Below are 72,089 nucleotides of genomic sequence, written 5' to 3' on the forward strand. Positions count from 1 at the left end.
GAGGGAGTAGTTCTCCATCGAGGCTCGGGGCTGTACCGGTAGCTATGTGGTTCATCTCTCTCCCTATGTACTTCAATACAATAATCTCATGAGCTGCCTTACATGATTGAGATTCATATGATGATGCTTGTAATCTAGATGTCATTATGCTAGTCAAGTGGATTTTACTTATGTGATCTCCGGAGACTCCTTGTCCCACTTGTGTAAAGGTGACAGTGTGTGCACCGTGTGGGTCTCTTAGGCTATATTTCACAGAATACTTATTCACTGTTATGAATGGCATAGTGAAGTGCTTATTTATATCTCTTTATGATTGCAATGTGTTTTGTATCACAATTTATCTATGTGCTACTCTAGTGATGTTATTAAAGTAGTTTATTCCTCCTGCACGGTGTAATGGTGACAGTGTGTGCATCGTGTTAGTACTTGGCGTAGGCTATGATTGTGATCTCTTGTAGATTATGAAGTTAACTATTGCTATGATGGTATTGATGTGATCTATGCCTCCTTTCGTAGCGTGAAGGTGACAGTGTGCATGCTATGTTAGTACTTGGTTTGGTTGTGTTGATCTGTCATGCACTCTAAGGTTATTTAAATATGAACATTGAATATTGTGGAGCTTGTTAACTCCGGCATTGAGGGTTCGTGTACTCCTACACAGTTAGTGGTGTTCATCATCCAACAAGAGAGTGTAGAGTCTAGCATCTATCTATTTATTCTATTATGTGATCAATGTTGAGAGTGTCCACTAGTGAAAGTATAATCCCTAGGCCTTGTTCCTAAATACTGCTATCGCTGCTTGTTTACTGTTTTACTGCGTTTCTACTGCCTACAATATTACCACCATCAACTACACGCCAGCAAGCACTTTTCTGGCACCGTTACTACTGCTCATATTTATTCATACCACCTGTATTTCACTATCTCTTCGCCGAACTAGTGCACCTATTAGGTGTGTTGGGGATACAAGAGACTTCTTGCTTTGTGGTTGCAGGGTTACATGAGAGGGATATCTTTGACCTCTTCCTCCCTGAGATCGATAAACCTTGGGTGATCCACTTAAGAGAAACTTGCTGCTGTTCTACAAACCTCTGCTCTTGGAGGCCCAACACTGTCTACAAGAATAGAAGCTCCCGTAGACATCAAGCATATATAGCCTATGGCTCCAATTTTCACTTATGGTATATGAATGAACTTCAACCAAGTTAAATCTCAAAAATATCACAACTAACAATAAGGGAAGTAAAGCTAGTTGGAGTGTTTTGAGAAAGGCAACAAGTATCACAAATACGGATTTATTTCACAAATTCATCAATATTGCACACAAGAGCTCTTTGAGGAATTGATATGCAATAAATTGCTAGAGGGCATATTTGTGATAGGTGAATCATAAAATATGATATATAAATATAACCTATCATACGCATCTTCTCAAATTACTCAAATGTTCAATAAGAAGTTTTACTTTTAAAAGGGTTTTTCAAGAACCGCAATATTTTCGAAATAAATGATTTCATGCCAAGATACAACCTACAAGAGGTTGGATGCTATAAGAGAGTGCATGAATAAGATACTTGTTACCGAGATGGCAATGGCTTGATGTAGTAGATAAGAGTTTATCGATCATCCTATCTTGACTCCAATTATCATATGGTGACAACACCTTCCTTATAGATGAGACAAGCCTCCATTGCATCTCCAATGTACCTAAAACATCATTCAAGTACATCTTGGTCCCCAAACTTATTGGGTCCACATGGTTAGACTAACCACAATATATAGGACACACTCCATATAAACATGTGCATATTTAGATGAAATTTGAATTTCATGCACATCTTAGCCATTTAGGATTTGATGGAGTATATCCTACATAATGGATCAAAAGAAAGCAAGCATGCTACAAGTATAAACAAATTACATATAAGCATGCACCAAAACTTTTAAGGATCCAAGAAAGATATACTTTGGACAAAACACCAAAAGAATTAAATAAGGTATAGAGGTGTCACAAAACAAATTTGTTGTCCAAATTATATCTAAGAAGCAAATCACAAAAGATTTGTTCAACAAAGTTCAACAAGTGAACTAAGAAGAAACCATTGAGCATAGAGGATGAAATAAAGCAAACATGCTCAAAGATTTATCTCATTCAAGCTAATAAAATATGTAAGAAGGAATGAGATAGCAAACTCCTCAAAAGAGCAAGGTTCTAACAAATAAGCCAAACCCTCACTTTTCACAATGGCACAATGTACCGTAAAGAAAAGGTATGTATTCCAAAACAAACACTTGATATGAATCAAGAGGATTTATCAAAATATTTTTCAAAGGGACAAGGAAGACATATGGGAGCTATAAAGATTTCTTGGAAATAAAATAAGGAAGTAAGAAACAATCTAAGGCGAAGATGATCCAAAAATTCAACCACATACAAGGTTATCAATTGTCAAAGACAATGAGTATATTGGAAATAATTTCCGGTGGTGAATTGACAAAGATAGTAAGGATCAACTTCACAATAAAAGGCATAGGATAAGTATATAGAATTAAGCACTATGCATGGATGAAGATTCTTGATAGCTTCAACTTAGTCAAACAATCACGCACGGCAATGATTAGAATAACTTGAAGCAAGCGGTGTCCCAAATAAGATATAGAGATATGTATTTGAGGCAAACCGTACCAAGAATTTCTTACTCAAACAAGAACCCACAAGATGAGTAATAAAAGATTTTTATTTTGGATGGAGCTTGTTTGAGCAAACATGCCACCTAGGAACAAGATAATTAAGAGCATCAACTCTAAGTGGCATAACCTCATATGTTCACATTTTCTAGGCTTGTGATATGTACAAAACATATTACTCCCCCATAATGTGATAAAACATTTCTTCTAAATAAGAGGCAACTAAAATTCAACTAGAGATGATTAATGGATATTTAGAATTTGAATTTCTCATGAGTATGACACACCACATAGTGACTAGATAATCTTGAAATATCGATACTAAGTGGTGGTACCCATGTACACACATTTTAAAGAAAGAGAGATGCACAAAGCATATCACTCCCCCAAAATGGGATGTTCCATTAATCACTTCAAAGAGAGCCAAATAAGATATCATCAAGATGCATTAGGCTCAAAATAATACACAAGTATATGATGAGTCAAACAAACATACTTGAATACACAAGATAGGCAAGTAAGACACAACACATACATACACATATTTGGTACAAAACCAAACATGCAAAGGGGCAAGTAACTTACAATAAACATGAGGAGTTGAAGTATAAGTTACCGCAAAGAGGAACATTGGATATAAGATATAGATGATAATCCATATGACTTGGCTTGGTAAAAATATAATATATGAAGATCCCTTAATTCTTCATGAAGTAGCCAAGTCTCCAATGCCCTCCACCAACACCTATTGATCAAGTTTGAGCTTGTTGGTCCCCAACCAAGTTGAGTCCTAAGAGGTTAGTCACAATAGGCTTGGCAACCCAAATGGTCTTTTCTTGAAACCACTTTGAGTTCCAACAAACTTGGCAAACACATTGCCATCCTTATCCTTCCCTAGAGAATAATCATTATCAACAATTATAGGGTTAGATAAGGTACCACCTAAGCAAGAAGAAGCAAAGTGCCCCTTCTCACGACATAAGTAGCAAGTGTTCCCCTTTCTCTTCTTTATTGATTTCTTCTCTTGGGGAACATTATCTTGATTCTTCTTGGGAAGTGGCCTATCTTCAACTTGAGGTCGAGCATGAGCTTGACCTTGACCTTGTGGCCGTTTCCCTTGTTGTTTCTCACTCAAGTGCTTCTTCTTCTTCAATGGGCATAATCTAACATGATGCCCTTCAACCTTGCACTTGAAGCAAACCAACTTGGCCGGATCCTTGACTTTGTCTTGGCCCTTCTTCTTGTTGCTCTTGCTCTTGGACTTGTTCTTGTTATTGGAGTTGAATCCAAGTCCACTCTTGTCATTGGGGGATTGTTGCACACTTAGCATCTTGTCAAGTGCGGATTTCCCTTCATGACGCTTTTCCAAGTCTTTCTTCAAAGAAAGGACTTGGGCCTTGAGCTCTTTGATTTCCTCTACATGGTTAGTAGAAATACAAGTACTAGAGGAAGTAGAAGCTTCATTGTTAGAGCAACAAGGCAAAGTGAGTAATCCAACACAAGGTGTATCACTAGTTTGACTAGATGGATTACAAGGACTAGCACATGGCAATATAGCATTTGTAGTGGAGATTGTGCTAATGTCCACATGAGGCTCACAAGATGTTACCTTAGTGATACTAGCCTCATGAGCTAACTTAAGCCCATCATAGGAAATTAGAAGGTCATCATGAGAGCCCGAGAGCTTTTTATGACTTTCTTCCAACTCCCTATAATTGCTAGTTAGCAACTCAAGTTGAGTCCTTAACTCAACATTCTCCTTTAAGATAGATGCTTCACAAGAAGTAGAATTAGTAGCACAAGCATCAACAATAGTTTTCTCATTTTCATGCATATAGGATTCAATTTTTTGTGTAAGCATAAAATTAGTATGCTTCTCATCTTTTAGCTCATGCTTGAGGAGAGTGAATCTCATTTCCCCATTTTCAACATGGGACTCCAACTCCACTATGGTTTCCCTATATTTATACAAGGTATCCATAGAGTGTTCGAGATTAGCACGAGCTTCTTTATTACCACGAAGAGAAGCATACACCATTGCCATATTATGCACCAAGGTATTATATTCTTCATCATTATCATCATCACTCTCATCATTAGAGGAAGTGTTAGGAGTCAAAGTAGGAGATACCTTTGATCCATTTGCCATAAGGCACATGTGCATACCGGAGGATGAAGATGAAGATATTCTTGAATCCTCATTTGAAAACATGTCTTGATCCATAGAATGTTCGGTTTCCTCTACATTGTTAGTCAACAAACAACTAGGGGAAATATAAGCATTTTGATTATGGGAGCAAGACAAGGTAAGCATATCATCATGAGATCTTGATGTCTACGGGAGCTTCTATTCTTGTAGACAGTGTTGGGCCTCCAAGAGCAGAGGTTTGTAGAACAGCAGCAAGTTTCCCTTAAGTGGATCACCCAAGGTTTATCGATCTCAGGGAGGAAGAGGTCAAAGATATCCCTCTCATGCAACCCTGCAACCACAAAGCAAGAAGTCTCTTGTGTCCCCAACACACCTAATAGGTGCACTAGTTCGGCGAAGAGATAGTGAAATACAGGTGGTATGAATAAGTATGAGCAGTAGCAACGGCACCAGAAAAGTGATTTGCCGGCGTGTAGTTGATGGTGGTAATATTGCGGACAGTACAGATGCAGTAAAACAGTAAACAAGCAGCGATAGCAGTATTTAGGAACAAGGCCTATGGATCATACTTTCACTAGTGGACACTCTCAACTTTGATCACATAACAGAATAAATAAATAGATAAATGCTAGACTCTACACCCTCTTGTTGGATGATGAACACCACTAACTGTGTAGGATTACACGAACCCTCAATGCCAGAGTTAACAAGCTCCACAATATTCGATGTTCATATTTAAATAACCTTAGAGTGCATGACAGATCAACATAACCAAACCAAGTACTAACATAGCATGCACACTGTCACCTTCACGCTACGAAAGGAGGCATAGATCACATCAATACTATCATAGCAATAGTTAACTTCATAATCTACAAGAGATCACAATCATAGCCTACGCCAAGTACTACACGATGCACACACTGTCACCATTACACCGTGCAGGAGGAATAAACTACTTTAATAACATCACTAGAGTAGCACACAGATAAATTGTGATACAAAACACATTGCAATCATAAAGAGATATAAATAAGCACTTCACTATGCCATTCATAACAGTGAATAAGTATTCTGTGAAATATAGCCTAAGAGACCCACACGGTGCACACACTGTCACCTTTACACATGTGGGACAAGGAGTCTCCGGAGATCACATAAGTAAAATCCACTTGACTAGCATAATGACATCTAGATTACAAGCATAATCATATGAATCTCAATCATGTAAGGCAGCTCATGAGATTATTGTATTGAAGTACATAGGAGAGAGATGAACCACATAGCTACCGGTACAGCCCCGAGCCTCGATGGAGAACTACTCCCTCCTCATGGGAGACAGCAGCGGTGATGAAGATGGCAGTGGTGTCGATGGAGAAGCCTTCCGGTGGCACTTCCCCGTCCCGGCGGCGTGCCGGAACAGAGACTCCTGTCCCCCAGATCTTGGCTTCGCGATGGCGGCGGCTCTGGAAGGTTTCTCGTACCATGGCTTTTCCGTCCCGAGGTTTTAGGTCGAGGACCTTTATATAGGCGAAGAGGCGGAGTCGGAGGGGCGACGAGGCGGTGAGGGGGTAAGGCGGCGCGGCCAGGGCTTGGGCCGCGCCAGCCACCCTCCTGGGGCCCCTGTGGCCCACCTCTGGTCCTTCCCGGGTGTTCTGGAAGCTGCGTGTATTTCTAAGATGCTGGGCGTTGATTTCGTCCGATTCCGAGAATATTTCCTTACTAGGATTTCTGAAACCAAAAACAGCAGAAAACAGGAACTGGCTCTTCGGCATCTCGTCAATAGGTTAGTTCCAGAAAATGCATAAATATGACATAAAGTATGCATAAAACATGTAGATATCATCAATAATGTGGCATGGAACATAAGAAATTATCGATACGTCAGAGACGTATCAGCATCCCCAAGCTTAGTTTCTGCTCGTCCCGAGCAGGTAAACGATAACAAAGATAATTTCTGGAGTGACATGCCATCATAACCTTGATCATACTATTGTAAGCATATGTAATGAATGCAGCGATCAAAACAATGGTAAATGACATGAGTAAACAAATGAATCATATAGCAAAGACTTTTCATGAATAGTACTTTCAAGACAAGCATCAATAAGTCTTGCATAAGAGTTAACTCATAAAGCAATAATTCAAAGTAAAGGCATTGAAGCAACACAAAGGAAGATTAAGTTTCAGCGGTTGCTTTCAACTTGTAACATGTATATCTCATGGATATTGTCAATGCAAAGTAATATAACAAGTGCAATATGCAAGTATGTAGGAATCAATACACAGTTCACACAAGTGTTTGCTTCTTGAGGTGGAGAGAAATAGGTGAACTGACTCAACAATAAAAGTAAAAGAATGGCCCTTCAAAGAGGAAAGCATCGATTGCTATATTTGTGCTAGAGCTTTGGTTTTGAAAACATATAGAGAGCATAAAAAATAAAGTTTTGAGAGGTGTATGTTGTTGTCAACGAATGGTAGTGGGCACTCTAACCCCCTTGCCAGACAAACCTTCAAAGAGCGGCTCCCATGAGTTATTTTTATTTTTGGGTGGCACTCCTTCCAACCTTTCTTTCACAAACCATGGCTAACCGAATCCTTCGGGTGCCTGCCAACAATCTCATACCATGAAGGAGTGCCTTTTTATTTTAGTTTTATTATGATGACACTCCTCCCCACCTTTGCTTTCTCAAGCCATGGCTAACCGAATCCTTCGGGTGCCGTCCAACAATCACATACCATGGAGGAGTGTCTATTTTTGTTAATTAATTTGGGACTGGGAATCCCATTGCCAGCTCTTTTTGCAAAATTATTGGATAAGCGGATGAAGCCACTAGTCCATTGGTGAAAGTTGCCCAACAAGATTGAAAGATAAACACCACATACTTCCTCATGAGCTATAAAACATTGACACAAATCAGAGGTAATAAATTTTGAATTGTTTAAAGGTAGCACTCAAGCAATTTACTTTGGAATGGCGGAGAAATACCATGTAGTAGGTAGGTATAGTGGACACAAGTGGCATAGTGTTTGGCTCAAGTTTTTGGATGCATGAGAAGTATTCCCTATCGGTACAAGGTTTAGGCTAGCAAGGTTATTTGAAACAAACACAAGGATGAACCGGTGCAGCAAAACTCACATAAAAGACATATTGTAAACATTATAGGACTCTACACCGTCTTCCTTGTTGTTCAAACTCAATACTAGAAATTATCTAGACCTTAGAGAGACCAATTATGCAAACCAAATTTTAGCATGCTCTATGTATTTCTTCATTAATAGGTGCAAAGTATATGATGCAAGAGCTTAAACATGAGCACAACAATTGCCAAGTATCACATTATTCAAGACATCATACCAATTACTACATGTAGCATTTTCCGTTTCCAACCATATAACAATTAACGAAGCAGTTTCAACCTTCGCCATGAAAATTAAAAGCTAAGAACACATGTGTTCATATGAACCAGCGGAGCGTGTCTCTCTCCCACACAAGCATTTATTCAAACAAAAACAAACACAAAAACACACAGACGCTCCAAGCAAAGTACATAAGATGTGGCCGAATAAAAATATAGTTTCAAGAGAAGGAACCTGATAATTTGTCGATGAAGAAGGGGATGCCTTGGGCATCCCCAAGCTTAGATGCTTGAGTCTTCTTGAAATATGCAGGGATGAACCACCGGGGCATCCCCAAGCTTAGAGCTTTCACTCTTCTTGATCACATTGTATCATCCTCCTCTCTTGACCCTTGAAAACTTCCTCCACACCAAACTCGAAACAAACTCATTAGAGGGTTAGTGCATAATCAAAATTCACATGTTCAGAGGTGACACAATCATTCTTAACACTTCTGGACATTGCCCAAAGCTACTGGAAGTCAATGGAACAAAGAAATCCATCCCACATAGCAAAAGAAGCAATGCGAAATAAAAGGCAGAATCTGTCAAAACAGAACAGTCCGTAAAGACGAATTTTATTGAGGCACCAGACTTGCTCAAATGAAAATGCTCAAATTTAATGAAAGTTGCGTACATATCTGAGGATCACTTACGTAAATTGGCATAATTTTCTGAGTTACCTACAGAGAATTTTGCCCAGATTCGTGACAGCAAAGAAATCTGTTTCTGCGCAGTAATCCAAATCTAGTATCAACCTTGCTATCAAAGACTTTACTTGGCATAACAAAACACAAAACTAAGATAAGGAGAGGTTGCTACAGTAGTAAACAACTTCCAAGACTCAAATATAAAACAAAATTACTGTAGCAAAATAAACACATGGGTTATCTCCCAAGAAGTTCTTTCTTTATAGCCATTAAGATGGGCTCAGCAGTTTTAATGATGCACTCGCAAGAAATAGTATTTGAAGCAAAAGAGAGCATCAAGAGGCAAATTCAAAACACATTTAAGTCTAACATGCTTCCTATGCATAAGAATCTTGTAAATAAACAAGTTCATGAATAGCAAAGTGACAAGCACAGGAAGATAAAACAAGTGTAGCTTCAAAAATTTCAGCACATAGAGAGGTGTTTTAGTAACATGAAAATTTCTACAACCATATTTTCCTCTCTCATAATAACTTTCAGTAGCAACATGAGAAAACTCAACAATATAACTATCACATAAAGCATTCTTATCATGAGTCTCATGCATAAAATTATTACTACTCTTCACACAAGCATAATCAATTTTATTAGTAATAGTGGGAGCAAATTCAACGAAGTAGCTATCATTATTATTCTCATCATCAAATATAGGATGCATATTGTAATCATAATCAAATTCATCCTCCATAACAGGCGGCACCAAAAGGCTACTATCATTATAATCATCATAAATAGGAGGCAAAGTATCATCAAAGTAAATTTTCTCCTCCATGCCCGGGGGACTAAAAAGATCATGCTCATCAAAGCCAGCTCCCCAAGCTTAGAATTTTCCATAGCATTAGCAACAATAGTGTTCAAAGCATTCATATTAATAACATTCCCATTAGCATGCATATAAAGTTCCATGGGTTTTTTAATTCTGTCTTCAAACACATCATGTCCTAATTCAAGATAAAGTTCATAAAGATCTCTCATATTTTTGTTGTTTTCCATTATGCCTAACTAGTGTAAACAAGAAACAAAAAGACGCAATTGCAGGATCTAAAGGAAATAGCTTCGAGCACAAACACAATGGCGCCAGAAAAGTACTGTTACCTGGAACCGGAGTATGAGTGCCTTTTACCTTTCCTCCCCGGCAACGGCGCCAGAAAAGTGCTTGATGTCTACGGGAGCTTCTATTCTTGTAGACAGTGTTGGGCCTCCAAGAGCAGAGGTTTGTAGAACAGCAGCAAGTTTCCCTTAAGTGGATCACCCAAGGTTTATCGATCTCAGGGAGGAAGAGGTCAAAGATATCCCTCTCATGCAACCCTGCAACCACAAAGCAAGAAGTCTCTTGTGTCCCCAACACACCTAATAGGTGCACTAGTTCGGCGAAGAGATAGTGAAATACAGGTGGTATGAATAAGTATGAGCAGTAGCAACGGCACCAGAAAAGTGCTTTGCCGGCGTGTAGTTGATGGTGGTAATATTGCGGACAGTACAGATGCAGTAAAACAGTAAACAAGCAGCGATAGCAGTATTTAGGAACAAGGCCTAGGGATCATACTTTCACTAGTGGACACTCTCAACTTTGATCACATAACAGAATAAATAAATAGATAAATGCTAGACTCTACACCCTCTTGTTGGATGATGAACACCACTAACTGTGTAGGATTACACGAACCCTCAATGCCGGAGTTAATAAGCTCCACAATATTCGATGTTCATATTTAAATAACCTTAGAGTGCATGACAGATCAACATAACCAAACCAAGTACTAACATAGCATGCACACTGTCACCTTCACGCTACGAAAGGAGGCATAGATCACATCAATACTATCATAGCAATAGTTAACTTCATAATCTACAAGAGATCACAATCATAGCCTACGGCAAGTACTACACGATGCACACACTATCACCATTACACCGTGCAGGAGGAATAAACTACTTTAATAACATCACTAGAGTAGCACATAGATAAATTGTGATACAAAACACATTGCAATCATAAAGAGATATAAATAAGCACTTCACTATGCCATTCATAACAGTGAATAAGTATTCTGTGAAATATAGCCTAAGAGACCCACACGGTGCACACACTGTCACCTTTACACACGTGGGACAAGGAGTCTCCGGAGATCACATAAGTAAAATCCACTTGACTAGCATAATGGCATCTAGATTACAAGCATCATCATATGAATCTCAATCATGTAAGGCAGCTCATGAGATTATTGTATTGAAGTACATAGGAGAGAGATGAACCACATAGCTACCGGTACAGCCCCGAGCCTCGATGGAGAACTACTCCCTCCTCATGGGAGACAGCAGCGGTGATGAAGATGTCGGTGGTGTCGATGGAGAAGCCTTCCGGGGGCACTTCCCCGTCCCGGCGGCGTGCCGGAACAGAGACTCCTGTCCCCCAGATCTTGGCTTCGCGATGGCGGCGGCTCTGGAAGGTTTCTCGTACCGTGGCTTTTCCGTCCCGAGGTTTTAGGTCGAGGACCTTTATATAGGCGAAGAGGCGGAGTCGGAGGGGCGACGAGGCGGTGAGGGGGTAAGGCGGCGCGGCCAGGGCTTGGGCCGCGCCAGCCACCCTCCTGGGGCCCCTGTGGCCCACCTGCAGTCCTTCCGGGTGTTCTGGAAGCTTCGTGTATTTCTAAGATGCTGGGCGTTGATTTCGTCCGATTCCGAGAATATTTCCTTACTAGGATTTCTGAAACCAAAAACAGCAGAAAACAGGAACTGGCTCTTCGGCATCTCGTCAATAGGTTAGTTCCAGAAAATGCATAAATATGACATAAAGTATGCATAAAACATGTAGATATCATCAATAATGTGGCATGGAACATAAGAAATTATCGATACGTCGGAGACGTATCAGATCTATGTAAGCAATTTACACATGATATGCAAGGACTATCAACACAAGCATGTAGGTTATTTTCAATGCTAGATGTATTTAAGTCCAAAGAGGAAGCATTACAATGGGATAGAGATGAAGAATCATCACTATTGAGCACAATATCAACATTGCAATTTTCCTCACCACTCACCATATCATTACCTCGTGTCTTGCTACACGTTGGTGAAGTGGAAGAAGATGATAACTCATCACGACCGGAGGTGGAAGCAACTTGGAGCTCTTCGTGATGTGAAGGGGAAGAGAGCTCCTCGGAGTCACCACCGACCAATTGAGAAGTGGATCCACCAAACATTTCCTTAAGCTTGATCCACATCTCATGAGACGATTTTCGCTTTATATATATCAAGAACCTACGAAAATTGCGTCTCAAGGAGAATAAAAGCTCATTAGATACTTGAGCTTCAAGATGTAAGTTTTTCTCATCCTCTAAAGATAGATTTTGAGAATCCATCGGAGGAGAAAAACCGACATCTAGAAATTGCTCTATATGAGGACACAAGGTCCGAAGATTACAAAGCAAGCAATTTCGCCACAAAAGATAATTTATGCCATTAAAGACAATTGTGTCATTGTGCACTATACTAGCCGACATCTTTACTCTCAAGGCGGTGAAGCCTTAAACAAGGAGAGACCTTGCTCTGATACCAATTGAAAGATCGAGATGTCGCCTAGAGGGGGGGTGAATAGGCAATTACAAACTCTTGCGGATTTGTCTTGTAAGAATGCGGAATTAAACTATCGTTTAGTTTACAAGCACAAACCCTAAATATGCTAAGCTCAACTAAGTGTAACAATAGCAACTAGAGCTAAGCAAGATAGGCACAAGATATATGTAGCACAAGTGATAGCAAGATATATGTACTTCAAGCACGATGGCTATCACAAGGAAAGAGAGCTCGGGTATAGAAATAACCGAGGCACGCGGAGATGAGGATGTATTCCCGTGTTCCCTTGCTTTGCAACAAGGTACGTCACGTTTGGAGGAGTGGAGGTCCCACGAAGGATTCCCGCGCCACGAAGGCTCACCCTATTCTCCGAACGACACCCACGAAGGATAATGGCCCTTTCCTTATGGTTAGCTTTTCCTCCACTCCGGAGATGGTAAGCTCCACAACCACTTCACAAGCTCCACGAAGGAGAAGCCCGGGCCCCTTCACAATCTTCCACGAAGAGATCACCGGGACACCAACCAAGCCAACTAGGAGGTCACCCTCCAAGAGTAACAAGCTCACGGTCTCTCACTCGAACAAATCGTGGTGGAGAGCTCAACACTATGCAATGATGCAAAGCAAGAACACCGGAGGTGTTCAAGTCCTTCACACTCAAATCCCACCAAAGCAACGAATGCTAGGATGAGATTGGAGAGGAAGAACAAGGGGGAAAGTCAACCAAAGACTCCAAGATCTAGATCCCAAGAGATTCCCTCACTTAGAGAAGAAATGGTTTGGTGGAAGTGTAGATCTAGATCTCCTCTCTCAAATCATCAAGTATGAGCAAGAATGGTTGGAGGAATCAAAGGGGAGAGCAAGTTCTTCAAAATGGAACAATGGAGGTGAGAGAATGGGAAGAACTAGTTGCTCAGGGTGGAAGAAAGGTCTATTTATAGCTAGGAGCAAATAAAACCGTTGGGGGGAAAAAGACAAGAGAAAGGGAAGAAAATCGGGCTGAAAAAAGTGACCCAGCCGGCCGACCGGCCCAGGCGCTGAGGAGGCCGGTGGCCTGTCCGGTCAGGCCGGCCTGCCAGCCGGGCGGGGCGCGTGGGCGCGCGGAGCAGCCGGGCCCAGGACGCGCGGGCGTGCCAGGCCGCGTGGGCCTTCCCGGCGGGGAGGCGGCCCGGAGGAGATTCCGGTAGGGCCGGGGAGGTGGTCGGGCTAGGCCGGCGCACTGGCCGGATGGCGCCCGGTCCGGTTGGCGCCCGGACCTGGCCGGGTGGGCCGGCGTAAGGCCTGGCAGGCCGGGCGGCCGGCCGGCTGCCTCTCCTCTTTTTCTTTTCTTTTTCCTTTTTATATTTTCTCCTTTTCCTTTTTCTTTAATAACGAATGCTCCCGAACTCCGATTCGAGTGAAACCAATTTTGTTTGGAAGATAACAACAAATGCTATCCAATAGAAAGTGCAAACTCAAGAATCTGTAGAAGGGAATTTTATCATGAATATAAAAGGTAGAACCTTATATCATGAATAACCGGTAAAATTACCCAACCTCGAAAACGCCATAGAAGATGCATGCGAACTCCGTTTTCGATGAACTTGGGCTTGTTGTAAAGCTAGCAACAAGCTCAAGAACCTCACATAGAGAAACACCAAGAAGCAATAAGGATATGCAAAGTATGCAAAGGATTGAGCTCCCTAAGACGATGTGATCAAGTTACTCAACCGAAAGCCCCTCTTAATAGTGCGGCTATCTATCCTATAATCCGCTCTCCCAACATCCACCTTGAGACCGGTAAAAGGAAAACCTAGCAAGGCCATACCTTTGCCTTGCGCATCCCGCTTGATCTTGATGATAACTCTTCAAGCTTCACTCAAGCCGGAATGCCTCACTTGACCAATGTTGCTTCGTGAAGACTCACAAATGCTCCCCCATACACTATGATGGGAAAGCTCCATTGATGCACATCTTCACTAGTCCATTATCATCAAATGGATGGCAAGCTTCAAGTATGTGATTCACTTGAGATGCTCATCTTGAACTTGCCCAACTCAACCTTGTATCTTCACATACTCACTTAAGATAGAGCATGGCTAATATTGAGTTCCACATAAGAACTCCATCTTCATTTCTTCTTATTGATCATATCACATATATATATCTTCATACCGATGATCTTGATGCCAATACACAAGGTATACCTTTATCTTCATGGCATCCATACTTGAATCCAACACATGGAGAGCAAGTAGTACCTATGGAATATTCCTTCATATAAACTCAATGAAAACATTAGTCCATAGGGGTTGTCATTAATTACCAAAACCACACATAGGGGCAATGTACCCTTACACCATTGTTGCTATTTACATCTTGTTTGGATTTTCACTCCAATGGGTATGCCTAGAGAAATTTGTGTTTCCAACCCCATGTCTATGCTCATCTCATCATCATCTATCTATCTATATGTACATGTCATCATCTGAGCATTTATACACATTTACACAAAGACTAGGGACAAAACGAGGCAAAACAAAAGACAAAACTGGGCAGAATAACCCTGACCGGTCTCTGGCCCGGTTGGACCGGCCTCTGCGCCGGGCCAGCCGGCGCCAGGCACGGTCGACCGGGCGGCAGACCGGCTGTGCGGCTGGTTATGTTTGGAGGAGGTTACCCCTTGGGGGTCTTCTTCCTCATTATCCCCACCTCCACAACCTCCATGGCCGCTGCCTCCACCATCTCCACCACGTCCTAGGCCCTTCCCACCACTAGATTCTCCCCAAACTTCACCCAATCGTAGATCGGGATCTCTCAAGCATCTTCACCAAGGGATTTGGTCTCCCTCAAGCCAATTTTGGAGATCTTGGGGATTTGGTCCTCAAGCCCTCTCCAAGCATTCTTCTTGCTCACTTGGGCAAAGAGGACGATGTCTTCGGGTAAATCTTCTTTCCATTCCCTCTCCCTCTAACTTTTCCTCTCCCATTGCAAAATTTTGAGGAAATTTGAGGAAAATTAGGGTTAGGGTTAGGGTTAGTAAGTCCTCTTGCCACTTAGAGTGTCTCACACCTCCATGCACATATTCCACTCTATTGCTATAGTCTATGTTCAAGTTTATGAGTTTTTGCATGATTTTGTGGTAGAAATTCTGGGCAACACCTCACAATTCGACAGACCCGGTCATAGGCCCGGTCAACCGGCCTCTCAACCGGTCGGTCCGGCGCGTGGTCCGGTCAACCGGATGGGAAACCGGCCAGTTCGGTCTCTCGTCCGGTTGGACTGGACCATACGCCGGGTCGCCCAGTTTTCCGCACAATTCAGTCAAAACACTTGAATATATACTATGCTTTTTGGCTTCCCTATTTACTGATGACATGTACACTTACCCCACTGCTATCCTTGCTCTATTTGCTAATTCACAGATAGTTGGAGTGGTGAAGACCGTGACCGTGGCAATCTTGCCAAAAGAGGAAAGGCTACGGTGCCTCTAGGACGCCGTAGTAGCGGTCGCGTGCCTCCTAAAGCAGCTCCTGGCACAGGTAGCTCATCTGGCAGAACCTCGACCAAGACAGTTGGCGCTAAAAGGAAAGACAAACACGCAGCCCAAGATGGTGATGAAATTGTGCCAGACTACAATTTGGGCACATTACATCTTGGTGATTGGCAAAGTCTGAGGAAGGAAAATCCGTATCGCTTTGTGCAACGGACTTACACTGGTGGGGACAAGTTCTTCTGGACCAAGACTCAAGCAAGCATATGGGAAGATTTCTACAACACCAGAGAGCGTATGAAGAACGGTGATGTTGTGACGCCCAAGGCCATCAATACTGAAGAGCTTGCCTTGCATTAAGCCACCAAATACCGCTTTGTGGTGGATACCTTGAAGGGTTTGGGACTGTATGAGCTTGTGTGCATGAAGCCTGATGATGACCAAAGAGAAGGCATCTATTGTCCCCTTCTTGTCTGTCAATTCCATTGCACCGTATTCTTCCATGATGATGAGGATCACACTATGACTTGGATGACTGGCAAGGAGAAGTACTCATGCACCTATACTGAGTTCTGTGAAGCCATGGGTTTTGGTGGTGGCCGTGCTCAAGGGTTCAGGATTCATTCTCGACCTAAGCTCGTTAAAGGTGACATCTCCTTTTGCTATCCCCCGAACCCTACAGCTGGTCCTCCCACTATCTCTGGGATGTATTACTCTTATCTCCTACTTGCCAAGATATATGTTCCGAGAGAGTCTCATCAGCAAGCCAGGTGACACCAGTAAAGTCAGGAACTACCACTTGAATCTGATGTACTATTGCCATACTGACAACATGAGGAAAATTGATGGCTGTGATCTCATTCACTGTGAACTGAAGCGTTCTGTTTTGGGCCGCATGACTCCCAACTATGCTCAGTACGTTCAGCGGCTCATCAACAAGGTGGTACCTCCTCCCGACAACTTGCTAGATCAAAGGATCATCATGGAACCATTCAAATTCCCCGCTCAGGACACATGTCTGGAAGTCCCTGCCATGATGCCATCTGAGCGCCGTTCCAAGGAGCGCCATGATCCTGCAGCTAGCTCCAGCTACTCTAGGCGCCCCAAGCATGGTGCTTCTCGCTTCTTCTCTAGCATGTGGCAAATGTGCAAGAATACCAATGATGTTGCACATCAGAGTCTTGCTTTGAACCAGGAGACACGGAGGCGACAGAATGAGTTCATGGCTGCAAGGAATCACCCTGTTCCTCCTTCTGGACCTGAGTTGGAGCCTGTGGTTGCACCTGCTTGGGAGATGCCTCCCATTACTGATGAGATGCTCCAGAACTTCGACATCTCCATGTATGCTCATGGTGGTCTTCCTCCTAGGCCTGCACGTGCCCCTGCTGTTGATGATGATGAAGAGGTTGAAGGTGATGCGGATGAGGCTGAGGATGATGATGGCGAGGGCTCATATTCCACTGGGCATGAGTTCTACTGATGGGTGTGTTAGCATCTCTCCTCTTTTCTTCGCCTTTTTGGTGTTCCGATGCCAAAGGGGGAGAATAGAGTAGAGTCTAGATCACGGGGTTCTTTGGTTGTCACAAGCCATGGGTGTTGCTTTATTTGATTCTTATATGGCTTGTGCTTATTTGCTTTGCTTTCTCAAGAATCATTTGCTACTTTGAATAATTCATGTATGGATGAGTATTTGTATGCTTAATCACTCTATTAGGATGATCATGCTTTATGCTTATATATCTTGATATACATGTCCATACCATGCTTGCTTCCTAAAGATATTGGGGGAGCTTCTCATATACCACAAATGGTGCACTTTGCATTCAAACGCAAATTCTCCAAGTGCACACATTATGGGGGAGCTGTCGTAATACCTTATATGGAATCAAGGTTTAGAGCTTATCATAATATCTATATGTGACTCTAGCTCGGTTTGTCATCGTATACCAAAAAGGGGGAGATTGTAAGGGTATTTTACCCTTATCCATTATTTTGGTAACAATGACACCGTGCTAAGAGTATTTGGCCTAATACATGTTTATAAGGATAATCTCAGGTATTAGCCAAAGAGGCATAAATGGTGTATCAAAGGAACAAGAAGGCTAAAGGAGACCCCCCCCCCCCCCACTTCGACAACAATCAAAAAGGGGATCTACAGCAGGGCACCGGTCATAGGACCGGTTGGACCGGCCCGTGCGCCGGCAGACTCCGGTCTGCCGCCCAGTCGACCGGGCGCTGGGCCGGGCGCCCCGGCGCCAACCGGCCCCTGCGCTTACACCAACCGGGAGGGCTACTGTAAGCCTCTGGAACGCTTCGATTCCAGTCCGGTCTGCCGCCCGGTTTGGACCGGCGGGTCCGGTCCCTGGCCCGGTCGGACCGGGCGCAGGACCGGGCGCCCCGGCGCCAACCAGCCCCTGCGCTCACACCAACCGGGAGGAGTACTGAGAAGGATTTCGAGTCTCCGGTTGGGGTCCGGTCTGCCGCCCGGTTTGGACCGGCGGGTCCGGTCCCTGGTCCGGTCTGACCGGTCCCTGCGCCGGACGGTCCGGTCCCTGGTCTGGTTGACCGGGAATCTCGGGAGAAAGCTGATGTGTCAAGTGAACAACGGCCATATTTCAAGTGACACTATAAATACCCCTTCTCCTACCTCTGAAGGGGTAGGCACTACACTACAAGCTGTTCTTGAGCTCTCTCTCTCTCTCATACTCCATTGCTAGAAACACCAAAAGCCTCAGATCTACCTCCTCCTCCACCCAAACTCAAATCCCTCCGGGGAAACGATAGAGGAGGACCCGATCTACTGTTCTACCAAGCGAAATCTCATTCTCCTTGTATTCATCAAGAAGCTTGCTCTCTAGGGTTCCTTGGAAACCCTAGGTGGGCAAGAGTGGTCTGGAAGCATCCGGACTGTGGATTTGCTCCTGATAAGATTGTGAAGGTTTGGAGGCTACCTCAAAGTCTACCACAAGTGAGTGAGCTATTCCTTCGTGGGATAGGCTCCGGAGAATAGGGTGAGCCTTCGTGGCGTGGGGAATTCTTCGTGGGACCTCCACCCCTCCAAACGTGACGTACCTTCTTGCAAAGGAAGGGAACACGGGAATACATCCTCGTCTCCGCGTGCTATCGGTTATCTCTAACCGAACTCCTTACTTGTGATTTAACTGCCAGTGAGAACCTTCGTGCTCGAGTTAGTTGTATCCTCATATAGGTTGTTTCACCTAGTTTGCATTAGGCTCACCTTTATATTTCGCAAAGCCTAATATTGCAAAGAAAGAATTAAAATCTGTAGAAGCCTATTCACCCCCTCTAGGTTTACCATCTCCGAACTTTCAGCAGGTTCGAACTAGTACCGGAAAGTAGTTCAGTAGTGGTAGTCGTACCGCGTAGACACCATGGTTTAGCTCTATAGTTCTTAGTTCAGTTCAGCTCTGTACTTTTACTTCAGTTCAGTTACGTAGTTCTTGTCTTCATCCTGCATGTTTTGTCTGTACGACCGAAAGGGAAAACGTGTTGATATATTCAGTTACAACTCTTAATTGCACATATTACTCTGAACATTTTTTTAACTGATGAAATCTTTGATGTACATGCTATACCTGTCAATTTTCTATTTTTTATTAAACGTTATTTTGAAAAATAGCGTGTTATTAGCACGTTGTAACTTGCATAGAGTTTAGAGAAGGACCACGCTATTTTATTTAGCGCGCTATTTTTTTCTTGAGAAAAACAAGCTAAACCGAGAAAACCGAACGGAAAAAAACAGGATTAAAAAAAGACTCAGTAAGCAACCTACCAAAGGAAGAAGCGCTAAATGGGCCGGTTCCGGTTAATGCCCGCTGCGGGCGTTGAATAGGATTCACCATTGATCGCCTTAGGAGCGGCTCGCCGCCTCTCGCGCAAGCTGAAGTGGGTCGTCATTGTGCCGAAGAAATGGGCTCGATCCAGATTGAGTCCTAGGGCAGATCATTTCAAATTGCAGGGAGGTTGTTAGACTTGTTTCCCTTCTCGGCCTGGTCGCAGTGGAATAGCTCATGCACATTAAGAGCATCTCTAGTCATGTCCCTCAAAGCACCCCCAAAGACTTTTGGGGCGAGCCAGACATTTTATCGTTCCTAGTCGCGTGCCCCAAATGCCATTTCCGCCCGACGCGACCCTAGTCACAGGGACGCTTCGGGCTCACCGGATAGAGCGCGAAGCGAGACGGGGAGTGGCGGGCCTGACGCATCATTGACACACGAACGAAACGTCAGAGCTTTGCCTTAATGGAGATGGAGGGACATGCAAGACGTCACGTCGGCGTTGCGCCTCCCCGACGCGTCTCTGTGCTTCCTCCACGCGTCGCCTCCGTTCGCACGCCACCACGTGTTCCCGCTCTTTCTTCCCGCATCTTCTGGCCTCTTCCCACCTCTTCTCGCGTCGCCGGCCCTAAAAAAGGCCTCCTCCGCTCAATGGACGACACCACAGCCGCCGGCATCCCTTTCTCTGCCGCAATACATGCCTCGTTGCCTGCGCACCACCTACGCATTAATGAGTTGCGCTGGCGGCGGCCAGTTGCCTCCACCAGCGTCTCCACCAACACATCCATCTCCACCACCACCGGAGTTCGACGTCGACCCGGAGCTAGCGGACAACGAAGCGTCGGAGGAGGCGGCGCAAGCGGCCACCATAGCGGTGTTCGACGCCGCCACGGTGGAAGAGACGCGCCTCCATCGGGCGGAGGAGATGGGAGAGCGGTGGCGTACAGAGCAGCTTCAAGGGCGGCGTGTGGACGAGCGGCAGCGCATTGAGGAGCTGCGGAAGCGGCTGCGGGAGCCCCATCAACGACAGTGACGGGAGGAGCTGGAGCAACAGGAGGAAGCGGCGGCCTGGGAGGCGGAGGCGTTGGCAGCGGTGGCGACGCAAGTGGAGGAGGAGGAGGACAACGACGACGACGACTTCGACTAGTCCGATGACGACTGGTCAGACCCGGACAAGCAGCGGCGGAGGGGAGGCGACGACGGGGCGGGGCCTTCGAACGCACCGTCGGGCGGCCAATAGACTAGGGTTAGATGATCTAGCCGTTTTCATTTAAACTTATAAAATATAATTAAATTTAAATAAAAACTTTTATTTTCACGCATCTTTATTGATTTGGGGACTCTAAATGGGAACGGTACTGGGCAGGAATACGTTCCAAACAAAGCACCAAGCAACAAAATCTCACAAACATTCGATCCAACGTGATTTGGAGGCCCTTTGGAAACGTGACTGTAGATACTCTAAGGCGCATCTATCCTCAAAATACAAGAAGCTAGACACCTACCGAATACCGATTGTGCAACCTCAGCGACGAGGACACCCCATTCTTCCACGCCAACGCCTCCACACGCATGCGCATGAACGAGATCAAGGTCCTGCACTCAGACGGCCGTCCTGCACTCCGCGCTTCTCGGAACCACACCGCTTTGTTGGAATTTTCCCACGATCGATCATATCAAAATAGATGAACACTAGTAAAAACAAAATTTATTGTCAAGGATACGTATATCGCACCCTTTAAACTTTTCTCTTTGTTTTTCAACTCTTGCGGTACTACAAAAACCACAGCGCCACATATATATGCACGGCAACATCCTATACCTACTCGGTCAGTCAGCAACAAACGAAACCTGATCGGACTCAGCTCGTACACTAGTTAAACTAAGACCTACAGGCTACATTGACTCAAACTAATCTAACTCCAAACCGGACACGCCTAACAACCATGCAAGGCAACTTCTAACTAGACTAAGTCTAGACAAACTCTAACGTAGTGATTAGGACAACAGCTAGTACTACCTCAGCGTGCAAGCTGACTGGAAATCTAATACACATGTGCTAATCACCAAACTTACTAGAGACAAGATTATTATTTCTAACACGCCTGTCGTGTGGGATCCCAACCTTGCCACGTTGCTGCCACCGATCGCCAGCCTGTCTTTTCCCCATCTCTCTAGCCTGACTGATCATAGCTTCACTGCAGAGGAACACGCAGGATTAGTACGAGGGGATAGAGATTCTCGTTGCTGCCATCTTCCTGCCAATGAAATCTATGTGCCGCGATGCCATTGGCCCCCTTTAGCAGGCATCAGGTGTCACTGCTTCAGAAACCTACCTAGTAATTCGTCTGAAGCTTTGTTTGTTTCGACACACACGGTGGTCGAAATCTTTTTAGTTGGAAAGCAAACTGGAAAGGGAGAGATAGATCGGTGGTGTTGAGGAGAGGTTTGAGAGACCGAGGGAGCAAGCCCGGGGTGCATATAATTAGTTAACAGTATAATGCAACCACCTAGGCTCTTTCACAGCGATTTTGCATTCCGCGCCGTTGGATCTTGTGTACGTACCGTCCAGATCTTCCTGTCACACCGAAACGTCGCTGCAACCCGCTGGATCGTCGATTCGCGTCAAAGGGCCGGCCAAACGTTATAGAGGGCCGCTACTCCGCAGGCCGAGTGAGGCGTCTTCTTATTAATCGGACCAAGTGAGTACCTTTAAACGGGCTGCAGCCACAGAAAGCCCATCTAGAGTCGATTGGAGTAAGTATGGGTCAACGACCAATGGGCGGATTTCCTATACACTGACCAGGTCGGCGCGTACCGCGCGCCGCACACCCCCGCGCGCGGTACGGGCCGGCCCAGTTCGGGTGTTGGGCCACCGTTTTCTTTTTTTGAGATCATTTTCTGTTCTTTTCTTTTTCTGTTCTTTTCTTTTTCATTTCTGTTTTCTTTTTCATTCCTGATTTTTCTTTTTTGTTTCTTTTTATTTTCTGTTTATTTTTTTTTTCGTTCTTAAGATTTAATTTTTTAAATTTAAATATATATTTAAATGTAAAATGTTTTATCTCAAATATTCGAGAAAATTCAAATTCAAAAATTGTTCAAATAAAAAATTGTTCAAATACGAAAATTGTTCAAATGAAAAAATTGTTCAAATACGAAAATTGTTCAAATAAAAAAATTGTTCAAATTAAAAATTGTTCAAATTCGAAATTTGTTCATATATAAAAAATAATAAATTTTGAATTTTTTTGTTAAATTTTAAAATTTGTTCCAATTTGAAAATTGTTCCAATCAAAAAAATGTTCAAATTTTAAAAATATTTAAATTTCAGAAAAGCTAAAATAATTTTTAAAATCGGGTCTAAAAAGAATCAGCTTTTAAAAAACGTAAAAAGAAAATTGAACAGAAAAAAAAAAGCAAAAGAAACAAAAAAAAAAGAAAGAGTGGGAATGTTGGGCCGGCCCAACAACCCGCCTGGGGGGTGTGCGGCGCCTGGTCCGCACCGACCAGGTCGGCGTACAGCACCCCCCACCAATGGGGGCTCCTAAGCACCGCCCTTTGCGGCGTGTGCACGTCGCGCGGCCTGAAGCGACCGCGAGATGGGCCAGGCCCATATATTTCAATAGTTTGCTGACTAGCTCGTGTTTGTTCTTCGACGTAGCTTTCCGATTCTGGGTTTCTGCTAATTGCTGATGGCTTTCGACTAGTTTTTTTTAACATGTTTAACATTTTATTTTTTGCAAAAATACATTTTCATGTTTTATTATTATAAAAAATATTTTGTTCTGATTTCATCTTTTATTACAGTCTGAATTTTTTTTAAACCCATGAATATTTTGTAAATACACGAACATTTTTCTAAACCATTAATACTTTATCGGAGCATGTGAATTTTTTATAAATCCATCCATGAACAAAATTTTAAAACATGGTGAATTTTTTTTTATTTGTTAAACTATTTTTGGACATCCATGAAAAAACATTTAATCACGTAATTTTTTTCTAAAATTCATTAACCTATTTTTGGAATATGTGAAAAAAATTTAAAACATCGTGAACATTTTTCTGGTATCCTTGAACAATATTTAATCTCATGAACAAGTTTTAAAATATGAATGTTTTCAAAGTTAAACAATTTTAAAATGTGAACAATTTTCAAGTTTGAACGATTTTTATAAAAAAATACTATGAACATTTTAAAATCTGAACGTTTTTCAAAATCTAAACGTTTTCCAAATTCAAAAAAATTTAAAATGTAATATTTTTTAAATATCATAAAAGATAATTAAAATGGAAAATAAATAGAAAAACTAAATAGAAAAAAGAAAAGGAAAAAGACGTAACCAAAAAAACCTGAACTTAAGGGGAACAAAAGTGTAGCAGAAAGCGAACTGGACATAGGGTAAGCAATCGTATAATAATACCAAAAAAGAAAAGAAAACAAAAGAATAGCAGAAAGCGAAAGAGGCCAGGCCCACTACAGCAACGAGCCTGAGAAAGGTATGCGGCGCTAGCGATCGGGGCCGCAATAGGCGGCGTATAGGAATTGCGACGACCAATGCAGCCTACGAGAGATGCCTGTCCGCCTCCTTCCCCTTCCCTGCGTCAATGTCAGCCAGCCTAGGCGAAACCGAGTCCGCCGCCACCCTCGTCGTCGGAACGCTCAGACGCTCGGTCCGAACCTTGCAATGTGGAGGTGCAGTCCTCTCCTCCGCCTCCACGACGCTAACTCCTAATGCCGCCTCCCACCCCTGCTACATGCCGAACAAATGGGGGGAAGATAAAAGGATTTGGATAAGAGGAGGGGAGGGCGAGTCGAACTGCAACACGGCAGAGGCTTCAGTTCCAATCTCTACTTTGACCTCCAACGCGAGCGCCCCTGCCACGACCTCGACCTCGATCGGCGGCGCTCACATCGACTGGCCAGCTCGCCCGGTGGCTGCGCTGGTGACCCAGCGACCGGCGTGCCGATGTGCCCTTCTGTCCAAGATGGCCGCCGCGCTTCCGCCCTATCTCCATTGCCTTCCCTGCACAGGTGCAAGGGGGAGGAGTAGCAGTCCTCTATCGTGTACGTATTTCTTGCTATAATCTCAACAATTGTTGTTTACTAGCCTACAGTCATGGTGTACTGAAAGTTAGAGAAAAAAAGGAACCTAAATACCACCTATTTTCTGTCAGTACAGGCCGTTAATGGTAGTCACTGAGCCGGCACTGAAGTTGCACCATTAAAAAATCATTTGCGAACAAGTCTTAATTGTATGAGGAGTGTGTTCTTTATTACTTATATTATATTCTTCTTGGGTGTACTGAAAATATTTTAGCATATGAAAGCGCATTTAGTAATGAACCTGCTAGGGCTTTGGTCATAGTAAATACTAAAGAACAGGTTTCAAGCTATTTACCAGAAGCTGCAATTATTTGTGTGCTTAGAACGCTCTTAATAATCCTGATAAACAACGAGAATTGTTTTCCGCCAGATTTATGAACTGTCGTCCTGCTGTCTATACATTGAGCTAATTGCAATCCCCACATAAATAGTCTCAAATTTATTTGCAATAACGAAACTACAACCACTATTTTATCTACCAATAAGAGTTTTGAATATTGCTATACTGTCAGTTCATTCTAATGAATCGTTATCGTAGGATACTACACTCTTGGTTCAGACATATATGAGGGCAGAAGAAGTAATTTGACTTGAAAGTGTTGATTCTTATACCTCAGAAAATGGACTACCTTGATTATGGAAAAACTTTATTCTTTCATCCTTAAGACTCTGCTCTTTGTTGTTTTCAGTTACTAATGATCATTTTTACGCTATTAGGTGATGATCAATTTACAAAGGAAAAGAAGTCAACGTACTATATCCCATGGTTATGCCCATGCAATTGCTTTTGACAACTTAAAGGCTGCTCAGATATGTTATGTAGTACCGACCACCTAGCTCAGTACTTGTATTTCAACAGTTCAACAACAAAAGTTACAAATTATTGGTTGCTACTACTGATGTATATTTAGCCTATAGTTGTTGCTTGCAGGAGTAGCATGCAGTCAACTGAATATCATAGGTAACTTCTATATTTTTTTGCGGCATAAGTTAGCATAGGTAGTAACTACGATCTAAATGTGTAATTAGCATCTTAGCTTATCTTATGATGTACCAAAATTAGATATGGGATTCACTGTTGAGTTATGTATCTCCATTCTCCAAGCATTATAATGTTAGATGCATCTTGTTCCTTTTTCTCTCCAGGTTGCTATGAAAAATAGTCTTCATTTCTTGAAGTGTCTATTATTACTTGGGAAAGATTATATCTCATAAAGATTATACTCTGAAAATAGTAAAATCTGTAGAACTATCCTTCTTTTGTCTGCACTTTCATGGTGTGCTAGAAGGTATTTGTGTACGATGCAAGACATCCCGCTGTTCTTTTTTTGTTTGGAATACAAGTATGTCGTTATGTCGTGAATTTAACGAATGCTCTTCAGGATTCAATCCTGATAATATTTGGTTCTTTAAGCACACATTGATGGTAGAGACAAATAATTTTCATCAACTATTTTAGACTGAATTGTCGTCTTATTGCATATTGGCATGTTGCCAAATAATAGTTGGCTCATCTCTGAAGATAGATAAGTTCAAGTAGCAAAACTTGTTTCCATAAGTTTATTTCCTTTCTTGCTCCTCTTCCCTCTCTACCTAGGTCACCCAAGTCAGGGCCCCTCCAGGGGCATGCAATTGTGGGGGATTTCTAGCCACTTGCTCACAAAATTCTACAGTCTTTTCAGTTCTACATTCTATTATAAAATCCATTTGGAATTGGAGTTGTTGATTTCAGCTTCTTGCATCATCTGGACTGCATGGATTTATGTTAGACGATTACCAGGCTAGAGAGCCTTGTGCGGATGTTGATGCACATAGTGGCTTGTTGTATCTGTATCAATATATATATCTTTGATGTTACACCAAGTTTCTCAAAGATTATACCCATATAGATTGTAGATTGTTTCAGTTGGCTTCCCTTGTTAGGCATTGGGACAAACTAAGAAACATTCACAACACGCTATGCAATGCTCTCTAGCCGAGCTGGGACCCCTTCTTGAACTTCTTATAGTCGGTTGAACCAACAACCTTAAGCCAACACTAAATAAAGTTAAAGTGGAATATGGAAAGCAAGCGATATACAAGTTGACGATTGAAGCAAAGCATAGATCAAGGCGAAGATGATACATGCTTGAGTAAATAATTATGATGAATTCATGATTGCAATAGTTTTGAAAACTTGTGGGCCCTACGTAACTTGTTTATTTATATTGAAATTGCAGATGTTGTTCATCATTTTTCTTCACCTTGGCAGAAAAATGAACATGTCCTGTTGCTAAACCATTCCATCAATTTGTCCTTGTGTGCCTCTTAAATCCTTAATCCATTATTTTGACCATCATGAATTTCTAGATATCTATATTGCTATTTTCTCAATATGAACGGGCGCGGCAACGCGCGCATTTATGGTCTAGTATACTATATGTAAGGGGATGCTAGCTAGGTAATCTGACCGCCGTTAAATAACAAAAATTGAAAGATGAAAATACCGTTAAAAAATAATAAATTGATGGTATCTTCGCCGTGGGGTTATCCTCACTAAAGACAATCTTGTTAGACCGACTAGCATGAAAGTACTCAGTGTGTTTTCTATCATCAAGACGAAACTATTAAACACTTATTCTTCATGTGCTTTTTCACTATATCGATATGGTCAATCATCCAAGTAGTTTCCAGCTTTATTATCCTTCGATTAGTGTTGCCAATGCTTATTAGGATGGGTGCACTGGCAGTTATCTGGGCGCTATGACTATGTAGAAATGATAAGATTTTTTATGATAAAAAGTATTCTATCTTGCAGGTTATCTACGGATATACCGGTATTCTCCTTTTGTGGTCGCCTCTTCAGCGAATGGACAATCGTGACCTCTTTACGGAGGTCTGTACACGATTGAAGGCTACGACGAGAGATACTTTTTCCCTACATGGGTGACCGCATAACCTACAGATTGGAGCTCCACCTACTCCATAGGGGTTTTACAATTTCTCGATACGATATATAGTTTGCCTATTTCTCTTTTTTGCTTTTTTGAGACATATAAACAGCTGTCTGGATCCTGTTATGCAGAGACTGAGTGTAATTACTTCTTTAAGTAATAAAAACGTCCATTATCGAAAAAACGTAATCTGAGCATCGATGGCCACAGGAACCTGATGATGCCAAGCAGCTAGCTAGCTTCTTCTGTGACCACTGGCACTCAGCATCTATGCCCTAAACTATTCCTTCTTTATCCAGGTTTCTCTTAAACCAGTAGCCATGCACTTTGTACCATTCCTCAACTCGCCTTTGCCTCCATGCTTTAATCAACAGTGCTTAGCATTAACACCAGAGTTGACCTCTCAGACATAAAGTTAGTAACCTGACTGATAATGCTCTCTCACATCACCACATGCACAAGCAATGCTTGTTTATAGTACTTTCTCCGTCCTGACAAGGACGTCGCAAATTTATCTAAATTTGGATGAAATAGTATCTAGATACATCTAAATTTAGAGAAATTTGTGACATCCTTTTAGGTAGGGAGGGAGTGTTGCTTGTACTATAAGACAGATAGGAACAAGGCTGCTACAAAGATAGTTAGTGCCCACCACCTAGGACAGACAAGACACCTTGAGCTTCAGGTTAGCAGAGAGTTAATGGTGTCGATGGAGTTGCTGATGCCGGTGGCTGCCATGCTCGCTTTCGATACCCTCTTTGCGCTGATGACAGTGCTGGTGAAGAAGGCACTCGACGGCGGCCTGAACCCTGTCGTTCTAATCGCTCTGCGGCAGTTTGTTGCCGCAGTTTTCCTGGCCCCAATTGCATACTTCCGAGAAAGGTTTGTGAGAAAGAATCAGTTGCTCATTTTGTTTCTGGATGATGTTGAGCACCTCCTCAAGTTAATCTGAAAAACTCACACATCATGCTCTACTACATGATCTTTTCATTAACTTTGGTCGAATCTCTCCCTTGATGTTCCAAATGTTTTATCCTACACTAATATATAAATTCAGTGTCTAGAACAGTGTCGCTGATAAATTTCTAATGCTGATTATTTATATTTTGATTTCAGGAATGCAAGACCAAAATTCACAAAGGAGATATTTGCTTACTTATTCATGAGCGCGCTACTCGGGTAATATTTTTCATCTGGGAATCCTAATTGGTTAATGTTACTATGGCCTTTCTAAATGCAATGGAGGAGACAAGTCAAAAGAGTACTGTTAATTACAATTCGTTTTATTTTTGTCTGAAATGTGTGTGCATATATATACAGGGCACTATTTGCTCAGTATCTATTCTTCTTGGGGTTGAGCTACACCACTGCAACACTCGCTGCAGCCGTCTCGAACATGACTCCAGTCTTTACCTTCTTGATCGCCGTCCCTCTCCGGTCAGTTTCTTAACTAACATATATTTTTCATGTCAAAACTGTTCATGCAGACTGAAACTGGTTCTGCAGGTTGGAAACAGTTGATGTGAGGAGCAAGTCAGGTGTTGCTAAGATCGCAGGAACACTTGTGTCGGTTGGTGGCGCAACGCTGCTGAGTCTGTACAAGGGTGCTGCTCTGACTCACACAACATCTTCAGCGCAAGAGCACATCACCACCAGCAGCAGCAAGGGTAGATGGATGCTGGGCTCGGCGTTGCTGCTGTTGAACTGCATCACCTTCGCATTCTGGATGTTGCTGCAAGGGAAACTCACCAAAAAGTACCCTGCAGTCATCTCGAGCACTGCATTCATGGCCTTAATCAGCTCACTGCAAGCAGGAGCGCTGGCACTCACCACCCAAAGGCACCTCTCCGTGTGGCTTCTCCGAGGAACCACACAGATCGCAACCGTTCTTTTCGCGGTACGTGAGATAGCTCAGATAACCACCAATCTGCAAACAATCAACAAAGTTTCTGTTATTGAAAAACAAAGACCGTCAATCTTTTATTTTCTTGAGTAAGCTATTTGATCCTACTTGTCTGAACATAAACCAGGATGATTTTACACCACTTATTAATCCTATTTGTTTGGAGTTGAATTTGGAATGTAACAAAACTTAATTCTAGTCCTTCATAGCTCTAATAGTTATCAACACATGGCCCCACAAGTCAGACATATGCTGTTGTCTGGCAAAAGTGAAAATTCAGTTAGAGACAGGATTTTTCCTCACAAAGAATGGTTCAGATTCAGTGGATGTGCTGGGTTTCCACTGAAACTTTGCACCTTTGCTGTTTAGGGAGTGGGAGTGTCGGGGATAGGGTACGTGCTGATGACCTGGTGCATTGAGAAGAGAGGGCCGGTGTTCACTGCAGGCTTCTTGCCTCTCATTCAAATCATAGCTGCAGTCCTTGGTCTCTTCATCCTTCATGAACAGCTTTACCTTGGAAGGTATTTGGACCTTCTATTCACTCTTAAAGTTTATTAAACAACTGTATGGCGAAGACAACTCTGCAAAATAAGCATACATATTGAAGTATTTTTGGAACATAGCAGCTAGGCTTTATTTAGGGTTTTTATAGCGCATACGTGAAAATTAGTGTTTATTAATTTAGGTACTTGCTTTCTCAAAAGTCTAGTACATATCTTATGTCCTAATGAGAAGATAAAACACATAGAAAAGAAAAATTCTGGTCCAGATATCGTTGTGCACTTGTACTATATTTATCACTTGGAAGGACTAAGAATTGACACGTTGCTTAAATGTTGCAAGTGTAAATGTCTATCAGCAAAGGACTAACAATTGACATAATGCTAAGAAGTTGCAAAGCGTAAATAACTATCGGACAAACAACAACTTTGCTTCAAGACATTGAACTCTGGTAAAAACAATGGAAAAGTCACACATGTGTTTCCCTTTTTTGTCCTTGAAGTGTGGTAGGTGCTGCTCTTGTCATCGGAGGCCTCTATCTTCTCCTCTGGGGGAAGAGCAAGGAAGCATCATCAGCTTCTCTTTTGTTGGCGAAAGGAGCGGAAGAAGACAGGGAGAAGCAACCAAATTTGTGTGCACATGAAGGGCACTCTTAGTTAGTCTTCGGAACGTCAAGTATCATCCAAAATGTTCCAATTATGTCCAATGTGTGTTGCTACAACTATGAATAAGTCAGTGCCATATTTGTGATCATTGTGCATATTACTTTCTGGTGGTGTGGTGCCTGGTGAGGTTGCCATTCCTTGCCTTTTGTGTTCAACAGTTACGAAGTGATTATTACAGAAAGCACATGTTGCTGGATTTACCGCCATCCTCAGGATGAGGATCTAATTTGTCAATGAAGATGATAGTTGAGCAGGAGCAGGATCACACTAACAAGTACAAAGGTGAAGGATCAGTAGTGGTGTTTGAGTTGAGCAATTTACTGCCTCCTGCAATAGTATTCTTGACCTAAAGGTAGTGAATTTATCAGGTTCCTAGTAATGGCAAGTAATATTATGTTCTTTTAGATGCCGATGAAAAATAAAATATTTCTATTGGTGTTAGGAAGTGAGAGGACTAGTCCACATACGTAAAAAAGGAGTCTTTGCAATCTCAGTGCTTCCATCTTTTCTCCACCTTGTTGGCATCTTATCTGGTTTTGGTCGGGGCACCAGAAAAGGTAAGGGACTGAATTAGAACATACACTTTCACATGCCATTCTTTAGATTATAATTAATCTTCACTAGTAGTAGTAACTTTTCACAGGAGTAAGCAAAGCAATTAATTAAGTGTGGTGATAGCATATTAGCATTTCTTTTTGGCCCCAGGGTGAATGAGAGCCGTCACTTTTGGTCAGTGAGTGGCATTGCAGGGCTATATATATAATCAGACATTCAGACAGTTCATAAGCATATCAGTCATCTTGTAGCTAGAGAAAACTTACAATGTGGGTGGAGTGGAGACCGGTGGTGGGAATGTTAGCCTTCGATCTCATCACAGCTGTGATGACCGCGCTGGTGAAGAAGGCGCTGGAGCGGGGGCTGGACCGCCTGGTTCTCGTCACACTTCGGCAGCTGGTCGCCACCATATTCCTTGCTCCCATAGCCTATTTCAAAGAACGGTATGCACATATACATCCATGTACATGCAATCTGACTTCCCTCATTTTCTAAAATTGCGTCGGGTCATGGTATTCATGCAGGAGCACGAGGCCCAAGCTCACACTGGAGATTCTGGCATACTTATTCTTCAGTGCCGTGTTCGGCGCCGCGCTCTCGCAGTACACCTTCTTCTACGGGCTGCAGTACACCACTGCCACATTTGCCATAACCTTCATCAACCTCTCTCCTGTGCTCACCTTCCTCATCGCTGTCGTGCTGAGGATGGAGCCACTGAAGGTGAAAAGCATGGCAGGGGCTGCAAAGATCACCGGGACGCTGATGTCGCTCGCCGGCCTGCTTCTGCTGACTCTGTACAAGGGCATGCCACTGACGCACCAGGCCGCCACTGCACTGAGCCCGGCTGCTCACAACACTGATGGCGGTGGCAACAGGAGCTGGATGCTAGGCACCATGGCGCTACTGGCCAACTGCATGTTCTTCTCCTTCTGGCTTCTGCTGCAGACTAGGCTGACCAAGAAGTACCCGGCCATCTACTCCAGCACCGCCCTCATGTTCTTCATTAGCACGCTGCAGGGAGGGGTTCTCACGGTGGCCGTCGAGCGGCGCGCCTCGTTGTGGATGCTCACCGACAAGCTGGAGATCATCACCGTCTTGTATGCAGTAAGCTAAAACATCATGATCATCTTCTTCACCTTGACTTGTACCACCTTCGAAAAAGAAAAAAAAAACTTGCCCAGAAGGAGCAAGTACTAATAAAAGCAATTGCCCTAACTTGCAGCTCACACTAATCTATACAATCATTCAATATACACCAATTTCTTCGAGCAAAAAATATTTGTGACTGGTTGACCTTACGATCAAATTGTGCATGCAGGGGATCATTGGGTCTGGAGCAGGATACCTGATAATGACGTGGTGCGTGGAGAAGAAGGGCCCGGTCTTCACTGCAGCCTTCATCCCCATCATCCAGATCATGGTGGCCACCATCGATTTCTTCTTCCTCCATGAGCAAATCTACCTTGGAAGGTAATGCTGTAATGCATATATAGTTATCGAGTTTCATGTTTCAATCTCCTTTTGCAATGATCGTTGTCATATATACATCCTTGGCACTTGCCAAAGTTAATAGTTTTAACAGCTGAATTGTAATGACAGTATTTCTGCTTGTTAATTATCTTGGCAATGCATTGACAGCGTGTTAGGGTCTGTGCTGATGGTACTGGGACTCTACCTTGTGCTGTGGGGAAAGAAGAGGGATGAAGAATCCTCTGTATCTTGTGCTACTAACAAGCAAATGGATGAAGAGGCTGACAATGTACAAGCAGTGAAACTGTAAAAATCACGCACTATTGGTACTGCAACACATAACATATAGTTCTTCTCATATTCTCGCTGGATGCAGCTAGCTATATATGTAGAATTTAGTAAGTGAGCAGAGAGCTCATTTGGCATATGCCGCGTCCAGTGCTCTACAGTAGCTCCATATCGGGACGCTGTTATTGGTTATATATCCTATAACTCCTTCCGTTTCAAAATACTTTGCTATTTTAACAGCAAGTGCATTTGCAGTAATCGGCACCTTGCAATGTTGCTCACATTTTACCATATTATCAGTATGGCGTGTACAATGTTCCATAATTGGCTGCATTTCTTGCATTGCAACTTGCATGCCAAAAATTACATTCCCTGCTGTCACTACAATCCAGCAAAATGGACAAAACTGCTTCTAGCAGGAAGCAGTCACCAAGAGCAGTTTTTTTGTTTTTCGTTTGGAAACGAATCAAGAGCAGAATTTAAACCACGTAATATACTTCTAGAGAATTGCAGTTCTTGATCCTTACACGAGGCCTGATCTATGTAATGTTACACTACCGGAAACTGCAGGCCAAGCTACATTTAGCCTTTATTTAAAAAAATACTATTTTAAAGTTTGAAACTCCAAATATATCTTGAATGTAGCTAATGATGTATACTAGAGGAACATGCAAAAATCTCAATGTGAAATTCCCTGTGTTGTAGGCCACTCAAAAACGTGAAATTCTTTGTGGTGTAGGCTACACAAAAACGACAGATGCTTGGATCCAAGTATAATGAATAGCGCGTAGTTTAAAACTATAAATTAGTGAGAATTTATCATTTTTATGTAGCCTACTATAAAGAGTTTCACATTAATATTTTGCACCATTGTAGGATACGTCATTGGGTACAATCAGGATTTTTTTCAGAATTTCTATAAAAAAATAAGATTTTTGATTATTTAAAAATAAAGGACTATATGTAGCTCAGTCCTGTATTTCTCCACTCTCACTACACTACCTTAGAATGTTTTTGTCGATATAATTTCCCTTCGGACCAAGAAAAAGATGTTACATTACTCTAACCGCAACTATACTTGTCTTTTTTTTCTGCAAAACACAGTATAATCAAAGACGCTCACACATACGCCCACACATTCACCCCTATGAACGCACGTATAGCCTACCCCTATGAGCACCTCCGAGAGACTGCGTCGAAAAAACTGATCTGACGGGTCTTGAGATTGAAGAAATCACCATAGACGTCTCGCTGTCGATGGGAACGTCGCCTCCCGCTAAAAAATATTCCGTGTTTATGAGACACCAAAGTGTCAAATTAATTTAGTATTTAAACTCTGGTGGGCTGGGGGCCGGACCACTACCCTCCAAACCATCTAACCACAGGTTGGTTCTCGCAACTACACTTGTCTAGATATTGACCGCGTCACGGCAAGGATGCATCTCAAAGTTTCAACCATATACTACAGTACAACATTGTGTGTGATGTTTCACTTTGTGAAAAACACAGTAATCTGAACGGTTGCACTCCCAACTTTAGAATACAATTTGTTTCATCTCATTCATTGCTATTTCAATTCAAAATACCTGGAGACCACATGAGAATGCCGATACAAAGGATACAAACGAGCTAACTGCACTTCTCTCCACATTTCTCATCCGGACTTGGGACCGGCAAAGGCAGTGTCAAACTGCAAGAATAGAAAACACAACCAAACACTCGACAAAGCATACAGGCCACACAATCGATCAAAGGCAATATTCACACACACACACACACACACACACACACCATGAAACTTTGCAGACAAGATCATAACGCATAAAATAGACATGGGAGGCAGGCCGACAACAGACCTACGTAACGGTCTGTTTTGGTCCGTGTGGATAGATTATACGAAAATCTTAGTCTAGTGGTCTGATGTGAATAGATCAACGTGTACGGACAGATCCTTTTCGGTGGCATAGCATGTACTATCCTCTTCCTCTCACCTCCTCTGTTAGTTCTCCTAGCGTCCACCACCAACTCACACGTCCTGCAGAGGCTCACCGAGACCTGGATGTCCGCGCACCTGTTTGAGATGGCCTGCCTTTGATTGCTGACCTAAATAAATTTATCTCTATTTTACACCTGTGATTTAATTTCACAACTTTGTACTACTCCATGTGATGAACGTCTAAAACTTTACATTATATTAAGGGTTCCCTTATATTAATGCTACTTTGACAGCATCTTCATGCTTCAACTTAAACGCATTCATGCTTGAACAAAATAATACTTACCCATGAACGTGTACTCATCAATTAAAGTTGTTTAAGCACAAAAAAATAAGTTTAACCTACATCACTGCCAAAATAATTCCGAAGTTCTGAAATATCCAAGAATCGTTTCTCGAGAATCCATTATGGATCAACTTTTTTCTTATGTTGAACAATAAGAAACAGTCGGAAGAAAACTACTATTACAAGTACAACGCTGCTTAGTTTGGCCTGGCCCGTTCAGGTACGCGTAGCTGCCGTATCTGAGATTCTGAGAACATGACCACTCAATCATATACACCAGAAAACCTGAACACTGGGTCGTTGCCATCTCTGCCCGGGTCCTGTGTCACAAGATTACATTTACAGTGCACGAGTATACACACGGGGCACCATTTCTATATGCATCACAACAACGCTGCAGTTGAACCCCGTCGATTGGGAATATCTTACTTGCCACCCAACTGTTTCTGCAGGAAGTCAAGAACCGAGCGCCGCTGAAAAACGCAGATCGAAAGTCAGTCCAGAACATATACACGTACGCTGGAAAACAAAGATGGAAAGGGTAAGTTGTAGCTACCCGTTGTTCCAGACTAGCCTGCTCAGAATCCAGCTTCAACTTCTCAAGGCACTTAATTGCTTCCTCGAAACCCTCGACAGCCGCTTCTTCGTTGCCGAGATTTCTGTCAACATCCGCAACTTTGGCTAGAGAAGTTGCTACATCGATGACCTATATCCAAACAGTCATCAGATTGTCATATAATAGCAGGTAAAGCAAACCGCACCATGAAAAGTCCATCTCTTCGATGTAACAGCATAGTTCTTGCTTCTCATTAAGACAGTTAAAATCTAGTTTAATCAATCAAGCCTACTTGTTCAAACCATATTATATTTTTAAAGAGCATTCCTGATCAGTAACAGAGATTCATTCTGTAGATGTACTAACCAAGCAACAAGGTGATCTCAAAGTGACATTTTTCACATTTCAGTTTATCAATCATCAAGGAAAAAACATGACAGCTTAGGATCCTATCCGTTAGCAGATAATTTCATAATGAAAATAAGCTCTTAATCGATGTGTGTGAATCATGCAGAATCACCTCATGACTTGGGGTAACAGGTGGTAGTTTCTAAACATATAAAACACTTGTTTATAAAATAATACCCATCCATTCATGTGTTTGTTGGGTTGATAATATAATGACATGTTGAGAGCATCAGTTGTTGCAAAACCTATCAGGTTGGCACAGTTTTTAATCAAATACTTGGTCATTATGGTACATTTAAGACCATCAAAGTAAAGTTACAGGGCGCAACTTTTTGCAGCTCTAGGATGGTCCAGCACTTGCTTCCATTGTATTACCTCAGAAAGTATACAAAACTGTAGTTCTGAGGGAGCCAACCGTGTTATCATTTATCTTTTACTGTGTTTGGATTGCGTGCATGCCCATCAGTACCAGGACTGTGCAGATATGTTCATAATAAAATGAGCTCTTTCGACGTGTGTGTACCATGCAGAATCACATCATGACTTGGGGTGACAGGTGGCAGTTTCTAAAGATATAAAACACCATGACAGATGTTTTCTCTTGTCTTGTTTATGCAATAATACCCATCCTTAATAAAAATGGATAGCCGTAAAAAGATCCAGCAGTAGCCAACAGAAATTGGACAAAAAAGGATGCCTGATCTTGATTTCATTTCTTATTTAAGTGAAGACCTATCTATCTTGTCCCCGAAGATGCTTAATCTAGAATTCTCAATTGATAGCATTAGCATCTGAGCATTTGAATCACCTGGGAGGCCACAGCTGAGTGTTCCTTTACTGAATTTCTGCGAACTTCTAATGAACGAGCATAATAACTTCTTGCAGATTGAAGGTCCCCGTCATAGTAGCGAAGGTCTCCAACTTTATTAAGTGAAACCGAGAGCGTATGGACCAACTGTAGAAGAATCAAACGGTCAATTAACATAAGGAAGGTTAATGTTTTACAAAGACGATATGCCACTGAACTAGAATACAACCTCAAGATCCTTTGTGGGCAATTTCGAGAGAAACTCGGCACTTTCTTCATAGTAAGTGATCGCTGAAGGAGCATCTCCCAAGGTTCGACTGAAAAAATAGAGTCCAGTGATGAGAAACAGGGATAAACCAGTGTGAAATGAGTTCATCTAAGGTAAGCAAATAAGGTCAGTGTGTGTCACTGTTATAACGTGGAAAGACATACCGAAAGATTAAAACGAAACATTAACATGAGCTAATGGCGCATGGCACTTTGAGAAGAGCAAAATATCCACTAGTGACCTGGGAGACATCACGGACCATGTGTTTCTTATATGAGCAGGTAACAGACATCCTGCCCAGAACAAAGATCCTGCCTGGTGGCTAGACAAGCTACCGCCCTATGATTAGCACCATTATGCTGTCTGGTACAAGGCGTGGTGCATGATTAACAGTTTTTCTACTTTACCCATCACAAATATAACATATAGAAGCAAGTTGCAACTACCATGGCAATTGGCAAACTATCAGCTATGTGCATCGGTTAGTCTGCACATAACATGAGCACTGCAAAATTGCTAATAAGTGTTTTCCAAAGTAAACATTCATAGAAGTACAACACTGTCCAATACTTCAATGAAAGGACATGAAATTAGGTACGATAAGATTTCCCATATACTCCCTACCCTTTTCCAATGAAAATGCTACATCAGTCAAAACCCAGAACATGTGACCATGGAGGTATTAGCATGAAATGAATAAGAAATGAAAGAATGTCTCATTGTGAGAAGTTGCTAGATAAATGACGTGTACACGACAGTTGCCAGATGGTCAAATAATACCAACAAAGGCAAACTACACTATGAATCATCTGTCTGTTCTATGTAACAGATGTAGGATTATTTCTTAGTTTGCGAGAGCGAAAATGCTGAGAAGAGGAAGTGGCCAAGAAAGAAGGTCATACCAGCAATCCCCAAGCATTCCCAATACCGCCCCAAGCTGAGAACATAGGTCTAGGTTGTCTTGTGAAGATTTCAACTCCTCCCTGATGTCTTCTGCACACATGCTGAGCCTTGACTTTGCACTCTCAATGTTCTGCGCACGAAAAGCCTGAAGATGCAGAAGTTAGAAGCACCGCCACTATAACATATAATGTTCACTAATAAATCAGTACATACATAATTGATAACCATGAATCATGCAAATTTCACAGGATAAAGAAAGCGCTCATTATGGGAGTTGATTTGATTACTGACCCTCATAGCCTGCTGCACCAGAAAGGCACCCCTCTCCATGGAGACATCCTCATATATCACCTTGCCCTTGCCCCCCGCTGCCTCCCCGTCCCCTCCAGCAAGCGACCTCTTGATCCGGGCATGGCCATCGATGAAGCGGTCGACAAGGACCTGGAGCTCGGTGTCGGGCTCGATCCCCTCTACGTCGGCACCGCACAACGGGCAGTCCTTGAAGCGCGATATGCACGCCCTGCCAAAGGTTCATCCAATCAGCACACACACACACAAGCAAGAAGCAATGCCTGATTCTAGAGGCGAGGAGCACCCACTTGCAGAACTTGTGCAAGCAGGGCTTGCACTTGCTGGCGTCGTGGAGCAGCGCCTGGCAGACCATGCAGCTGAGGGGCCCGAGCTTGAAGGTGTTGGAGTCGTAGCCGAAGGGGCACTTGGCGGGCACCAGCCGAGGGTCTTCGGCGCCCCCGGCGCGGTCTTCGGCGCCGGTTTCCTTGTCGTGGCCCTTGCCGGTCACCGGGCACGCGCCGCCGCCGTTCTTGTCGGGCTTCTTGTCGGACTTCATGGGGCACACGCCGCCGGTGGTGGCCTTCGCGAACGGGCAGAGGGAGCTCATGCCGATTCTTTACTGAGATTCTTTGTTTGCAGGGTGTCTGTGCACAGGGAGGGGAGGCATTTCAGGTAGGGGTACGTTGCAGCAAGGAATCTGATGATGTATGACCAAGCGTACCCGCCGAATTGGGCGGGCAGAAGCGGATTGGCTGAGAATCGAGGAAACCTAATCGACGGGGGAATTGGGGATCCGATTGACTTTAGCAGGGCAAGCGATCCATCAAAGGGAGGAAGTGGATGGAACCGAGTGGAAGGGGAGCGGCGAGGCGCTTACCGTTGGTGTGCGGGCGGGCGGTTGATCGGCCGGCGACGGCGACGGCGACTGCGACGGTAGGAGCCTCTTGTGGTCTCCTCTGGTGGATAGGAAGAAGCAAATCGAATGGCGATGCAGAGAGCAGCACGACACAGGGGAAGGGAAAGGGCAGACTCGAGAGGCCATGAATGGTGGGCTGGGCTGGGCTTTGCCCCGCTACCCCATCTTTTTCAAAAAAACTACCCTGTCTTTTTCAGCTCAAAAAAACTCACCCCATCTTTTTCAAAAAAACTACCCTATCTTTTTCAGCTCAAAAAAACTCACCCCATCTTTTTCCCCTCAAAAAATAAAAACTACTCCATGTTTTTCGCACCAAAAACAAAATATCTCATTTTCCAGTTGAACCATTTTAAAGGTTTGTCTTGAAAAACCATTCTGAGGATTTGGTTGAAACTTATATTGAGTACAGAAAACCCTAAAATCCAAGTTGAAGGCGCACCATCCCTCACAACCTGTCATTCAAATCTTCTTTCTCGATAAATAAAACAAAAAAAATATACTAAATATTCATCTAATGACAGAAAAATTCGACTATAACTTTTGATAATTTAATTTGAGTACGGAAAATCCTGAAATCCAAGTTATTCGTTTCGCGCAGCACACCCTCAGACCTTGTAATTTAAATCCTCTTTCTCGCTAAATAATTTTTTAAAATTAATTTAATGATGAAAAATTGAAATATAATTTTAATAATTCAAATTGAGTACAAAAACCCTTAAATACAAATTAACTATCTCACGCAGCACACATTCACAACCTGTAATTCAAATCATCTTTCTCACCAAATAATATTAAAGATTCATTTAATGACGAAAAAATGAACTATACATTTTAAAAGTACTCGATGGTTTCATCGAGAAAAAAAAAGCTCAATAAAGTTGCACGAGCTTACTACTACTTTTTAAGAGATTTCAAGTAAATTTCTAGTGGGTTTCGTCTAACTAGTTTTAGTTTTTTGAGCTTTAAAATTTAGAGAACAAGAAAATACTACTCTCCCTTCGATTCATATTAATTTTTTGCTGATTTATAATTTTATGCTAACTAAGAGACAATTATTATGTACTTATTATGTATAGGAGGGAGTTTTTTGGAAATTTTGAATGGGCCTACATTGATACTACTTGGCATATATACTAGTATCTCTGCAAAGAATGAACATGAACTACAAGGTGATTCCATCTCCTAGTTTTACCAAGAACATATGATTTTGCATCACCAGGCAACTAGAATGTAAAACCCACAAAACGTTGGTTAACTTGAAGTGTCGATGTGAATTGCCAGGCTGTTGTGTTTCGTGTCTACAACGATAGGGGTGTGAGTCACTTTCGGGTATCACTACCTAAAGACCAACCTTCGCGAAGGGAAACACCATCCCGCACAATGCACCAGCGATCGACACGTGTCACAAGTTAGTCCACGCGAGCGCAACATCGCGAGGAAGTACGCGCGCCGTACGCGACGTGCGAGCGAGTACGAGCGCGTATGCCGAGCGAGTACGCGCACCTACGCAAGCAAAACCGGATGTGCGCACGCGCGACCCGCGAGCGAGTAAGCGAGCACCTACCGAGCAAAACCGGACGAGGTCAGGTCAGATTACTAGCTAGCTAATATAGATCAGCTAGCTACATACCTCTATTAACGCGTCTAGCTGAATGTGCCGATCGAGTATAAGTACTTGACACGGGCGAGTACAGTTGTGTACAACACACGAGTACACTTACGTATAACTCATAAGTACAGTTGAACACATGGAATACTATGTCAAGTTGATTATTGATTTATCATATATGTGTTGTTTATGATCTTGCATGCTCTCCGTTGCTAGTAGATGCTCTGACCAAGTTGATACTTGTAACTCCAAGAGGGACTATTTATGCTAGATAGTGAGTTTATGTCTCCATTGAATCTGGGGGAGTGACAGCAACCCCTAAGGTTGTGGATGTGCTGTTGCCACTAGGGATAAAACATCAATGATTTGTCTAAGGATATTTGTATTGTTTACATTACGCACAGTACTTAATGCAATTGTTTGTTGTTTGCAACTTAATACTGAAAGGGGTGCGGATGCTAACCCGAAGGTGGACTTTTTAGGCATAGATGCATGCTGGATGGCGGTCTATGTTCTTTGTCGTAATGCCCTAAGTAAATCTCACAGTAGTCATCATGATATGTATGTGCATTATTATGCCCTCTCTATTTGTCAATTGCCCAACTGTAATTTGTTTACCCAACATGTTATTTATCTTATTGGAGAGACACCACTAGTGAACTGTGGACCCCGGTCCATTCTTTTACATCTGAAATACAACCTACTGCAATCATTGTTCTCTTTTGTTTTCTGCAAGCAAACATCATTTTCCACACCATACGTTTAATCCTTTGTTTTCAGCAAGCCGGTGAGATTGATAACCTCACTGTTAAGTTGGGGCAAAGTAGTTTGATTGTGTTGTGCAGGTTTCACGTTGGCACCGGAATCCCTGGTGTTGCGCCGCACTACACTCCTTCACCAACAACCTTCACATGATCTTAATCTCCTACTGGTTCGATAACCTTGGTTTCTTACTAAGGGAAAACTCGCTGCTGTACGCATCATACCTTCCTCTTGGGGTTCCCAACGGACGTGTGCTTTATCGTCACAAGCAGGCCTCCTTGACGGTACTGACCGTGCACCGCCTGAGACTTTGGAACAAGAATATGAGAACAAGAAGATGATCGAAGTGGAGAATCCAGCTTATGATACATGGATTGCGCGGGATCAACAAATTCTGCATTTTCTTCTAAAATCATTGTCGCCTGATATTCTTTCACATGTTCTGAGCGCGGAGTCTTCTGCCGAAGCCTGGTCCAAGATTTACAACATGTTCAAGACTACAGATCGCTCCAAGATTCAGCATCTTCGGAGTCAACTCAAGGACACCAAGAAGCTAGCCATGAGCGCCAATGACTACTTCACCAAGATGAAGGGGTTTGCCTCCGAATTGGTAGCGGTTGGCAAGCCCCTTGACGAGGACGAGCTGGTTGGGTACCTTCTTCGCAGACTCGATAAGGAACAATAAAATTCTCTCATCACGAACATCGAGGCAAGTCTGACACAACGCTCGATAAATTCTTCGGGCAACTCAGCTAATGTTGCTCGCCGCGATCAGGAGTATGACCGTGATCGCAACTATCGTCCACGAGCTCGTAGCCCTGATCGTCGTCAAGATCGTGGCCGCCAGGATTACCGAGGAGGCGGTGGTGGTGGGTTCCGCCGTGACCGTCGTGATGACACGCGTACAGGTGGTGACCTCCAAGCCATGATGGTCTCTATCCCTTGTTGCCTATGTTCAATGAGACCTCCAAGCTCGCCTACATCACAATAAAGCCATCATCCTCTACATGGCGTTGCTGTTTATGACATCCATCTTCCTTTATAGTTTGACAAGTTCTTAGGAAAAATAAAATAGCTTACACCCCAGAAAGCACTCCATATGTTTGTGATTCTTGTCAATTAGCCAAGAGTATACCTGGGCATTCTTCGGGTCGGGCTGGGCTTCGGGCCGGGCCTAACAAAGACTGACGCAAAAAAACCCAGGCCCAGGACCGGCCCGGCCCGACCATTGGGTCTGAAATTTTGGCCCAAGCTCGACCCATCACATGAAATAGCCATCGGGACTCGGGCCTGGCCTCTTCCTAATTTGACGCATTTCTCGAGCCCAGAACCGGCCCGGCCCGACCATCGGGCCTAAATTTGTGGCCCATGTCAGGCCCACAGACATGCTCGGGCTAGCCCAAGCCCGAGAATTTCATTCCGGGCCGGGCTTCCCATGGCTAGGTGATAAGGTATCGACTTGTCAATGTCTACAAGTTGTAGACTAGGGTTTCGTGGAAAGTAGAGGGCAAGTACATCTCGAGGGTTTCAGCCGGAAATGTACTCGACTGCTAGAGAACTAGGGTTATGCTGACAATGAATCGATCCTCTCTTTCTCCCTCAACTCCCCCTTATATAGGAGACGGAGCTGAAGGTTTCTTGATGTACAAGTTACAAAGATCGGGAGACTCTTTGAGTTCGTCTCGTAATAGTTACAAGTTCTTATTCCTAATACAACTATATCTTTCCAAACCGACACTTAATTGGGCTTTTGGGCATCATATTTTTTGAGTCATGGGCCTTCAGTAAACCCCGGGTACCTTCTTCGGCAGGCCCATTGGGGATGCCTATGTCACCAGGTATGGCCAAGAGTCATCAGCTACCATATCCCATATCCACTAGTGTTTCTACTGCTCCCTTGGAGCAAGTGACTGATGTATGGGGCCATGCTCCTCTTTCTATGGGAAAAAGATGCCTATTATGAAAGCTTTATTGATGATTTTAGTAATTTTACATGGATATATTTGCTCAAGAAGCGTTCTGATGTTTATCAAGCTTTTCTTAATTCCAACAGTATGTTGAACGCAAATTTGATAGGAAAATTGTTACTATGCAAACTGATTGGGGAGGTGAGTATGAAAAAATAAATGGTTTCTTTCAAAAGGTTGTCATTACACATCATGTTTCCTGTCCTCATGCTCATCAACAGAATGGTTCAGCTAAAAGAAAACACTATCATATTGTTGAGGTTGGTCTCGCCTTACTTGCTAATGCCTCTGCCTCTTAAGTTCTGGGATGAAGCTTTTCTCACAACCACATTTCTTATCAATATTCTTCCTATCAAAGTACTTGATTTTCAATCTCCCACTGAGCGTCTTCTTCATGTCACACATAATTATGATGCTCTTCACACCTTTGGCTGTGCTTGTTGGCCCAATCTTTGTCCTTACAATAAACGCAAACTCGCTTTCCGCTCAAAACGGTGTGTTTTTCTCCGCTATAGTCCTCTTCAGAAGGTTGTCAAATGCCTTGTTGTCTCTACAGGGCGTGTCTATATTTCTCGAGATGTTTTCTTTGATGAGAATGTCTTCCCTTTTGTCGCCCTGCATCCAAATGCTAGTGCTCGTCTAAAACAAGATATCTTGCTTCTCCCATCCTTCACAACCCTTCCTCAAGAGGATGATGCAAATTCTGATGACCCTATTGTGCCTATTGTGTCTTGTACTAATGTGTTGCAGGATTGAGAAGCAGCAGAAGAAAACCGTACAGGAAACGGAGTTGAAAATCGCCCAAAAACTTCAGAAAACCAACTATCATCGCATGTGGTAGAAGATGATGAAAATAGTGTGGAGCATGAGGAGGAACATTACTCTGCTCTGCCTGATCCCGAGGCGGCGGATCCTGAGGGAGATCTGAGAACGTCTCCCAGCTCTGATTCGGCTGCCTCCCTGCAGTGTGTCGAGCCGCGTGCCGCGCCCACGAGTGTTGCGCCCACAACGCCAGCGACCGCCACGCGTCTACAGCCGGGTGGCCGTTCGTCCCGGGTGCCTCCTGGCCGCTCGCCCTTCGCCGCGTGTCGCGAGCTGGGTGGCCCGACGCCATCTCCCACACGCGATCCCCATGCTGCTCCTGGTGCGCAGTCATCTGGCATGGGGGGATCTTCTACACCAACCGGATCTGCAGAAGAATCTGTGGGCAGCCTAGGCAGCACTTTCTCAACATCTTCTGAAAATTCGCTGCCATCTTCGCCGGTGCAATCTGCACCGCCGGTGTAGTCTACACCGCTGTCGCCTATTCGCACTCGACTTCAAAGAGGTATAAGACATCCCAAGAAATACACTGATGGTACAATTCGCTATGGAATGTTGTCTTCCACAGGTGAACCATGCACTTTGACAGAAGCTTTAGGTGATGAAAAATGGTGCAATGCTATGAATGAAGAGTTCAAGGCATTGATGGAGAATAAGACCTGGCATCCTGTTCCTCCAAGTAGAAACAAAAATTTGATTGGCTGCAAATGGGTATGTCGCATAAAGAAGAAATCAGATGGCACAATTGATAGGTATAAAGCACGATTGGTTGCAAAAGGTTTTAAACAGAGATATGATATTGATTATAAAGATACATTTAGTCCTGTGGTTAAAAGTGCTACTATCAGAATGTGTTTCTTCATTGTGTTCTGGAAGAGGAAGTGTATATGAAACAATCACCAGGTTTTGAAGACCCTAATGCTCCTAATTATATGCAAACTTGATAAAGCTTTATATGGACTGAAGCAAGCTCCTCGAGCTTGGTATTCTAGGCTAAGCTCCAAACTATGTGATCTTGGTTTCACACACCTTCGAAGGCTGATATATCATTGTTTCTCTTCAACAAAACAAGTATCACTATATTTATGCTGATATATGTTGATGACATCATAGTAATAAGTTTTTCTGATCATGCTATTTCTGCTTTGCTTCGAGATCTTAATGCGAATTTTTCTATCAAGGGTTTAGGTGATTTATACTACTTTCTTCGCATTGAGGTAACAAAGACACATAATGGCCTACTCTTGACACAGGAAAAGTATGCCAAAGATTTGCTTCAGGTCGGCATGCAAGGATGTAAGTCAACCCCAACACCTTTGTCCTCTACTGAGCAGTTATCTCTTACAGATGGTACACCTCTGGGTTTTGATGATAGTACTCAGTATAGAAGTATTGTTGGAGGATTGCAGTATTTAACATTGACACGATCAGATTTTTCATACTCAGTATCTTCATGCTCCTACTACAGAACATTGGACAGCTGCTAAACGTATTCTCAGATACGTGAAAGACACTGTGAAACTGGGATTACCTTTATAAAATCTTTCTCTATTTTTCTTAGTGCTTTCTCAGATGCAGATTGGACAGGTTCTCTTGATGATAGAAGGTCTACAGAAGGTTTTGCTATATTTGTTAGACTAAATTTGGTGTCTTGGACTGCTATAAAACAAGCTACAGTATCCAGATCAAGTACTGAAGCTGAATATAAATCTTTAGCAAATGCCACAGCTGAGCTGAGTTGATATGGGTTGAAGCTCTTCGTGGAGAACCTGGAGTAAAGCTAAAGGAAAAAACCATGCCTTTTGTGTGATAACTTGGGTGCTACCTATTTGACTGCAAATCCAGTGTCTCATGCTCGCACTAAGCATATTGAGATTGATTTCCATTTTGTTAGAGAAAGAGTTGCAAGAAATTTGCTAGATATCTAATTTGTCTCAAGTAAAGATCAGGTTGCAGATGGCTTTACAAAGGTTCTTCCAATCAAGAAGTTAGAGGAGTTTAAGTGTAATCTAATCCTCTCTACATGTTTAGATCAAGGGGTAGTGTTAAACATATGTATTATTCATGTATTTTGGTTTCTTTGTTCTTGTCGTTACAGGTATGGAGGAGTCCTCCAACCTACCAACTCTCCCTCTCTCCCTGTAAACACACGATGGGCCTTTGCCCTTATATTAACATGTAACCGTGCTGGGGTGAAGGCACGTTCCAAGCAACGATTTGACAAGGGGATCGGGCTCAAGGCGGTGGTTCTGCTTGGCACCAAGGTGATGTCGTTCGCTGGCCAGTCGAAGGTTTTCGCTCGTTCTACACCTTGGTGATGGATTGGCGGAAGATGGCGGGCAACTTCTGAAGCATGCACATGGGACGCTCTCTCTAGTTTTAGCCGGTAAGACAAAGATAGTTGTGGGCAGGGAACTAGGCCTCAGTTTTTCCTCTATTGTTGTGCTAGTTGGTGGTGTTGTCACCTGGTTAGGAGGCTTGGGTTTGTATGTCCATTGTAAAGCTTTTGTCAGTCTTTGTTAAATAAATGAAGTAAAAGACCTTGTACGCATCACTTTGATGCAGAGACCATGGTCTCAATCTTTTTCCAAATAAAACAACTCACCATCATGCCTGATATGTGACTTGAAAACTATTGATTAGTACAACTTTGCGCTAAATTAGCGACAACCAACATGGATTGGAGAATTTTTTTTTATAGACGAACATAAATGTCAGTGTCCCTTTCCCTTTTGTTCATATATAAGTGTTAATGGAAAAAGGAACATATTTGCACGTATAAACTAATTCATATAATTTGTTTTGGAAAAAACTGTTTGGTTTCCCCCCCTGGAGTATGTTCCTGGGTACAACTTGGAATTACCCTTAGCTAGATCTTAAGTACACAACATGCAATAGGAGTTTTGGTTACCAGCCTATCACACTAAAGCGGCTCAAGGATTTTTCAGGTGAGTGTCAACACTCAACAGACTTACATTGTGTGACTCAAAGAGGCCAAAAATAGGCTGTGCCTGCCCTCACAAACTGCTTGTTTCAGAGTGAAACGATTGTATGCATTTCTTATCAGTACGCCAACTATACTGAGATATGGGAGCAGAACAAACGAAAAGTTCTCTAACTTTGCCAAGCACGTCAGTTTCCATGATGCATATACAACCTATGTAAGGCGGCTCAACTTTTTGTGTGATGAAAGGGAACACCAGTAACAAAATCAGCAAATCGAATAGTAGTGACCAGCAGCTGATTAGTTCAGTTGATCCCACCCGTGAAATGGGCGGACGGAAGCTGATCATGTCCGGTCGCATAGGCCAGCTGCTATTGGAGGAGGCCGTGGTGGACATCCACCTCAAGCCCTGGGACCTACATACAGAAGGGCATAGTCCTGCCCGAGCCTCCCGCCGGAGGTCGCCTCGGTGACATCCTCGCCTTCTCCTTCACGCATGCCAGGGCAGCAGGTTCTATCCCTTGGCCGGCCGGCTTGTTGTGGAGCATCATGTGCCGATGAAACCATCGCAGTTCGTCATAATTAGTTAGAAACCACTGCCAACAACATCATGCAAGTGGAGAGAAATGATGTGGTCCAGTAAGAATACCTTTGATAACGAAGTTTCCATAGTATTCTTGATGCCATTATAAAAAAACTGATTTAGCTTTAAGGGGGAGAAACCGAAAGCTTTCCATAGAATTCTTGATGCCATTACAAAAAAATGATTTGGCTTTAAGGGGAAGAAATCCAAAGCGCTGTTTACAAGAAGTGATTTTATGCACAACATCAAATTACAAATACGGAGATTTGAATTTGGGCGAAGTGATTGTATGCAACACCAAATTACGAATACGGAGATTTAAACTTGGGCTGACGGGGATGCATCAGCCCATCATATCCCAACCACTAGGCTATGCCTCGGTTCACTTTTTGATGCGATTATTGGTTGTATAGTTGCACGGTCGACTCACATCAGAAGAGGCCGTATCTCTTCAGATCAAAAGGCACGGTAATGTTTCCCAGCGTAGGTCATTTCTACCCCTAGATCAGTTGAGCCAATCCACGAGATAGGTTTCTGGGAAAATCATGAGTTTAGACTATCAAAATCTGTTCGTCGTGTCAGTGCATGCCGTATATCATGAGAAGGATTAGTACAACTAAAGCGGCATGCATTTTAGGTGAGTGTCAGGCTGTCAGCAGTCTTGTATTGCATGACTTGTTCTCGGTGGTGTTAGGTCCGCTGCTACAAGGAATTAATCGATATAGTCGGATTTTTCTTTTTGTTGTAATTCTTCTTCTTTTTTAGGCTGTGTGCATCCGTAAGGTCGCTAGGGCAATGCATTGTTGCAGATCGAGATTGGATGTAATTGATATCTTTATAATATTAATATATGCTCCCTATCAAAAAAAAAGAGACAAAACATAGGCTGCGCTACCCTTTAAATAGCCAAATGTATATATCACAAATTGTTGCTTTCACAATTGAAAGCTACACATTCTTGTTGGTACACCAACTATAATGAGATATGGGAGCAGAACAATAGCAAAGTTTTCTTATGAGTACACCCGCTATACATGTGGTTTCCATAATGCATATACAAGCGATCTAAGAGCATCTCCACCGACGCCCCCGATAGCGGTCTCGATAGCAATTTGGGGGCCGGGAGCAAAAATGGGCTCGCACCGGGGCGCCTCAAACGGCGCCGGCGCTTTTTCGAGTCCAATAGAAGCGCCGGCAACCCCATGCCGGTCCTTTCGCCAAGGGCGCGAATCGGGTGCGCCAGCGCCTCGCCAGGCTGAAAATTTTGGGCGTGGGAGCCGCCTATCAGCCACACGCCGACAAAATATACATCTTCTCCCCCAAAACCCCGTCACCTCCGCCGCTCATTTCTCCCGCCAGCCGCTCCATCTCCTCCAACCCGAAAAACCCTCGCAGCCGCGCCATGGCACCAAAGAGAAAGCCTACGGTGAAGGCAGCGACGGCGCCAACGAACACACGCACCGTCGCGCCAAAGGAGAAGCCGGTGACCATGTTGCAGGAGGATTGGGAGAAGGAGATGGAACGCCGCTCCCTCATCACGGCCGACCGCAGGAGGCGGCGCATCGCCGCAAAGAAAGCGGCGGCTTCTGCAGAAGCGTGCCTGAGCTTGGGCAGCTACCTCAATAGCATCTCGAGCTCCCCGTCGTCGTCGGGTTACTACGCGGGGTACACCGCAGACGCACCGTCGATCTCACAGATGCGGCTGTCGCAGATGGATGGCCGCGCCGGCTACTCCCCCGAGTTCGGGGACAACGACATGACCGTCGACAACAACGCGCCGTTCTCACCGGATTCAACGGCTCGGGGAAGCGGCGCCTTCCGCTTCCCCGACCTGAACGATTCGCCTGACCTATGCCGCACCGAGGGCCACGTGACGGACGACACCGCCTTCCCCGCCACCTCTTCCCCGACGACGGCAGACACACCCACCAGGTGTTCGGCAGCCTGTCCAGCGTGTCCATGGGCCAGGACGAGGTGCGTTTCCTTTCTTTTTTTTATGTTGTGTGCGTCGTAGACACCGGCGATGAGTGAAAGTTTGTAACTTTATGCGTTGATTGCCTGCAATGAGGAGATCCTGAACGGCATCATACACGGCCATGCCTATGAACCCCCAGTCGACGACTACGAAGAAGAGGACGACAAGGACGAAGGTGAGGAGGAAGTCTAGGAGGAGCTGATCGACGCTGAGACCGGTGCGAGCGTGAGGAGGACGCGCAGGCGTTCCGCCGACACTCGTGGTCCGAGGTGGAGGTCCTTGGAGGATGAATGCCTCATCGAGGCATGGAAGCAAGTGAGCTTTTGCCACATCACCGACGAAAACCAAACCGGGGGCAAGTACTACAAGCGCATCCTCGATTGTTTCAACGAGAAGAACTATGGTGATTACGCCACCATAAAGATGAACCGGAACGAGGGCTCCCTCTCTCACTGTTGGAACTTGATCAAGGCGGCGTCTAGCAAGTTCCATGGCTACTACGAGAAGATCAATACACGAAAGGAGAGCGGCAAGACGATGGTGGATTGGGTATGATCTACACCTATCTTATTTGATGATCCATGTTGGTACATATGAATTGATGATCCATGTTGTTACATATGAATTGATGATCCAACTTGTTACATATGAATTCGATGTTCCAACTTGTTTCATTGTTTTGCATCATATGTTGTTAGATGCTCCAAACTCCCTGATGTCTACGTTCCCCCTCCTTTCCTGTAGACAGTGTTGGGCCTCCAAGAGCAGAGGTTTGTAGAACAGCAGCAAGTTTTCCCTTAAGTGGATACCCAAGGTTTATCGAACTCAGGGAGGAAGAGGTCAAAGATATCCCTCTCATGCAACCCTGCAACCACAAAGCAAGAAGTCTCTTGTGTCCCCAACACACCTAATAGGTGCACTAGTTCGGCGAAGAGATAGTGAAATACAGGTGGTATGAATAAGTATGAGCAGTAGCAACGGTGCCAGAAAATAGCTTGCTGGCGTGTAGTTGATGGTGGTAGTATTGCAGCAGTAGTAACGCAAAGAAACAAGAAACAAGCGGTAGTAACGCAGCAGTAGTAAACAAGTAGCGATAGCAGTATTTAGGAGCAAGGCCTAGGGATTACACTTTCACTAGTGGACACTCTCAACATTGATCACATAACAGCATCGTATAAATGCATACTCTACACTTTTGTTGGATGATGAACACATTGCGTAGGATTACACGAACCCTCAATGCCGGAGTTAACAAGCTCCACAATAATGCTCATGTTTAAGTAACCTTTAGTGTAAGATAGATCAACGCTACTAAACCAAGTACTAGCATAGCATGCACACTGTCACCTTCATGCATATGTAGGAGGAATAGATCACATCAATATTATCATAGCAATAGTTAACTCCATAATCTACAAGAGATCATGATCATAGCATAAACCAAGTACTAACACGGTGCACACACTGTCACCTTTACACACGTGCAGGAGGAATAGAACTACTTTAATAACACATCACTAGAGTAGCACATAGATAAATTGTGATACAAAACTCATATGAATCTCAATCATGTAAAGCAGCTCATGAGATCATTGTATTGAAGTACATAGGAGAGATTAACCACATAGCTACCGGTACAGCCCCGAGCCTCGATGGAGAACTACTCCCTCCTCATGGGAGCAGCAGCGGTGATGAAGATGGCGATGGAGATGGCAGCGGTGTCGATGGAGAAGCCTTCCGGGGGCACTTCCCCGCTCCGGCAGGGTGCCGGAACAGAGATCCTGTCCCCCAGATCTTGGCTTCGCGATGGCAGCGGCTCTGGAAGGTTTTCGTGGGTTTCGTCAATTGGTGTCGAGGTTTTAGGTCACGACGGCTTAAATAGGCGAAGAATCGGAGTCGGAGGGGGCCTGGGCTGGCCACACCATAGGGGGGCACGCCCCCCCCTTGGGCCGCGCCACCCTAGGGTGTGGGGCCCCCCTGGCACTCCTCCGACTCTCCTTCGGTGTTCTGGAGCCTTCCGGGAAAAATAGGAGGTTTGGCGTTGATTTCGTCCAATTCCGAGAATATTGCCCGAACAGCCTTTCTGGAACCAAAAACAGCAGAAAACAGCAACTGGCCTCTCGGCATCTCGTCAATAGGTTAGTTCCGGAAAACGCATAAAAATGATATAAAGTGTGAACAAAACATGTTGGTATTGTCATAAAACAAGCATGGAACATCGGAAATTATAGATACGTTGGAGACGTATCAGCATCCCCAAGCTTAGTTCCTACTCGTCCTCGAGTAGGTAAACGATAAAAGATAATTTCTGAGGTGACATGCTACCAACATAATCTTAATCATACCATTGTAAAGCATATGAGATGAATGCAGCGATTCGAAACAATGTAAATGCAATGAGTAAACAATTGAATCATATAGCAAAGACTTTTCATGAATAGTACTTTCGAGACAAGCATCAACAAGTCTTGCATAAGAGTTACTCATAAAGCAATAAATTCATAGTAGAGACATTGAAGCAACACAATGGAAGATTAAGTTTCAGCGGTTGCTTTCAACTTGTAACATGTATATCTCGTAGATAGTTGTCAATGCAGAGCAATATAACAAATGCAATAAGCAAGTATGTAAGAATCAATGCACAGTTCACACAAATGTTTGCTTCTTGAGGTTGAGAGAAATAGGTGAACTGACTCAACAATAAAAGTAAAAGAATGGTCCTTCAAAGAGGAAAGCATCGATTGCTATATTTGTGCTAGAGCTTTGGTTTTGAAAACATATAGAGAGCATAAAAAGTAAAGTTTTGAGAGGTGTTTGTTGTTGTCAATGAATGGTAATGGGTACACTAACTACCTCGCCAACCGGACTTCCAAGAGCGGCTCCCATGAATTATTTTTATTTTTGGGTGGCACTCCTTCCAACCTTTCTTTCACAAACCATGGCTAACCGAATCCTCGGGTGCCTGCCAACAATCTCATACCATGAAGGAGTGCCTTTTTATTTTAGTTTTATTATGATGATGACACTCCTCCCAACCTTTGCTTACACAAGCCGTGGCTAACCGAATCCTTCGGGTGCCATCCAACAATCACATACCATGGAGGAGTGTCTATTTTTGTTAATTAATTTGGGACTGGGAATCCCATTGCCAGCTCTTTTTGCAAAATTATTGGATAAGCGGATGTGCCACTAGTCCATATGAGAGTCCGTCAAAAGTAAATGACAAGGTTGAAAGCTAAACACCACATACTTCCTCATGAGCTATAAAACATTGACACAAATCAGAGGTGATAAATTTTGAATTGTTTAAAGGTAGCACTCAAGCAATTTACTTTGGAATGGCAGGAAATACCACATAGTAGGTAGGTATGGTGGACACAAATGGCATAGTGGTTGGCTCAAGGATTTTGGATGCATGAGAAGTATTCCCTCTCGATACAAGGCTTAGGCTAGCAAGGTTGTTTGAAGCAAACACAAGTATAAACCGGTACAGCAAAACTCACATAAAAGATATATTACAAGCATTATAAGACTATACATCGTCTTCCTTGTTGTTCAAACATCTCACTAGAAAATATCTAGACTCTAAAGAAACCACTCATGCAAACCAAATTTTAACAAGCTCTATGTATTTCTTCACTAATAAGTGCAAAGTATATGATGCAAGAGCTTAAACAAGAGCACAACAATTGCCAAGTATCACATTACCCAAGACATTATAGCAATTACTACATGTAGCATTTTCCAATTCCAACCATATAACAATTAACGAAGCAGTTTCAACCTTCGCCATGAATATTATGAGCTAAGAACACATGTGTTTATACGAACCAGCGGAGCGTGTCTCTCTCCCACACAAGCATTTATTCAAACAAAAACAAAAACAAGAAACATACAGACGCTCCAAGTAAAAGCACATAAGATGTGACGGAATAAAAATATAGTTTCAAGAGAAGGAACCTGATAATTCGTCGATGAAGAAGGGGATGCCTTGGGCATCCCCAAGCTTAGACGCTTGAGTCTTCTTGATATATGCAGGGGTGAACCACCGGGGCATCCCCAAGCTTAGAGCTTTCACTCTTCTTGATCATAGTATATCATCTTCCTCTCTTGACCCTTGAAAACTTCCTTCACACCAAACTTCTCATAAACTTCATTAGAGGGGTTAGTACATAATCAAAAACTCACATGTTCAGAGGTGACACAATCATTCTTAACACTTCTGGACATTGCTCAAAGCTACTGGAGTTTAATGGAACAAAGAAATCCATCCCACATAGCAAAAGAGGCAATGCGAAATAAAAGGCAGAATCTGTCAAAACAGAACAGTCCGTAAAGATGAATTTCTAATAAATACTTCCGTTGCTCAGATCAGAAAACTCAAAACTAATGAAAGTTGCGTACATATCTGAGGAACACGCACGTAAATTGGCATATTTTTCTGATTTTTCTACAGAGAGAAAATCCCAGATTCGTGACAGATAGAAATCTGTTTCTGTGCAGAAATCCAAATCTAGTATCAACCTTCGATTAGAGGCTTCACTTGGCACAACAAAACACAAAACTAAGATAAGGAGAGGTTGCTACAGTAGTAAAAAACTTCCAAGACACAAATATAAAACAAAGTACTGTAGCAAAATAACACATGGGTTATCTCCCAAGAAGTTCTTTCTTTATAGCCATTAAGATGGGCTCAGCAGTTTTAATAATCCATTCGCGGGAAATAGTATTTGAAGCAAAAGAGAGCTTCAAGAGGCAAATTCAAAACAAATTTAAGTCTAACATGCTTCCTATGAAGAGGAATCTTGTACACAAATGAATTCATGAAGAACAAAGTGACAAGCATAAGAGGATAAAACACGAGTAACTTCAAGATTCTCAACATAAAGAGGGGAAACTTAATATTATTAAGATGCATATAACCATATTTCCCTCTCTCATAATAACTTTCAGTAGCATCATTGATGAAATCCACAATATACCCATCACTTAAAACATTCTTATCATGGTTCATATGCATAGAAGTATCATTAAATTTGGCATAAGAAGAGTTATTCTCATTAATAGTAATTGGAGCAAGATTATTATCAAGAATTTGAACATGGTAAACAAGTTGCCTATTAAGGGAATTGTTTTTGGTAATCCAATCATGACTATGACAAGTTTCATAAGGATAGTTAGAACCTATATCATAGCATTCTTTATAATAATCATTAGAGATCGGAGGCATAGTGTCATCATAAGAAATAGAACAGTTATCCTTCACAATCGGTTTATCTGTGTCCACACCATTATTGTTATTAGAAGGAGATGTATCAAGAACATAATGACCAGTAGCTAAAGGATTTGCAAACACCTCTTCCCCAAGCTTAGAGCTTTCTATATCATCATGGGAGGAAGCATGGATAGTACTGACACTATGGCAATTATTATCATCATCATTTTCAGAATTAGTTTCCCAGAGATTTGCGATATCAAAAGTAGTGTGCTCATTCAAATCATGATTGCTAATGTATGTAAAGGGCATAGGAAGATCATCATATTCAGATTCATTATCACAATAATCATTAGGAGCAACATACTTTCGGTTACCTAGCGTTATCTCATTCACGCGGGGATACGCCGTTACCTCTTTCTTTTTATTCTCCTTCTTCTTCTTCTTCTTCTTCTTCTTTCCCTTCTTCTTCTTCTTCTCTTCCTTCTCCTCGTTCCCTTCTTCAGGAGGAAGAGGCTTGAAGGGTGGCTTGTCCGCATAACCTGATTTACTTTCAGAAGCAATAGAAGAAACTTGGGAGGATCCCTCCTTTTGATTAATTAGTTGAAAACACACAGCGGTCCTATCATATTTTGGCAAGGTGTCATCTTCTAAAATATTTTGTATGTAAGTATTTGTATGGCTATTATCAATGCAATAAGAAAAACACCCATGCAGGACATCATCAATATCAAGATCACTCATATGTAACAAAGAGATTTTCCTCGACAATTCTTCACACCCCAAAAATAAAGTAAGTTCATCATGCTGATTAGGAGTAATTTCATCATCACAATACAAATTTGCAGCACTCATTGGGTTCAATATATCACTGGAGGAGCATTGAAAATTAAAATGACCCACTTCATGGCAAACTTCACAAATAAAAGGATAGAGGGCACAAACTTTTTTACCAAGATCATCTAGAGCCTTAAACCACTTTCTAGTTTTTTCATTAGCATGATGGATGCAATATTCATCTTTGATTTGATTAATTCCACAAGGTCTATGTATTCCACAAAAATTAACATGCTTATAGGAAATAGCATTCTTAGGAGTTTGAGCATGCTTATTGCAATAATTAACAACAATTTCATTCTTCATGCAAGCCTCTTTAAAAGGTTCATGATACTTATCAAAATTATTTTTAGGCAATTCGAAATGAGAAGCAAAGGCTTTATAAAGATTTGCAGCAACTTGAGAGTCAAGACCATAAGTAGCACTCATATTTCGAAATTTATCGGTATCCATAAAAGCTTCAATGCATTCATAATCATAATTTATACCTGACTCTTTACCTTCATTGTTCTCCCATCCTTCAGCGTTGTCCTCAATCCGATCAAGAAGATCCCACCTAGCTTCAACCTCCTTGCTTGTGAAAGATCCCTCCGAACACGCGTCCAGATAGTCCTTGTGTTGTCTGAAAGCCTCGCATAGAAATTGTTAACAATAACATTACGGGAGCTCATGAATGGGACATTTGAGCATTAGTGATTTCAATCTCCCCACGCTTGAGAAATACTCTCTCCATCACGAGGATAAAAGTTATAAATATAATTCCTATCAATATGCACTTCATGCGGAGGATAAAATTTAGAATAAAAGAGAGATGCAATTTCCTCCCAACCAAGAGAATGTCTATTCTCCAATAATTTATACCAATGCGCCGCTTTACTGCAGACAGTAAACAGAGAATAGCTTCTTCCTCACTTCATCCATAGAGATACTCGCACACTTGAATAACCCACATAATTCGTGCAAAAACAAGTAAATGATCTCTAGGATGGACAGTTCCATCCCCTTTATAGTGGTTGTCCATAACACGTTCAATAATTTTCATGGGTATTTTATACGGAATACTTTCAGCAGGTGGATTTAAAATATCGAAGCATTATTAGAGTTATCGCATATGGGAGATAAAGCATTATCAGAACAAATTTTCTCCCCTAAAGATGGGAAGCTAAAAAGACCACAAAAACTAGCTTCCCCAAGCTTAGACTTCTTCATAGCATTAGCAGTAATTGCATTCATACTAATAACATCGCTACTAACATGCAAATAAGGTTCCATAGGTTTTTTAATTTTCGCATCAAACAATTCTAAATCAGGAAAAAGACTAAAAAGCTCACCAATTTTTTTGTTGTTTTCCATTATGCCTAACTAGTGTAAACAAGAAACAAAAAGTTGCAATTGCAGGATCTAAAGGAAATAGCTTCGAGCACAAACACAATGGCGCCAGAAAAGTACTTTACCTGGAACCGAAGTATGAGTGCCTTTTACCTTTCCTCCCCGGCAACGGCGCCGAGAAAAGTGCTTGATGTCTACGTTCCCCCTCCTTTCTGTAGACAGTGTTGGGCCTCCAAGAGCGAGAGGTTTGTAGAACAGCACAAGTTTTCCCTTAAGTGGATACCCAAGGTTTATCGAACTCGGGGAGGAAGAGGTCAAAGATATCCCTCTCATGCAACCCTGCAACCACAAAGCAAGAAGTCTCTTGTGTCCCCAACACACCTAATAGGTGCACTAGTTCGGCGAAGAGATAGTGAAATACAGGTGGTATGAATAAGTATGAGCAGTAGCAACGGTGCCAGAAAATAGCTTGCTGGCGTGTAGTTGATGGTGGTAGTATTGCAGCAGTAGTAACGCATAAAACAAGAAACAAGCAGTAGTAACGCAGCAGTAGTAAACAAGTAGCGATAGCAGTATTTAGGAGCAAGGCCTAGGGATTACACTTTCACTAGTGGACACTCTCAACATTGATCACATAACAGAACAGATAAATGCATACTCTACACTTTTGTTGGATGATGAACACATTGCGTAGGATTACACGAACCCTCAATGCCGGAGTTAACAAGCTCCACAATAATGCTCATGTTTAAGTAACCTTTAGTGTAAGATAGATCAACGCTACTAAACCAAGTACTAGCATAGCATGCACACTGTCACCTTCATGCATATGTAGGAGGAATAGATCACATCAATATTATCATAGCAATAGTTAACTCCATAATCTACAAGAGATCATGATCATAGCATAAACCAAGTACTAACACGGTGCACACACTGTCACCTTTACACACGTGCAGGAGGAATAGAACTACTTTAATAACACATCACTAGAGTAGCACATAGATAAATTGTGATACAAAACTCATATGAATCTCAATCATGTAAAGCAGCTCATGAGATCATTGTATTGAAGTACATAGGAGAGATTAACCACATAGCTACCGGTACAGCCCCGAGCCTCGATGGAGAACTACTCCCTCCTCATGGGAGCAGCAGCGGTGATGAAGATGGCGATGGAGATGGCAGCGGTGTCGATGGAGAAGCCTTCCGGGGGCACTTCCCCGCTCCGGCAGGGTGCCGGAACAGAGATCCTGTCCCCCAGATCTTGGCTTCGCGATGGCGGCGGCTCTGGAAAGGTTTTCGTGGGTTTCGTCAATTGGTGTCGAGGTTTTAGGTCACGACGGCTTAAATAGGCGAAGAATCGGAGTCGGAGGGGGCCTGGGCTGGCCACACCATAGGGGGGCGTGCCCCCCCCTTGGGCCGCGCCACCCTAGGGTGTGGGGCCCCCCTGGCACTCCTCCGACTCTCCTTCGGTGTTCTGGAGCCTTCCGGGAAAAATAGGAGGTTTGGCGTTGATTTCGTCCAATTCCGAGAATATTGCCCGAACAGCCTTTCTGGAACCAAAAACAGCAGAAAACAGCAACTGGCCTCTCGGCATCTCGTCAATAGGTTAGTTCCGGAAAACGCATAAAAATGATATAAAGTGTGAACAAAACATGTTGGTATTGTCATAAAACAAGCATGGAACATCGGAAATTATAGATACGTTGGAGACGTATCACTCCCGAAATGTACAAACACCAACACGAGGACAAAGACTTCCCCTTCATGCATTGCTACAACAAGCTCCATGGTTGCAAGAAATTGGACGACCTCCTCCACACTCTATTGAAGGACGGGGAAGATGGGCCGGTCGATCCAGTCGGCGCCTCAACCGGGCGTCCCATTGGCAACAAGAAGGACAAGGCCGATAGGAATGCGGCGCCAGTATTGGCAGCCATGGACGCCTCCATCGAGAAGATGATCACCTCATTCTCGGTGGAGAACAAGGAAGCTGCCGATAGAGCCACCGTCGTGTGGAAGGCCCTCCTTGACAAGCAAGACATGAAGATCGAGTTGGAGAGGGAGAGAGTGGAGGCGGCGAAGATGGAAGCTCACGCTGCTGCCATGAAGTCCACCAAAGAAGCGACGCATCTATCGTTTGCCAAAATGTCTCAAGAGTCGAAGATCTTGATGGCCGACTTGGAGAAGATGGACCCGTTGGCGCGGGCGTGTCACAAGATGTACCACGAGCGCATCGGCCAAGAGTTGATGGTGGCACGAGCTGCATCAGCATCTCCCCCGGCACCGTACTCATTCAAGTCTACCCCGTCACCGTCCGCGTTCATGTCTCCCCCGGCATCGTCGATGTTCATGCCTCCCCCAGCGACCGTGGATCTTGTTGCAGCGACGGAGCTGCCGCCGGCCGCTGATGAGGAAGTCCTCGAGGTTGCGCCGCCCGTGACCTCCTTCATGTGATCATGTGATCATCTGGCTTGGAAGCCCCTTTTTTGCGCTGGAAACGACAATCTGGAGGCCGTGTGTTGGCCCACACTTCTTATTCCAAAACCTATTCGAATTTGGTGGTCGTGTGTTGGCCCAAACTTCATATTAGTAGACTTATTCGAATTTCTATTGTTGTGTTCGAGATTTTAAATTCAAATTATCTATCTGGGTTGGTCGTATATGAGGCGCGCCGGTGTGGGAGCAGCTCACCCTAATGGAGGATGATGTGCCGGCCTCCCCTATACGACAGTGCCGGCACCCCGGCCAGCGACTATTTTGGGGCGCCTGTGGAGATGCTCTAAGGCGGCTCATGTGTCTGTTCCTGAAATGAAAACACCGGTAACACAATCAGTGCGCCTTTAAGTCGCCATCCAGGACACTATCACCTCGGCGTACACAACTACAGCCCTTTGGTGCTCAGGGGCTTCGACCAATTCAACCATGTGCTCGGTGCGGGCGCTTCCTTCAAGTCGCTCCTTGCTGGCGGTGCAGGTCAGTGATGGCATCTCCAACCGAGCGACTTATCCCGCGCCCGCGCGTCCGGATGGATTTAACCGGACAAAAACGAGGCCCAGCACGCGGACCCATTCCAAAAATGGATGGCCGCGGCGTCCGGGACGACCCAAACCCGGCCCAAATCTGGGCCGAGTTTGTGTGGCCACGGATACCGAAGGCTGGTCGCTCGCGCCCTCCTCTTGTCCGCCCCTAGTCCGCCTGTCTGTCTCCCAAAACACAAACCCCTCGCACACATCTCCCGCCGCTCCGCCGCCATCCAAGGACCGGCGATTTGGGAGCGGCGTCGACGCCGGCCACCGTCGTCGAGACGCCGGCAAGCGGGGCGGAAGCATAGGTCGCGGCCCCGCACTGCATTCACCGCGTTGTAGCAGAGTCGGAGGACGCCGTCGCCGTCGCTGTTATCCTCTCACCGTCGCGAGACCTCCCGCCGTTGCCGCCGGAGGTGAGCTATTGTGCATCGTGTTTCTAGGCCGCAAGTCGGCCGAGACGGCCATGGCCTGCAGGTCCCTACGGACGCATTGGATGGCCTCCGCCTGCAAGGTGTCCGATGAAATGGGCGATCTAAAAGTTGTCCCTTTTCATCTGTAGATCATGGTGGACAACGACGACGACAACTTCTTCAAGAACTTCATCGACACGTCGTCAGACGAGGAGTCCGACGACGAATTTTTCACGGAGGCTGCGCTGATCATCCACGAGCACATTGTCTCGCAGATCCCCGTGTACCGGGGGTCCTTGCCGGGGCGCGGCGCCGCCTTGGACCGCAAAAGAGAACACGGCCACGACCAGTTCTTCAACGACTACTTCCAACCCAAGCCATTTTTCCCGCCGGCCTTGTTTCGCCGTCGTTTTCGGATGTCCAGACTGTTGTTCCACCGGATAATGGATGGCGTCAAGCTCTACGACGACTACTTCTGTGCGAAAGTGGATGCAATTGGCAAGGTAGGCCTCTCTTCATACCAGAAATGCACGGCAGCGATTAGGATGCTCGCATATGGCGTTGCCGGTGATTTCGTAGATGAGTACACGCGCATGAGTGAGTCTACCGGCTTGGAAGCGATGTACAGGTTCTGCAGAGTAGTGATCGGTTCGTTCAGAGAACAGCACCTCCGGCAACCTAATGCAGAGGACACAGCTCGTCTGTTGTCAATCAACGCTTCCAGGGGGTTTCTGAGATGCTTGGCAGCATAGAAAGCATGGACTGGGAGCGGAAGAACTGCCCCTTTGGTTGGCGGGGGGCATACATCGGCCATTCTGAGGGGTGCACAGTCATTCTTGAAGCTGTTGCTTCACATGACACATGGATTTGGCACTCATTCTTCGGAATGGCTTGTAGAGATTCGTTGCATAGAAAACAAAAATTTTCCTACCGCGAGAACGCAATCCAAGCCAAGATGCAATCTAGAAGACGGGAGCAACGAGGGGATGATCGAGACTCACCCTTGAAGATTTCCAAAGCCTACAAGAGTAGGCTCTTGTTGCTGCGGTAGACGATCACTTGCCGCTTGCAAAAGCGCGTAGAAGATCTTGATCACGGTGCCACAATCGGGCAGCACCTCCGTACTCGGTCACACATTCGGTGTTGATGAAGATGACGTCCTTCTCCCCGTTCCAGCGGGCAGCGGAAGTAGTAGATCCTCCTCGGAATCCCGGCAGCACGACGGCGTGGTGGCGGTGGTGGTGGAGATCTCCGACAGAGCTTCGCCTAAGCTATGTGGGAGAGAGAGGTAGGAGGGAACCGCTAGGGTTTGGGAGAGGGGGCGCCGGCTAGGGCAGCCTTGAGGGGTGCGGCCATGGTGGTGTTGTGGTGGCCGGCCAGCCCCTCTCCTCCCCTTTTTATATAGGTGGAAGCCCCAAGGTTTAGGTCAAAGTGTCCGAATAAGACCCCAACAAAAACCTTCCATGTGACCAAACCTAGGGGGAGTGGGACTCCCCCCCTTTCCTTGGTGGGGTGGCCGGCCACCATGGTGGGGAGTCCACTTGGGACTCCTCCTCCCTTAGGCTGGCCGGCCAAGGTGGGTGGAGTCCCTCTGGGACTCCACCTTCCATCCTTATTTCTTCCGAACTCTTCTAGAACCTTCTAGAACCTTCTAGAGAAAATGCCGGATCATTTTCAAACCTAGAAAATGACTTCCTATATATGAATCTTATTCTCCGGACCATTCCGGAACTCCTCGTGATGTCCTGGATCTCATCCGGGACTTCGAACAAATCTTCGAACTCCATTCCATATTCAAGTTCTACCATTTCAACATCAAACCTTAAGTGTGTCACCCTACGGTTCGCGAACTATGCAGACATGGTTGAGACTTCTCTCCGACCAATAACCAATAGTGGGATCTGGAGATCCATAATGGCTCCCACATATTCAACGATGACTTTAGTGATCGAATGAACCATTCACATACGATACCAATTCCCTTTGTCACGCGATATTTTACTTGTCCGAGGTTTGAACATCGGTATCACTCTATACCTTGTTCAACCTCGTCTCCTGACAAGTACTCTTTACTTGTACCGTGGTATGTGGTCTCTTATGAACTTATTCATATGCTTGCAAGACATTAGACGACATTCCACCGAGAGGGCCCAGAGTATATCTATCCGTCATCGGGATGGACAAATCCCACTGTTGATCCATATGCCTCAACTCATACTTTCCGGATACTTAATCCCACCTTTATAACCACCCATTTACACAGTGGTGTTTGATGTAATCAAAGTACCTTTCCAGTATAAGTGATTTATATGATCTCATGGTCAAAAGGACTAGGTAACTATGTATCGAAAGCTTATAGCAAATAACTTAATGATGTGATCTTATGCTACGCTTTAATTGGGTGTGTCCATTACATCATTCATATAATGACATAACCTTGTTATTAATAACATCCAATGTTCATGATCATGAAACCATGATCATCTATTAATCAACAAGCTAGTTATACAAGAGGCTTACTAGGGACTCCTTATTGTTCACATAACACACATGTATCAATGTTTCGGTTACTACAATTATAGCATGGTATGTAAACATTATCATAAACACAAAGATATATTATAATAACCATTTTATTATTGCCTCTTGGGCATATCTCCAACAGTCTCCCACTTGCACTAGAGTCAATTATCTAGTTTACATATGTAAAGATATAACACTTTGGTCTTCCGGTGCTTTATCATGTTTTGCTCACGGGAGAGATTTTAGTCAACGGATCTGACATGCTCAGAACCGTATGTATTTTGTAATTCAACGCATAACTCATTTCCAAATGAGTCGGCATTAAATATGTTTGGTCTTCTGGTGGAACCTTAATTCCGCGGTCTGAAATACGTCACTAATATTGTCACACACAATATAGCTTCAAAGTTATGACTCTGTCAGAACTACACCAAGTTCTCAAAGAACCTCTTGACTTTAACATCCTTTGTCATTGTCAAAACAATGGCATATTCTGCCTTATTTTGTAGAATCCGTCACAATATTTAGAACTTTTCTAAATCTAGCATAGACAACTTCTATCTCATTGTGCTACCTTTTAAACAATACTTAGCCTAATTGAGATTGAAATTTATTTTTATATGCGACCAAACTAATATCGGTGCAACACATTACATCGATTTGTTTGTCATTACACCATATAAAATTATATATATATCCTTGGATCTTCTAAAGTACTCAAGGATATTCCTACTGTTTGTCCAATAATCATCACATGAATTATTCTAGTATATGCTCCTAACTCTTTAGAGCACAGGACATCTGATTTTTGTACATATTCTTTGTGATCTAAAATCACTCATATGTTTTTACTCATGGAGTGTCAAATACACTCAAATCTTGTTAAACCTTCACATGAAAAGAACACCTTCTTAATATTTCTATATTGAACTACTTCAATATCCATTCTATGTACTTTGACTTAAACTTATTTATGTATTCCAATCTATCTTCATAGATCTTTGACACTAAATATGTTTTAGTCCATATTCTTTCATTGAAATTAATTTCTCAATGAAACCTTTTAATCAAGTATATAATTACATCATTTATAACCAACTATATGTCATCTACATAAAGTATTATAAATATGTCTTAGCGCTCCCACTTAATTTCTTGCAAATGCAAACCTCTTCATCGTTTTTGATGAAATAAAAACTCTTTGATTATTTCATCTGGTGAAGATTCCAACTCCGCGATACTTACTTCATCTAATTGAAGTTCGTATACCTATCTAGTATTCCATGAACTAGCAAAACTCTTGGTTGTATCTTGTATACACCTTTAACACATACTTCTGTTAAGTAGTATATTTTGCCATCCTACTAGCATGTCTCATAAAATAAATATGTAGTGATTACTAGAATAATCCACATAGACTATAAACATTGCTACGGAAGATCTAATCTTATCGTAGTCAACTCTTTGAACTTTGTCGTAAACAACTTTTTGACAAGTCGAGTTTCTTCAAGGATATTTCATCCAAGTCCATCAATTTTATAGATCTATTTACTTTCAAAAAGTATTTATCTATCTTGGATTTCATGGCGTATAGCCATTTTAACGGAGTCAGGGCCCATCATAACTTCTTTGTTTGTAGTTGGTTTATCATTGTTCAAAATCAATCCTTTGTCCACAAATCATTTATTTGATCACAAAGTAAACCATACCTACAAGGTTCAATATGTACTTAGATCTCCATGGCTAAAACACTTTGTAGTCATGGGAGCCATGATCGTCGTGGCTGCTTTCGGAACCAATTCCAATGCTGCGCTACTCTGATCATTATGCTCAGGTTCATAAACCTTATCAAGTTCTATTGTCCTCCCACTCAAATACTTTGCTAGAAACAATTTCTCGGAAATAAGAAACATTGACAAACACTTTTGTTTTTGTCTCGTGGGAAGAATTCCCAATCAAATCTCTGGGATAACCAATAAAGACATTTATCCGATTTTGGTTGTAAACTTATTTACTTATGCTATGCATACCAAAATTTAAGAAAAGACTATCAGGTTTCATACCCATGCCATAACTCGTATGGTGTCATTTCAACGGATCATGATGATGCTCTATTTAGTGTAAAAGCGGTAGTCACTAAAGCATAATCCACAAAAACATAATGGCATCAATATTTTATCTCATCATTGATCCAACAAGGTTTGGATACATCTCTCGGATACTATATCATCATTATGATACTCCAAGAAATGTGAGTTGTAGAACAATTTCATGACTCTCTTAGATGTTCGCTAAAACTCGTAATTCAAATATTTTCCCAATGATCCAATCATAGATATTTGACTTTTCTATTACGATGATTTCCATTTCATGCTGAAATTTATTTGAATCCATTCAAATGTTTCAAACTTCTTCCTTATCGAATATATCCACATATATATACTCAATTCATTGTTGGAAGTTTTCATGAAGTAGAAGAATCTCCCGCACACAACTATGCCCAGTGAGCCACATACATCATCATGTATGTTTTCACTAAGTTAGTTGCCCGTTCAACTCTTGGCCTATGAACGGTATTTTAGTCATTCTCTTTAGAAAAGATTTGCAAGCGCCAAACGATTCAAAAAATCAAATGACTCCAAAAATCCATTTGCATGGAGTTCCTTCATGCGTTCCTTTCTAACATGACCTAAACGGCGGTTCCACAAATAAGTGGAATTCAAATCATTTGCCTTATGGCATTTTAGCGTCAGTATTATGTGTGTGTGTTTCACCATTAAGATTTATAATAACTTATCCATCGTACATGGAGTAATATCATAATTTGAACAACTCATTGTTTTCATTTGACCAGAGCAAAATAACAATTATTAAGTTCTTTATTATAAATCCTAAGGGCTAGATAGAATGCCAACGACGAACATAATAACACTTTATTTTGTTCCAGACGTGCATTCCTATCATATTCCTTGTCAGTCAGTTAGGCCATTGTATTCTTGTATTGCGTTGTTTTGTATGACACTTCATACCAACCAATATGGTACAAATACCCAAGAATTTCATTGTGTGACCAAACGAGGAATACATCCATAACATGTATATCATTTATATACACCTGAGCTAGACTTTCTAGTCTTTTCTTTCTTTCTGCCAATAATCTTTTGTAGTTTCTCTTTTAGCTTTCCTCATTATTCAGAAAAACACTTCAACATTAATAACTTCTAGGTTTGTTGGTCAAATACCAATAACCTTGAGGTTCTTACTATGAAGTTGATCATCATATGACAAGTGTTCCGGATTTCACTATTAGTAACCTTGTAATATGATGAATAATTTCACTCATAATTTTATCCATTGTATCATGATGACTTTCTGAGACCATGTCTGTACATGCTAGGCTCATAAAGTTTAATCTTAGTATTCGCATGTGCAAATCTGGCTTGCACCCGTTGTATGCACACGTAGAATTTATAACACCCGATCATCACGTGATGCTTCGATACGACGAGTCTTAGCAACGGTGCATACTAAGGATGATAACTTTATGGATATGCGAATATTATTAGTGCCCCAATAGTTGGAGGATTGTGACGCCTGGCGTCTTCAACCTTCATACATTCCCATAAAACTTATGAGTTTATGTAGTCTCACCAAATTATATTCTATCATCTTGCAATAAGGTCTTAGATATCACACATATCTCATACCTTGATTATTTCTGAAAACTAAATTTTTAGCTCCTTACTTTTCAAACAGATTTGAACGGAGACAAGATAACTTTAGGTACTAATTAAAAACATAGCTCTTTGAATCAACAATGTGAGGTTTACTAAAAGTTTGCAATAGGACTTAAACAATTCTTGATTCTTAACAATACGGTACCAATCCGTAAAGTTTCTTGTCAGATTTTAACAGTATTTCTATCTCAATTACAAGACTAGCGCATAGTAGTAAACGGATGCCAATACTACAAAATTAATTCAAAATACTACTCAGACTAAGTTTATGATAATTAGTTCATGTTTTAATCTAATTACTAATAAACTCCCACTTAATACAACATCCCTCATAGTTGTTAAGTGGTACACGATCCAAATCCACTACACCAAAACCGATCATCACGTGAGATGATGTAGCTTCAATAGTGAACATCAACATGTTGATCATATCATCCATATGACTCGTGTTCAACCTTTCGGTTTCCGTTGTCCCGAGGCCATGTCTGTACATGCTAGGCTCGTCAAGCAAACCCTGTATTCCGCGTGTGCAACATGGCTTACACCCGTTGTATGTGAACTTTGAGTCTATCACATCCGATCATCACGAGATGCTTCGAAACGACGAACTGTTACAACGGTGCATACGAGGGGAGAACACTTTATTATCTTGATATTAATGTGAGGGATCATCTTATAATGCTACCGTCGTGATCTAAGCAAAATAAGATGTATAAAGGATTAACATCACATGCAATTCATATGTGATATGATATGGCCCTTTTGTCTTTGCGCCTTTGATCTTCATCTCCAAAGCACGGACATGATCTCCATCATCAACGGGCATGATCTCCATCATCGTCGGTGTAGCGTCAAGGTTCATGGCGCCGTCTTCATGGTTGTTCACCTCATGTAGCAACTATTACAACTAATTTGAAATACTACTCAACATGAAATTTAAAGACAACCATAAGGCTCCTGCCGGTTGCCACAATACAATAATGATCATCTCATACATATTCATCATCACATTATGGCCATATCACATCACCAAACCCTGCAAAAATAAGTTAGACGTCTCTAATTTGGTTTGAATATTTTACGTGGTTTAGGGTTTTCGAGAGAGATCTAATCTACCTACGAACATGAACCACAACGGTGATACTAATGTTGTCAATAGAAGAGTAAATTGAATCTTCACTATAGTAGGAGAGACAGACACCCGCATAGCCTCTTATGCAATACAAGTTGCATGTCGAACGAGGAACAAGTCTCATGAACGCGGTCATGTAAAGTTAGTCCGGGCCGCTTCATCCCACTATGCCACAAAGATGCAAAGTACTCAAACTAAAGACAACAAGAGCATCAACGCCCACAAAACCATTGTGTTCTACTCATGCAACCATCTATACATAGACCTGGCTCTGATACCACTGTAGAGATTCGTTGCATAGAAAACAAAAATTTTCCTACCGCGAGAACGCAATCCAAGCCAAGATGCAATATAGAAGACGGGAGCAACGAGGGGATGATCGAGACTCACCCTTGAAGATTTCCAAAGCCTACAAGAGTAGGCTCTTGTTGCTGCGGTAGACGATCACTTACCGCTTGCAAAAGCGCGTAGAAGATCTTGATCACGGTGCCACAATCGGGCAGCACCTCCGTACTCGGTCACACGTTCGGTGTTGATGAAGACGACGTCCTTCTTCCCGTTCCAGCGGGCAGCGGAAGTAGTAGATCCTCCTCGGAATCACGGCAGCACGACGGCGTGGTGGCGGTGGTGGTGGAGATCTCCGACAGAGCTTCGCCTAAGCTATGTGGGAGAGAGAGGTAGGAGGGAACCGCTAGGGTTTGGGAGAGGGGGCGCCGGCTAGGGCAGCCTTGAGGGGTGCGGCCATGGTGGTGTTGTGGTGGCCGGCCAGCCCCTCTCCTCCCCTCTTTATATAGGTGGAAGCCCCAAGGTTTAGGTCAAAGTGTCCGAATAAGACCCCAACAAAAACCTTCCATGTGACCAAACCTAGGGGGAGTGGGACTCCCCCCTTTCCTTGGTGGGGTGGCCGGCCACCATGGTGGGGAGTCCACTTGGGACTCCTCCTCCCTTAGGCTGGCCGGCCAAGGTGGGTGGAGTCCCTCTGGGACTCCACCTTCCATCCTTATTTCTTTCGGACTCTTCTAGAACCTTCCAGAGAAAATACCGGATCATTTTCAAACCTAGAAAATGACTTCCTATATATGAATCTTATTCTCCGGACCATTCCGGAACTCCTCGTGATGTCCTGGATCTCATCCGGGACTTCGAACAAATCTTCGAACTCCATTCCATATTCAATTTCTACCATTTCAACATCAAACCTTAAGTGTGTCACCCTACGGTTCGCGAACTTTGCGGACATGGTTGAGACTTCTCTCCGACCAATAATCAATAGCGGGATCTGGAGATCCATAATGGCTCCCACATATTTAACGATGACTTTAGTGATCGAATGAACCATTCACATACGATACCAATTCCCTTTGTCACGCGATATTTTACTTGTCCGAGGTTTGATCATCGGTATCACTCTATACCTTGTTCAACCTCGTCTCCTGACAAGTACTCTTTACTCGTACCGTGGTATGTGGTCTCTTATGAACTTATTCATATGCTTGCAAGATATTAGACGACATTCCACCGAGAGGGCCCAGAGTATATCTATCCGTCATCGGGATGGACAAATCCCACTGTTGATCCATATGCCTCAACTCATACTTTCCGTATACTTAATCCCACCTTTATAACCACCCATTTACGCAGTGGTGTTTGATGTAATCAAAGTACCTTTCCGGTATAAGTGATTTATATGATCTCATGGTCATAAGGACTAGGTAACTATGTATAGAAAGCTTATAGCAAATAACTTAATGACGTGATCTTATGCTACGCTTTAATTGGGTGTGTCCATTACATCATTCATATAATGACATAACCTTGTTATTAATAACATCCAATGTTCATGATCACGAAACCATGATCATCTATTAATCAACAAGCTAGTTATACAAGAGGCTTACTAGGGACTCCTTATTGTTCACATAACACACATGTATCAATGTTTCGGTTAATACAATTATAGCATGGTATGTAAACATTATCATAAACACAAAGATATATTATAATAACCATTTTATTATTGCCTCTTGGGCATATCTCCAACATGGCTGGCTCGCACAATGACATCAATGTGCTGCAGCGCTCTCTGGTGTTTGATAGGCTAGCGTACGGTCAGTCCCCTGATGTGTATTTTGAGATCAATGGACACCACTACACCAAGGGGTACTACCTTGCTGATGGCTACACTCGTGAATACAATCCGAAAACCCAACTCAGAGCAGGAGGCAAGGTTTGCCAAAGAGCAGGAGGCAGCCCGGAAAGATGTCGAGCGGGTGTTTGGCATCCTCCAACCTCGTTGGACTATCGTCAGACACCCTGCCAGAGCCTGGGATGTGCAAACTCTGTGAGAGGTGATGACCGCTTGTGTAATCATGCATAATATGATTGTTGAGGTAGAGCGGGATGATTCACTCTTTGATAATGAGTGGGATGGCCAGGAAGAGTTGGTTACTCCTCAAGGTGGTCCGGCATCATTCCAGGACATTCTTCATGCGCACCATGAAATTCAAGATCTAGCTGTACACAACCAGCTGTAAGCTGATTTGGTCGAGCACATGTGGCAGCATGTAGGCAACAATGCTGCAAACAACAATGATGAAGGAAATCCCGAAGCCTAAAGCATTTGTATCGTTTTTACATTTTATTTGAATAATACTTATCATTGATTACGTGGACAATGTGCCGTGTAATAATTTTTGAGCATTTGAACTATTTTATATATATTCTATAATTTATTTGGCGTTTTATAGTGAATTTACAAGCAAAAAAGCTGCCATACGACGCCGTGAGCAAATCTGCCGCGTTGGGCGCAGCGCGCGACCCAAACGGATGCGCGGATGCGAGCTCCGTCCACGCGTCCGCTCGGCCACCTAAACGACATAAAACGGACGGCCCAACGCGTTCATTTAGGTCGCATGGTTGGAGATAGCCTGAGTTCGTCGGCCGCTCTTCATCGGTTTGTCGACCTTGTGTAGGCGACGACAACACTTTCTTTGCATTTTTAAATGCATCATCGGAGATCCGCTGAGGTGGTGGCAACAGTGACGACGTTCACAAGATATACAAGGCTCTGCAGGAGCTCCAGATCCATAAATGGTTCGTTCACGACGGCAGCTGCATTCCAGTCCATATGCCTTTTAGGGTGAACGACAGTTTTCAGGCCCCGGGCCATGGCCTGGTTGCCCAGGGAGAGGGTCCGCCCCTGCCACTGTGCACACCCCTGGACTGTGAATTAAACACTTAATTTTGCACTAGCGAGAAGACACTGCGAAATAGCTTTGAATTTGAGGATGATCTGTAAATATGCAAAAAAAGTTGAAAGCTACAAAATAACTTACTTTTTTATACACTCGTACGTAAATGCCAGTGTCCCTTTCCCTTTTCTACACATATGTGTTAATGAAACAAAAAATGGAGTAGTTAAAATAAGTGCCGCCTCCGGGTCGCTCTCGGGGGACTCTGAGGCGACCCCACCGCCGCCGCCCCCTCCCCCACCTCGCCATCAGCTCCCGCCGCCACCGGAGGAGGCCGTCCCGCGGCGGACGGAGGCGGCGGGGAGCACCTC

The 72,089-nt window shown here is 43.2% G+C and overlaps 3 protein-coding genes across 5 annotated transcripts; 2 read left to right on the top strand and 1 right to left on the bottom strand.

The window, feature by feature from the left end:
- The first annotated feature begins 24,383 nt into the window (after window positions 1–24,383).
- LOC127341446 (WAT1-related protein At3g30340-like) lies at window positions 24,384–31,000 on the top strand. Of its 3 annotated transcripts, XM_051367299.2 has the most exons (8): window positions 24,388–24,864; window positions 25,621–25,864; window positions 27,701–28,718; window positions 28,953–29,015; window positions 29,157–29,273; window positions 29,343–29,733; window positions 30,109–30,260; window positions 30,743–31,000. In XM_051367299.2, exons 3-8 carry the CDS (start codon window positions 28,537–28,539, stop codon window positions 30,894–30,896), a joined length of 1,059 nt encoding a protein of 352 aa, XP_051223259.1. In that variant the 5' UTR covers window positions 24,388–24,864; window positions 25,621–25,864; window positions 27,701–28,536; the 3' UTR covers window positions 30,897–31,000. The 3 variants fall into 3 exon arrangements, with proteins under 3 accessions (XP_071684001.1, XP_051223259.1, XP_071684000.1); XM_071827900.1 differs by lacking the exon at window positions 30,109–30,260 and having other exon boundaries at window positions 24,384–24,864; window positions 25,621–28,718; XM_071827899.1 differs by lacking the exon at window positions 24,388–24,864 and having other exon boundaries at window positions 24,874–28,718.
- A 120-nt stretch (window positions 31,001–31,120) lies between these two features.
- LOC127341447 (WAT1-related protein At3g30340) lies at window positions 31,121–33,502 on the top strand. Its single transcript, XM_051367301.2, has 5 exons — window positions 31,121–31,257; window positions 31,348–31,903; window positions 31,985–32,564; window positions 32,779–32,930; window positions 33,099–33,502. The coding sequence occupies exons 2-5, from the start codon at window positions 31,728–31,730 to the stop codon at window positions 33,238–33,240; spliced, it is 1,050 nt and encodes a 349-aa protein (XP_051223261.1). The 5' UTR covers window positions 31,121–31,257; window positions 31,348–31,727; the 3' UTR covers window positions 33,241–33,502.
- Window positions 33,503–35,546: 2,044 nt separating this feature from the next.
- Window positions 35,547–39,768, bottom strand: LOC127341445 (protein NCA1). The gene is made up of 8 exons (XM_051367298.2): window positions 39,612–39,768; window positions 39,043–39,378; window positions 38,735–38,963; window positions 38,443–38,588; window positions 37,502–37,589; window positions 37,273–37,419; window positions 36,057–36,206; window positions 35,547–35,973 (listed from the first exon to the last, which is right to left on the bottom strand). The coding sequence occupies exons 2-8, from the start codon at window positions 39,339–39,341 to the stop codon at window positions 35,926–35,928; spliced, it is 1,107 nt and encodes a 368-aa protein (XP_051223258.1). The 5' UTR covers window positions 39,342–39,378; window positions 39,612–39,768; the 3' UTR covers window positions 35,547–35,925.
- Between the last annotated feature and the right edge of the window lie 32,321 nt (window positions 39,769–72,089).

This window comes from Lolium perenne, chromosome 3 (genome assembly GCF_019359855.2).
Source record: "Lolium perenne isolate Kyuss_39 chromosome 3, Kyuss_2.0, whole genome shotgun sequence".
In the NCBI taxonomy this organism is placed as follows: Eukaryota; Viridiplantae; Streptophyta; class Magnoliopsida; order Poales; family Poaceae; genus Lolium; species Lolium perenne.

What these genes read in the sequence shown, in the direction of transcription:
- LOC127341446 (XM_051367299.2), top strand. Translation starts at nt 28,537, where the DNA reads ATGGTGTCGATGGAGTTGCTGATGCCGGTGGCTGCCATGCTCGCTTTC. An exon ending in ATTGCATACTTCCGAGAAAG is followed by an intron (nt 28,719 to 28,952) that starts GTTTGTGAGAAA and finishes TTTTGATTTCAG; the next exon opens with GAATGCAAGACCAAAATTCA. An exon ending in TTCATGAGCGCGCTACTCGG is followed by an intron (nt 29,016 to 29,156) that starts GTAATATTTTTC and finishes ATATATATACAG; the next exon opens with GGCACTATTTGCTCAGTATC.
- LOC127341447 (XM_051367301.2), top strand. Translation starts at nt 31,728, where the DNA reads ATGTGGGTGGAGTGGAGACCGGTGGTGGGAATGTTAGCCTTCGATCTC. An exon ending in ATAGCCTATTTCAAAGAACG is followed by an intron (nt 31,904 to 31,984) that starts GTATGCACATAT and finishes GTATTCATGCAG; the next exon opens with GAGCACGAGGCCCAAGCTCA. An exon ending in TCATCACCGTCTTGTATGCA is followed by an intron (nt 32,565 to 32,778) that starts GTAAGCTAAAAC and finishes TTGTGCATGCAG; the next exon opens with GGGATCATTGGGTCTGGAGC.
- LOC127341445 (XM_051367298.2), bottom strand. Translation starts at nt 39,341, where the DNA reads ATGAGCTCCCTCTGCCCGTTCGCGAAGGCCACCACCGGCGGCGTGTGC. An exon ending in TGGTGCAGCAGGCTATGAGG is followed by an intron (nt 38,589 to 38,734) that starts GTCAGTAATCAA and finishes CTGCATCTTCAG; the next exon opens with GCTTTTCGTGCGCAGAACAT. An exon ending in GGAATGCTTGGGGATTGCTG is followed by an intron (nt 37,590 to 38,442) that starts GTATGACCTTCT and finishes CTATTTTTTCAG; the next exon opens with TCGAACCTTGGGAGATGCTC.